The sequence below is a fragment of the Capra hircus genome, chromosome 11 (genome assembly GCF_001704415.2).
Source record: "Capra hircus breed San Clemente chromosome 11, ASM170441v1, whole genome shotgun sequence".
NCBI classification, from domain to species: domain Eukaryota; kingdom Metazoa; phylum Chordata; class Mammalia; order Artiodactyla; family Bovidae; genus Capra; species Capra hircus.
The window spans coordinates 103462781-103530842 of NC_030818.1; the positions used below are offsets into that span (position 1 = coordinate 103462781).

At 60.5% G+C, this 68062-nt stretch overlaps 2 protein-coding genes, 2 long non-coding RNA genes and 1 other non-coding gene across 13 annotated transcripts; 4 read left to right on the top strand and 1 right to left on the bottom strand.

The window, feature by feature from the left end:
• On the top strand, nucleotides 20445-24060 carry LOC108637124. Its single transcript, XR_001918760.1, has 2 exons — nucleotides 20445-20630; nucleotides 23401-24060. It is a non-coding gene; the product is annotated as an uncharacterized LOC108637124 (long non-coding RNA).
• On the top strand, nucleotides 31141-42881 carry EGFL7 (EGF like domain multiple 7). 9 transcript variants are annotated; one of them, XR_001918878.1, is made up of 11 exons: nucleotides 33846-34029; nucleotides 34638-34819; nucleotides 35426-35516; nucleotides 39110-39345; nucleotides 39440-39556; nucleotides 40362-40477; nucleotides 40629-40724; nucleotides 40858-41022; nucleotides 41597-41661; nucleotides 42216-42378; nucleotides 42553-42881. XR_001918878.1 is itself a non-coding variant. In XM_018056126.1 (10 exons), the coding sequence occupies exons 3-10, from the start codon at nucleotides 39152-39154 to the stop codon at nucleotides 42573-42575; spliced, it is 825 nt and encodes a 274-aa protein (XP_017911615.1). In that variant the 5' UTR covers nucleotides 33852-34029; nucleotides 35426-35516; nucleotides 39110-39151; the 3' UTR covers nucleotides 42576-42877. The 9 variants fall into 9 exon arrangements, 5 of the variants coding, with proteins under 5 accessions (XP_017911615.1, XP_017911614.1, XP_017911618.1 ...); XR_001918879.1 differs by having other exon boundaries at nucleotides 33850-34029; nucleotides 39110-39231; XR_001918880.1 differs by lacking the exons at nucleotides 33846-34029; nucleotides 34638-34819 and adding an exon at nucleotides 31141-31221.
• On the top strand, nucleotides 41218-41299 carry MIR126 (microRNA 126). Its single transcript, NR_129568.1, has one exon. It is a non-coding gene; the product is annotated as a microRNA 126 (primary transcript).
• Nucleotides 43181-55683, bottom strand: AGPAT2 (1-acylglycerol-3-phosphate O-acyltransferase 2). The gene is made up of 6 exons (XM_018056130.1): nucleotides 55402-55683; nucleotides 47508-47641; nucleotides 46971-47146; nucleotides 46615-46710; nucleotides 44934-45006; nucleotides 43181-44160 (listed from the first exon to the last, which is right to left on the bottom strand). Exons 1-6 carry the CDS (start codon nucleotides 55581-55583, stop codon nucleotides 43985-43987), a joined length of 837 nt encoding a protein of 278 aa, XP_017911619.1. The 5' UTR covers nucleotides 55584-55683; the 3' UTR covers nucleotides 43181-43984.
• On the top strand, nucleotides 62376-65879 carry LOC108637175. Its single transcript, XR_001918882.1, has 3 exons — nucleotides 62376-62425; nucleotides 64846-64922; nucleotides 65790-65879. It is a non-coding gene; the product is annotated as an uncharacterized LOC108637175 (long non-coding RNA).

The following is a 68062-nucleotide window of genomic DNA, read 5'->3' on the forward strand; positions in this document are numbered from 1 at the left end:
CCCGCCTGCATGCCAGCACCTCCCCCTCTCTGTCCACCCCTCCACTGATGCCCGAACTGCCGTCAGTCAGGCCGAAAGGTCTACTACTCTCCCTCCCCTCTGTACTGGCCAGACAGCGCCTGCCACCCTCCTGGGGGCTCGGGGGACCCAGCACCCAGCGGCCCCTCTAGGACCCTGAGACAGGACAGCCCGCACCTGGGGGCTGCAGCACCCTGTTCTGTGAGCCCCCAGGGGAGCCCCTGACCAGCATAGCTGCCAGGGGAACGAGGCCCTGCACCACCCTCTCACCATCCGCAGGCAGCCTCCCCCTGGCTCGGCACCTGAGAGGGGAGAGGGGCACAGGTCAGGGGGAGCGGGAACCCGCCGCCCGGTCTCTCAGCGGGTGCATGTTTAGGACCCTCCCCCGTGCTCCACGCCATGGGTAGAGACAGACGGACCCAGGATGTGCCTAAGAGAACTGGGAGGCGTGGGGGCTGTGCCTGGTTCAAGGCTGTCTGTTTTGGGATTGCCTGTGTCCTGCTGGGGGAGCCTGGAGACTGGGCTGGGCCAGGACAGGCCCTGGGATGGGACCTCCACAGCCTCCCAGCCCTCTCTTGGCAAACAGAGGCCCTGCTGACCATATGCTGCTGCTTTGATTTGTGCAGGTGGGGGGAAACCAGCCTAACCCTGGCACACCCCACCCCACCCACCTTGGCACAACAGAAAGGCCATAGTCAGGGAGAGGACGGTCTGGTGGTGGGGGCGGGGGGGTTGTTGAGTTGCTGGGACAGACCAGAGGCCTGAGGGGATTCCACCCTGAGAGTCCAGCCCAGGAGAGGAGAAGGATCAGCTGCCTCAGGCACAGTCCCCGCCCCAGGCCCTCCCCCAGGGCCAAAGCTCCAGCCCATCCTGCGGCCCAAAGGGGCCGGCTGGCCGAGTGGGGATCGCTGCCTCTCCTGAGTGGGAGCCCCCAGACCCCTCCCAGCTCCCCGCCCCACTACCCCTTGCTGGGCGGGATCCCACTGCTGCCTTCTGCCCACCTGGACCCCGGGGAAGGCCGGGTCCTCTGCCCAAACCTGCAGAACCACCACAGCTCACGGGCTCACCTCGTCACTCCCGGCCCCAAGCCCTGCCCGCGGCCAACCTCCCCTAGGACCCCCACCGCAGGGAGGCCTAGAAGGGCCCCCCCGCACTGCGGGTGAGCCCGGGGCCCGCTTAGGCAGTCTCTCCAGCCCTGCTGGCCAGCCTCCAGCCTCCCCCAGCAGAGGCACCTCCTCCCGCCCCCTCCCACCTCACTCCTGCCCCAGAGGCTGGTCCCCAAGCTCCTGGCGCCACCTGCAGGGCCAAGGGGACGCTGGCGGGGCTCTGTGCTTGGTCGCTGACACGGAGGGGACTCGGGAGGGGAGGGAGCTTAGATTCGGGGCTCGGAGAACTCCTAGGAGACCTCTGGTGGCTCAAGGAGGGTTCATGCTGGCGCGCCGACCCCCGCCCCAACACACATACACACTGGAACACACTCACTTACGCACACTGGCCGTTCCTGAGGACACACTGACCCCCTGTGGCAGCGGGAGGCGCCGCGTAAAGCCCAGTCCCGGCAGGGCGCTCAGCCGCTGAAGGGGACGGGGACCACGAGGCCTGGGTGAGGGCAGGACCTGGTGACCCACAGACCCCTTGCTCTGCCCCCAAAATCTTCAGGGATAGTCTGGGTCTGTACTTGGAGCCCTGGGCTTCCAGACCTGACACAGCCCTCCGGCCCCCTCCCAAGCGCAGCCGGAAGGGCCTCCAAGAGCCCTCTCCTGAGAAGTGAGTGAAGCGAAAGTCGCTCAGTCATGAGTCTTTGTGACCGCGTGGACTATACAGTGCATGGAACTCTCCAGGCCAGAATACTGGAGTGGGTAGCCTTTCCCTTCTCCAGGGGATCTCCCCAACCCAGGGATCAAACCCAGGTCTCCTGTATTGTGGGCAGATTCTTTACCAGCTGAGCCACAAGGGAAGCCCTTTTTCTCCTGAGAAAGCCAGGTGCAAAGTAAGGTCACGTGTCCCAGCACAGACCTGCCCTTCCTGGCACCCGGGCCGAGTTACCAGGCCCTGCCAAGGACTGTGGAAGAGGAAACTAAACTCGAAAGAAATGGGAGAAATAATAAAGATAAGAGCAGATATGGATTAAGTAGAAAACATACAAGCAAAGGAGAAAATCAGTGAAATCCAAAGCTGGTTATTTGAAAAGACCAATAAAATGGATAAATTTCCAGTTGATCCGATCAAGGGGGACTTCCCTGGTGTCCGGGGGTTAAGACTCCATGCTTCCACTGCAGGGAGCACAGGGAACTAGGATCCTGAATGCCTCATGGGGCAACCAAAAAAAAAAAAAAAAGGGGAAGGAAAGGAAGAGACAAATGACCAGTGTTGGAACGGAGCAGGACCATGTGGTCCTTGCCCCCCAGCATGGCCCCTGCTTGCCTTTTGCCTGTGGAACACTTTAGTCAAAGAATAAGTTTAGTCAGAGAAGTGAGAAATGCTGAAACCAAGGAAAATAGTCGAAAAAGAGTCAATAATAAGCAGTGTGGTCATTCGTTCTCTCTCAAGGCCTGTAGAGAATATTCTGAGCCACATCCTGAGACTGTCTTATAGATGCCAAAATCCCAGGTGCAGAAGTTAACTACAGAATGACCAGAGCCTACCCATGGTAAGAGCTGCCGCAATTCTGAGAACTGACCACAAAGAAACGGGAACAAGTGCACCCCAGAACTGAAGATTAACTGGCCTAAAATGCCCAAGATGATGCTAGCCAGACCGCTGATGACCATTTAAAGACCACTGTTAGAGATGTTTGTACTGTTTCTGCATGTAACCTCCCCTCCAAAAAAAAAAAAAAATTCTGTCTGTAAAAACTCTCACCCCCTGCTTGTCAGGGGCAGGAGTCAGCCTTGGACAGATCTCTGGTACCCTACCCCCGCAGTTGCCGGCATCTGAAATAAAGCAAACGTTCCTTTCCACCAACCTGGACTGCTTATTGGCTTCTAAGTGGTGAGCAGTCGGACCCCCCATGCACACCTTTCGGCAACAATATCAGGAGCGAAAGAGGAGGTACCATGTCATACCTTTAAGACACTGCAAGAATAATATTTCAGTATTATCAACTGGTGACAAAAACTGAACAATTCAGATGAAATGGTAAAATTCCTTGAAAGACACAAGTGATCAGAACAGGCACAAGAAATATATAATCAGAATAGCCCTGGGGGAAGCGCAAGTTGGAGTCAAGATTGTCAGGAGAAATGAGAACCTCAGATACGCAGATGAGGGCACTCTAATGGCAGAAAGTGAGGCAGAACTAAAGAGCCTCTTGATGAAGGTGAAAGAGGAGAGAGAAAAAGTTGGCTGAAAACTCAACATTCAGGAAACTAAGATCATGGCATCTGGTCCCATCAGTTCAGTTCAGTTCAGGCGCTCAGTCGTGTCCGACTCTTTGCGACCCCATGAATCGCAGCACGCCAGGCCTCCCTGTCCATCACCAACTCCCGGAGTTCACTCAGACTCACGTCCATCGAGTCAGTGATGCCATCCAGCCATCTCATCCTCAGTCATCCCCTTCTCCTCCTGCCCCCAATCCCTCCCAGCATCAGAGTCTTTTCCAATGAGTCAACTCTTCGCATGAGGTGGCCAAAATACTGGAGCTTCAGCTTTAGCATCATTCCTTCCAAAGAAACCCCAGGGTTGATCTCCTTCAGAATGGACTGGTTGGTCCAAGGGACTCTCAAGAGTCTTCTCCAACACCACAGTTCAAAAGCATCAATTCTTCGGCGCTCAGCCTTCTTCACAGTCCAACTCTCACATCCATACATGACCACAGGAAAAACCATAGCCTTGACTAGACGGGCCTTAGTTGGCAAAGTAATGTCTCTGCTTTTGAATATGCTATCTAGGTTGGTCATAACTTTTCTTCCAAGGAGTAAGCGTCTTTTAATTTTATGGTTGCAGTCACCATCTGCAGTGATTTTGGAGCCCCCAAAAATAAAGTCTGACACTGTTTCCACTGTTTCCCCATCTATTTCCCATGAAGTGATGGGACCGGATGCCATGATCTTCGTTTTCTGAATGTTGAGCTTTAAGCCAACTTTTTCACTCTCCTCTTTCACTTTCATCAAGAGGCTTTTTAGTTCCTCTTCACTTTCTGCCATAAGGGTGGTGTCATCTCATTTCATGGCAAATAGATGGGGAAAAGTGGAAGAAGTGAGAGATTTTATTTTCTTGGGCTCTAAAATCACTGGTGACTGCAGTCATGAAATTAAAAGACGCTTGCTCCTTGGAAGGAAAGCTATGACAAACCTAGACAGCATATTAAAAAGCAGAGACATCACTTTGCAAAGGTCTGTGTAGTCAAAGCTATGGTTTTTCCAGTAGTCATGTACGGATGTGAGAGCTAGACCGTAAAGAAGGCTGAGCACTGAAGAACTGACGCTTTTGAATTGTGATGCTGGAGAAGATGCTTAAGAGTTTCTTGGACTGCAGATCAAAGCAGTCAATCCTAAAGGAAATCAACCCTGAATATTCACTGAAATGACTGATGCTGAAGCTGAAGCTCTAAGACTTGGGCCACTTGGTGCAAAGAGTCAACTCACTGGAAAAGACCCTGATAATAGGAAAGACTGGAGGTCAAAGGAGAAGGGAGTGGCAGAGGATGAGATGGTTAGACAGCATCACCAGCTCAGTGGACATGAATCTAAACCGATTCCGGAAGACAGTGGAGGACAGAAGAGCCTGGAGTGCTGCAGTCCATGGGGTCCCAGAGTTGGACGTGATTCAGTGACTGCGTAACAGCAGCCCTGTGTCTACTCAAGAAATTCCATTTGTCATTTACATCTTGCCACAAAGAAAGTTCCTGCCCACATGGTTTCCTTGGCAAATGCAACCAAACATTTGGGGAAGACATTTTTCTACACAGACTCTTCCAGAAAATAAGATTTTATGAGGCCACTTCACAAACTGTCTTTATGAGATCAAAATCAGACAAGATATCACAAGAAAAAAATCACAGACAAATATTCCTCATAAGTAAGAACATGAAAATCTTTTAACAAAATATTGGTAAATCCAATCAAGCAAAATGTAAAGAGAACACACCATGGGGAGTTTATCCCGGGAATGCAAGGCTGGCTCGACACCCTAAAATCAGTCAGCATAATGCAATGTTTTAGCAGAGTAACCAAGGAAATCCACGTAATCACCTCAGTAGATGTAGCCAAAGCACTTGACAAAATTCAGCGCCATTCATGGTAAGAATTCTCAGCAACCCTGGAAGAGGAAATGGCAACCCACTTCAATGTTCTTGCCTGGAAACTTCTATGGACAGAGGAGCCTGGCAGGCTACGATCCATGAGGCCACAACAAGAGTCAGACAGGACTGAGCGACTGAGCTCGCACGCACGCAATGTGTAGTATATAATTTTTACTGTTGTGTAAAGCAAATAAAGATCTTTCTCAAAATGTTAATATTATAGCTTACAATGATAATAAAAAGGAATGCTCAGCAAAGCGGGAATGAAATGGAACTTAAGCAACTTGGTGTGGATGTCTATCTAAAACCTAGAGCTACAGTCATGAATGATGGCAAAAACCTGGACGCCACCCCCAAGGGCAGGAGCAAAGTCAGAATGCCCGCTCTTAGTGTCTCCATTTGACCTTGTCCTGGAGGTCCTAGACACGGCAGGAAGGCAAGAAAAAGAAATAAAAGGCATGCGGGGTAAAAGGACACCATGAGCCTATAGGTAGAAAATCCTTTTAAAATGTCAAAAGTAGCTTCTAGAACTACTCAGTAAATTTAGCAGAGTTGAGGGATAAAGGGTCCATTCAGAAAAATCAACCATGTTTCTATATGCTAGTACTGAAGCATTGAGGAAAGTTGTTTTTTTTTTTTTTTTTTCGGCTGCTCTGCACGGCTGGAGGGATCTTAGTTCCCCAGTTAGGGACTGACCCCAGGCCATGCCAGAGTTCTAACCTCTGGACTGCCAGAGAATTTCTGGAAAATAAATTTTTTCAAAAATAGCATTAAAAACATCAAATAACCAACTAATGAATCAAGTGGTAAGGAATCAAAATAATTTAAAAATACAGAAGATTTTCCAGAAAAAAGACTAAGATGCCAAGTCAAGTCAACAGGGAGAGAAAATATTTTTAAAAGATGGCGCTGGAACAACTGGATATGATATAGGGAAAAAAATGAACCTCAACTCTTAGGTCTGCACAAAAATAAAACCTGGATGGGTCAGGGACATAAACATAAACCCCAGAAACTTCTGGAAGGAAATATGGGAGAAAACCTTCAAGATCTAGGGGTAGGCGAGGATTTCTTTCAAGTCACGAAAACACCAAAATACAAGGGAAAAAAATGATAAATTGGTTTTCATCAAAATCAAAATTTCCCTTTCACCAAAGTTCAGTTCAGTTCAGTCGCTCAGTCGTGTCCGACTCTTTGTGACCCCATGAATCGCAGCACGCCAGGCCTCCCTGTCCATCACCATCTCCTGGAGTTCACTGAGACTCACGTCCATCGAGTCCGTGATGCCATCCAGCCATCTCATCCTCGGTCGTCCCCTTCTCCTCCTGCCCCCAATCTCTCCCAGCATCAGAGTCTTTTCCAATGAGTCAACTCTTTGCATGAGATAGGCAAAGTACTGGAGCTTCAGGTTTAGCATCATTCCTTCCAAAGAAATCCCAGGGCCGATCTCCTTCAGAATGGACTGGTTGGATCTCCCTGCAGTCCAAGGGACTCTCAAGAGTGTCCAACACCACAGTTCAAAAGCATCAATTCTTTGGCACTCAGTCTTCTTCACAGTCCAACTCTCACATCCATACATGACCACTGGAAAAACCATAGCCTTAACTAGACGGACCTTAGTCGGCAAAGTAATGTCTCTGCTTTTGAATATGCTATCTAGGTTGGTCATAACTTTTCTTCCAAGGAGTAAGCGTCTTTTAATTTCATGGTTGCAGTCACCATCTGCAGTGATTTTGGAGCCCCCCAAAAATAGTCTGACACTGTTTCCACTGTTTCCCCATCTATTTCCCATGAAGTGATGGGACCAGATGCCATGATCTTCATTTTCTGAATGTTGAGCTTTAAGCCAACTTTCTCACTCTCCTCTTTCACTTTCATCAAGAGGCTTTTTAGCGCCTCTTCACTTTCTGCCATAAGGGTGGTGTCATCTGCATATCTGAGGTTATTGATATTTCTCCCGGCAATCTGGATTCCAGCTTGTGTTTCTTCCAGTCCAGCGTTTCTCATGATGTACTCTGCATAGAAGTGAAATAAGCAGGGTGACAATATACAGCCTTGACGTACTCCTTTTCCTATTTGGAACCAGTCTGTTTTTCCATGTCCAGTTCTAACTGTTGCTTCTTGACCTGCATACAGATTTCTCAAGAGGCAGGTCAGGTGGTCTGGTATTCCCATCTCTTTCAGAATTTTCCACAGTTTATTGTGATCCACACAGTCAAAGGCTTTCGCATAGTCAATAAAGCAGAAATAGATGTTTTTCTGGAACTCTCTTGCTTTTTCCATGATCCAGCGGATGTTGGCAATTTGGTCTCTGGTTCCTCTGCCTTTTCTAAAACCAGCTTGAACGTCAGGGAGTTCACAGTTCACGTATTGCTAAAGTCTGGCTTGGAGAATTTTGAGCATTACTTTACTAGCATGTGAGATGAGTGCAATTGTGCAGTAGTTTGAGCATTCTTTGGCATTGCCTTTCTTTGGGATTGGAATGAAAACTGACCTTTTCCAGTCCTGTGACCAGTGCTGAGTTTTCCAAACTTGCTGGCATATTGAGTGCAGCACTTTCACAGCATCAGCTTTCAGGATTTGAAACAGCTCAACTGGAATTCCATCACCTCCACTGGCTTTGTTCGTAGTGATGCTTTCTATGGCCCACTTGACTTCACATTCCAAGATGTCTGGCTCTAGATTAGCGATCACATCATCATGACTATCTGGGTCGTGAAGATCTTTTGTGTATAGTTCTTCTGTGTATTCTTGCCACCTCTTCTTAATATCTTCTGCTTCTGTTAGGTCCAGACCATTTCTGTCCTTTATCGAGCCCATCTTTGCATGAAATGTTCCCTTGGTATCTCTAATTTTCTTGAGGAGATCTCTAGTCTCTCCCATTCTGTTGTTTTCCTCTATTTCTTTGCATTGATCGCTGAAGAAGGCTTTCTTATCTCTTCTTGCTATTCTTTGGAACTCTGCATTCAGATGCTTATATCTTTCCTTTTCTCCATTGCTTTTCACCTCTCTTCTTTTCACAGCTATTTGTAAGGCCTCCCCAGACAGCCATTTTGCTTTTTTGCATTTCTTTTCCTTGGGGATGGTCTTGATCACTGTCTCCTGTACAATGTCACGAACCTCAGTCCATAGTTCATCAGGCACTCTATCTATCAGATCTAGACCCTTAAATCTATTTCTCACTTCCACTATATAATCATAAGGGATTTGATTTAGGTCATACCTGAATGGTCTAGTGGTTTTTCCTACTTTCTTCAATTTAAGTCTGAATTTGGCAATAAGGAGTTCATGATCTGAGCCACAGTCAGCTCCTGGTCTTGTTTTTGTTGACTGTATAGAGCTTCTCTATCTTTGGCTGCAAAGATATAATCAATCTGATTTCAGTGTTGACCATCTGGTGATGTTCATGTGTAGAGTCTTCTCTTGTGTTGTTGGAAGAGGGTGTTTGCTATGACCAGTGCATTTTCTTGGCAAAACTCTCATCAAAAGACACCATTAACATAGCTGAATCACTCTGCTGTAGGCCTGAAACTAACATGATAATTTAAATCGGCTCTACTTCCATTTTTTTAAGTCACCAGTAAGAAAATGCATCGACAATTCACACGATGGAGGGAAAAAAATTCACAATACAATTTCTGATGAAGGGTTTGTGTTTGAAATATGTAAAGAGCACCAGCAAACAAACAATAAAAATACAACCAAGTTTTTAAAACAGGCAAAATATTTGGGTAGGCATTTCACTAAAGGAGATGGACAAATGACCAGTAACCCTGGAGAGGTGCCCAGTGTCTGCAGACATCAGGGAAATGCAGGTGAAAATCACAAGGAGATATCTATACACACCCATTAGAATCTATAGGGCCTCCCCAGTGACTCAGCAGTAAAGAATCTGCCTGCAATGCAGAGTCACCAAGGCCGATGACACCAGGCGTCATTAAGGACATCAAAGAACTGAAACTCTCTTATTTTGCCAGCAGGGACATAAAGCTATACAATCATTCAGGGAACTCTTGGGAAGTTTCTTATTAAGCCAAATATCCATCTGCTCTAAACTACAGGGTCTTCTCCTTCCTGGCGGCTCAGACGGTAAAGCGTCTGCCTACCATGCAGGAGACCCGGGTTCAGACCCTGGGTAGGGAAGATCTCCTGGAGAAGGAAACAGCAACCCGCTCCAGTACTCTTGCCTGGCAAATCCCGTGGATGGAGGAACCTGGTAGGCTACAGTCCATGGGGTCACAAAGAGTCGGACACGACTCGGCGGCTTCACTTTCTTTTCTTTCTGTCTAAACTCCAGCAATTTGACTCTCAGGAATTTGTCCCTGAGAGAAACGGAAACACCTCACTGTATCAGTCACCTGTGGCTGCATAACAAATCCTCACAAACTGGGTGTCTTAAGAGAAGACCCACTGATTGGCCACGGGGATATAGATCAGAGATCTCTTGTGGCACAGGTCTCATGATGCTGAGATCGCAGGTCAGCCAGACTGGGCCTGTCTGGAGGCTCAGGGCCGAATCCAGCTCTTGGCGCTGTGGGATCCAGCCCCCATTTCCCCCTGGGTCTCCTTCCACCCCTGCAGCCCACCCTCATGCCTTGGCACAGGCTCCCTCCCTCTGCAAAACAACAGCGCAGAAGTCTCCTCCAACCTGCTCCCCACCTCCACGGGGGGAAACTCTGTTTCTCATGGGACCATGCGACTGAGCCCCGCTCACCACATGGTCTCCCGTCGCCATATAACAGGATTTGATCTCAGGAGGAACAGCGGGCCATGTCGCAGGTCCCACCTGCTCCAGATGAAGCGGTGAGTTCGTCAGGGGCCAGCCTTAGAATCTGCCTCAGTCACCAAGGCTGAGTGTTCCAGCCTTGGTACGGGAATGTTCCAGCAAGCCTCATTCGTAAGAGCCGAAGGGCCGAAGTCAATTAGATATCCATGAGCCGCTGAGAGGCTCAGCCTCTAAGGCTGCGGCTGTGGACACACTCAGCCCTGCCAAGGAACCACAGGCACACACCTGTGAACGGTCTCAGGACGTCACGCTGGTGAGGCGGTTTCCCCCGGGAACCCAGGGCAGCGGTTCTGAACCACCACATGTGCAGGTTGGGATGACATGGTCAAGCAGAAGGAGCCAGGTGGTCCCTGATGGAGTGGGCCTCGCAGGCAGGCGCTAGAACGGTCCTTGTGATGGGTTAGAGGGGGTCCCTGTTGGAGTGGGCCTCGCAGGCAGGCGCTAGAACGGTCCTTGTGATGGGTTAGAGTGGGAGCCATCAGTAGGAACCTGTGATTAGCTTCATGTGGATACCGACGTTACACAGAGAAATATTTACAGACAGTGTACAGTCTTCGGTTCCGAGACGCACTCATGCTTCCTTGCTCTGTGGATGCGCCTAGAGGCTACAACACGCCGATGGCCACGAGCACCACAGCACCCAGACCTTGATTTCTAACAGCTTCCACTGGAGGAATCAGAGCGTCTTAGAGAAACGGCTGCTTCTGGGGCTGCGGCAGGAAATACAGGGGTGAGTCTGAGCAGCTTGTGGTGCCAGGAAGTAAGGACGTACCCAGCCACCCTCACACCACAGAAAAAACAGACCCACAGCGGGGACTCACACACACATCGGTATGCACAGAAGAGCCCCTCATGGGGAAATCCGAGCAACAGAATCATTCCATTTTTTTTTTTCATTTTTAAAAATAATTGCGTTCATTTCTTTTACTTTCGGCTGCTCCGGGCCTTCACGGAGCTGCGCGGGTTCGTCTCAGCAGCGGGGGCTGCATTCCAGCTGCGTCTGGGCGTCTCCTTGCGGGGGCTTCTCTTGTTGCGGAGCTCGGGCTTCGGCGGTTGCAGCACGTGGGCTCAGCGGTTGTGGCTCTTGGGCTCTACACACAGGCTCAATAGTTGTGGCACACGGGCTTGGTGGCGTTTGGGATCTTCCCGGACCAGGGATCACACCTGCGTCCCTTGCATCGGCAGGCAGATTCTTCACCGCTGAGTCACCAGAGAAGCCTCGGAGTGTAGGTACTCCCCGGGGCTGGGGAAACATTGTCCCATCTCCCTCGGCGAGCACGCGGACTTCCTTCCAGGGGACAGCACGGAAGGTGGGCAGAGTAGCTTTACTGGGGACGCCTGGAGCCACACGGCAGGCCGGTGGTCAAGGCCTACCTCCGCAGCCTGAAGCCATGCTGCCAGCAAACACCTCTGATGCAGCGTGGGAAGGGCGCCCTGCCCCTGTCCTCTTGCCCCCGAACTTGCCACTCCAGTCCTGAGGAAGATGTCAGACAAATCCCCATAGAGGGACATTCTGTGAAATCTCTGGCCAGTCCTCCTCAAAACCATCAAAGGTGATCAAAACCCAGGGATGTCTGAGAAACTCACAGCCCAGAGGAGCCGAGGAGAGGAGGCAACCAACGGTCTTGCACATCCTGGGTGGGGTCCTGGGGCAGGAAAGGAACTTAGGGAAAAAACTAAGGAAATGCGAATTAAGTTCGGACTTTTAGTTGATGATAAACATCGTCTCGATGTTGTGACTCCACTGATGGACGATGTTCGCAGAGGGGAAATGGGCGCAGCGTGTATGACAACCCTCTGAACTAGCTTTGGTGTTTTGTGTAAGTCTGAATCTGTCCTAACATCAAAAGTTTACTTTAAAAACCTTAAAACATGGGCTGCAGACACGTGGCAGGCTGGCAAAATGCAAACTCCACGCCTGTAACTCAAAGCATATGCTACAGACGGAAGCATCAGCAGGAAACACTGCGGATGCCGAGGCCTCGTCTCACTTTCTAAGCACGCCCAGGACAGGACTCCTATCCATTTTGAAAAACCGTCCTCGTCCGTTTGACCCCTGCTGGGGCCTGAGGAGCTGTGGACGTGGCCATCTACCTCCTCCCTCGAACCCGCCCTGCCGTCTGTGCTAGGACGCTCTGTCCTGGGGCTTTCCTTCCCTCCACTAACTCATCTGTCTCTTAGCTTATTCCTTACTGAGTTTGTGTGCAGGCGTGCGTACGCTCAGTTGGGTCTGACTCTTTGTGACCTCGTGGACGGAATACCCTGTCCATGGCTTTCTCCAGGCAAAAATGCTGGAGTGGGTTGCCATTTCCTGCTCCAGGGGATCTTCCCGACCCAGGGATGGAAGCTGCCTCCCCTACTCCTGCATTGACAGGCGCGTTCTTTACCAGCTGAGCCACCAGGGGAAACTTTATCAAGTGTAACCACCTCTTAATTGCACAACACTCCTTCTTCAGAATGTGGGATGACACTGGGGCCTATTATACAGAGTGAAATGAATCAGAAAGAAAAACACCGATACAGGATATTAACGCATAAACGTGGGATTCAGAAAGATGGTAACGATGACCCTGTATGCGAGACGGCAAAAGAGTCACAGATGTATAGAACAGTCTTTTGGACTCTGTGGGAGAGGGCGAGGGTGGGATGATTTAAGAGAATAGCATTGAAACATGTATATTATCATGCGTGAAACAGATCGCCAGTCCAGGTTCGATGCATGAGACAGGGTGCTGGGACGACCCTGAGGGATGGAAAGGGGAGGGAGGCGGTGGAGGGGGTTCAGGATGGGGAACACGTGTACCCCCGTGGCTGATTCACGTCAATGTATGGTGAAAGCCACTACAATATTGTAAAGTAATTAGCCTCCAATTAAAATAAATAAATAAAATTTTTTTTAAAAGAATTTTAAAAGATAACAACACCCTTCTTCAGAATTTGTAATGAACTTCTGAGAGTATTCCAGACTTCCAGGTATTTTAAACAAGCCGTGATAGTGAAATTCAATGTGTGATCCACAATTTTAAAAGATGATGCTGAGCTCAAGAAGCCGCCGATACGGACGAGAACGGGCTGTCTGATTCTGTCTACAGGACGTCCAAGCGCTGTCGAAGCCGCTCTGTGGGGACAGGAATCCATGGTCGTGGGGCCGGGGTGGGGAGAGGGAGGACCTGAGGGAGCTTTCTGAGGTAATGCCTTTCTTGCCGCTACTTTAAAAAAAAAGTTGTGTTTTTTTTTTTTTTAACTGTGGTAAAATCCACATAAAACGTTTACAGCCCTAACCATTTCTAAGTGCACCGCTCTGTGGCATAAGTACATTCGCAACGTTGTACAACCGTCACCATGGTTCTTTCCAGAACTTTCTCCTCTCCTCAAACTCAAACTCTCTCCCCTTAAACATGAGCTCCCGGTCCAGCCCTAGCCCCTGGCCTCCACCATCCTACTTTCTGTCTATATGGATTTTTTTTTCTTTCTCTTTTCCTCACCCTCTTTTTTAAATTGAGGCCAAAAAACAAAAAAACACGACATCAAATTCACAACCTGAACCGTTTTTAAGTGTACATTTCAGGGGTGTGACGTACCTTCCCGCAGCCAGCACCATCATCCACGCCCAGAACTTTCCATCTGGCAAGCTGAAAACTCGGCACCATGAGACACTGACCGCCCGCTCCTGTCTCTGTGGGTTTGACCACTCCAGGCCCCAGTGTAAATGGAATCACTCAACGTTTCTCCTTTTGTGGCTGGCTTATTTCACTCGGCACAATGCCCTCAGCGACCCCCATGAGGGCAGGTGTCAGGACTTCCTTCCTCTTTGAGGATGTACAATATTCCATTGTATAAACATTCTCTTTATCCATTCATCCTTCAGTGGATATCCGAGGTGTTTCTACCTCTTGGCAGGTGTGAAAGACATTGCAATAAACGCAGAGAGGCAAATATCTCCTCTAGACCCTGACTTCAGTCCTCTTGGGTACATACCTACGAGTGAGACTGCTGGGTCATACGCTAATTCCATTTTTGTTTGAGGAAGCTTCATACTGTTTTCCGGAGAAGGCAATGGCATCTCACTCCAGTGCTCTTGCCTGGAAAATCCCATGGACCGAGGAGCCTGGTTGGCTGCAGTCCATGGGGTCGGGAAGAGTCAGACACGACTGAGCCGCTTCACTTTCACGCATTGGAGAAGGCAATGGCAACCCACTCCAGTGTTCTTGCCTGGAGAATCCCAGGGACGGGGGAGCCTGGTGGGCTGCCATCTATGGGGTCGCACAGAGTCGGACATGACTGAAGTGACTTAGCAGCAGCAGCAGCTGGTGACTCAGTCAGTCAGTTCAGTCCCTCAGTCATGTCTGACTCTTTGCTACCCCATGGACTGTAACCCGCCAGACTCCTGTGTCCATTGGATTTTCCCAGCAAGAATAGTTGCCATTTCCTTCTCCAAGGGATCGTCCCAAAACAGGGATCGAGCCTGTGTCCCCTGCATTTAGCAGGCAGGTTCCTTCCCACTGACCCACCTGGAAGCCCTTCTCCACAGCGGCTTTACCATTCTGCATTCCCACGGACAACGCACAGGGTTCCACCTCCTACACATCTTCACCAACGCTTATTTTCTGCTCTTCTGATGCTGGCATCTCATTGAGGTTCTACTTAACTTTTGCACATACAGAACACAGTTATAGTAGCCCTTAATGTCCTTCTCTGCTGGTTCATGATGACGTCTCTATGAACCCTGGGGAGGCTTGGAGGATTGGCTACTGTCCTCATGGATCGAGCTCCCTGCTTCGCGGCGCGCCTGGTAACTTCTGCTTGCATGCCTGTCACTGTGAGCTTCACCTCATCGCGTGCTGGGTATTTAGTGTTCCTGCAGGTCTTCCAGGGCTTTGTTCTAGGACATAGTGGCACTGCTTGGGAACAGTGTGATCCTTTTGAACTTCGCTTTTGCGACTTGTTAAGTGGCTCCAGAGCAGGGCGCAGGCTTTGTTCGGTTGCTCAGTTCGTGTGCAACCCCATGGACTGCAGCACGCCAGGCTTCCTTGTCCTTCACCATCTCCTGGAGTTTGCTCAGACTTGAGTCCATTGAGTCGGTGATGCCATCCAGCTCAGTGTGGGGCTCACTGTTCTCTATCACAGAGGCGAGCTTGTCCAGAGGTCGGTGCAATGGTGAACCACAGCATCTCACCTTTCCAGATGGCTCTTCACACGCCCCTTCTGAGGTCTTCCGCCGGACACTCCAGGGGGCCCTCTCAGCTGGCCAGTGTGCTCCGGGCCGCCCTCCCCTCTCTGACACTCTGTCACAGCGGCACGCCACCTGACCTCCCCAGATTCTCACCCAGAGGATCCACCAGGACCACCTCGTCCCTCTTCTCATGCCACAACCTGGAAACTCCCTTAAGACAGTGAGTTGCAGCCAGCGTAGGGCCCACCTCACCTGCCCCTTATCTCAGGGGCCTTTGTCCCATGTTACCCGGTGTCCAGCGCTTTCAGAGCCATCCCGTCATTCATTTTGTCTGGTTGCTCATCGTTTTTTTGGTTGTTTCAAGTGGGACGGTAAATTCCCCATCACAGCTGGAAGGGAAAATTTTTCCTAATGGAAATGCCCTAAGTCTGGTTTTTCGTGATGGCCGCACGGATGTATCCAGTCAACAAAACTCACTGAACTCACTCGATCCAGCAGGTCCTCATCTGAGTGTTGCTGTTCAGCCACTCAGGCGTGTCTGACTCTGCAACCCCACGGACTGCAGCACTCCAGGCCTCCCTGTCCTTCACCGTCTCTTGGAGCTTGCTCAAACTCATGCCCACTGAGTCAGGGATACCATCCAACCATCTCATCCTCTGCTGTCCCCTTCTCCCCCTGCCTTCAATCTTTCCCAGCATCAAGGTCTTTTCTAATGAGTCACCTCTTTGCATCAGGTGGCCAAAGTATTGGCGCTTCGGTTTCAGCATCAGTCCTTCCAATGAATATTCAGGACTGATTTCCTGACTGGTTGGGCCTCCTTGCAGTCCAAGGGATTCTCAAGAGCCTTCTCCAACACCACAGTCCGAAAGCCTCAATTCTTCGGCGCTCAGCCTTCTTTATGATCCAACTCTCACATCTATACACGACTACTGGAAAAACCACAGCTTTGACTATATAGACTTTTGTTGGCAAAGTAATGTCTCTGCTTTTTAATATGCTGTCTAGGTTGGTCATAGCTTTTCTTCCTAGGAGCAAGCGTCCTTTAATTTCATGGCTGCAGTCACCATCTGCAGTGATCTTGGAGCCAAAGAAGCTAAAGTCTGTCACTGTTTCCACTGTTTCCCCATCTATTTCCCATGAAGTGATGGTATTGGATGCCATGATCTTTGCTTTTTGAATGTTGAGCTTTAAGCCAGCTTTTTCACTCTCCTCTTTCACTTTCATCAAGAGGAACTTTAGTTCCTTTTCGGCTTCTGCCATAACGGTAGTGTCATCTACATATCTGAGGTTATTGATATTTCTCCCGGCAATCTTGAGTCCAGCTTGTGCTTCTTCCAGCCCAGCGTTTCTCATGATATACTCTGCATAGAAGTTAAATAAGCAGGGTGACAATATACAGCCTTCACGTACTCCTTTCCCAACTTGGAACCAGTCTGTTGTTCCATGTCCAGTTCTAACTGTTGCTTCTTGACCTGCATACAGGTTTCTCAGGAGACAAGTAAGGTGATCTGATATTCCCATCTTTTTAAGTATTTTCCACAGTTTGTTGTGATCCACACAGTCAAAGGCTTTAACGTACTCAATAAAGCAGAAGTAGGTGTTTTTCTGGAACTCTCTTGCTTTTTCTATGGTCCAATAGATGTTGGCAATTTGATCTTTGGTTCCTCTGCCTTTTCTAAACCGAGCTTGAACACCTGGAAGCTCATGGTTCACATACTGTTGAAGCCTAACTTGGAGAATTTAGAACATTACTTTGCTAGCATGTGAAATGAGTGCAATTGTGCAGTAGTTTGAAGGGGCTTCCCTGGTAGCTCAGCTGGTAAAGAATTCACCAGCAATGCAGGAGATCCTGGTTCAATTCCTGGGTGGGGAAGATCCACTGAAGAAGGAACAGGCTACCCACTCCAGTATTCTCGAGCATCTTTGGTGACTCAGCTGGTAAAGAATCTGCCTGCAATGCAGGAGACCTGGGTTTGCTCCCTGGGTTGGGAAGATCCCCTGGAGAAGGGAAAGGCTAGCTACTCCAGTATTCTGGCCTGGAAAATTCCATGGACTGTCTAGTCCATGGGGTCACAAAGAGTCACACACGACTGAGCGACTTTCACTTTCACTTGAGCATTCTTTGGCATTGCCTTTCTTTGGAACTGGAATGAAAACTGAGCTATCCAGACCTGTGGTCACCGCTGAGTTTTCCCAATTCGCTGGCATATCGAGTGCAGCACTTTCATCCGAGGGCACGCTCAGGAAAACTGGACACAGAGACACAAAGAGAGGTGTGCACACTCGTGTTCACAGTTGTATTATTCAGAGTAGCCAAAGGCGGGAGCGACCCAAGTGCCCACTGATGGAGGGAGGGCAAACAAGATGTGCTGTGTCCGAACCACGAGTGCCGTGCAACCTCAAAACGGAAGGAAAACACGACACAGGCTAACGGCTGAGCCCTAGGACGCCGCGCTGAGTGGGTCATGCCAGGTGCAAAAGGACGAAACCTGCAGCCCTAGGACGCTGCGCTGAGTGAGACTTGCCAGGCGCAAAAGGACGAAACCTGCAGGGCCCCACTGATCTGAGTGCGGTGGCTAATCTTACGCGTCTGCCTGACCGGCACGAATGCCCTTTATTTGGTCACAGGTTATTCTGGGTTTTTCCGTGAAGACTTCCTTTTCCTTTGTCTGCGATTCGCCTTTTAATCGGTAGACTGAGTAAGGCAGGTTGCCCGCCCTAATGTAGGCAGGCCTCTTCCAATGAGGTGATGGTCTGAATAGAACAAAAGTCTGACCCTCTGGACAAGAGTTTGAGCAAACCCCGGGGGCTGGTGAAGGACCGGGAAGCCTGATGTGCTGCCTTTCGTGTGTCGCAAAGAGTTAAACACACCTGAGTGACTGAACAACCCAGAATAAGAGGGCATTCTTCCTGCCTGAAGGCCTTCAAACCGGGATATTGATCTTTTCTTACCTTCAGAGTTCAGATGAAACCTTGGTTCCCCGAGGCTCACTCATCCTGCCGACCTTGGGACTTACAGCTTCCATAAACACATGAGTCAATTCCTCATAATAAGTCTCTTTGAAAATACACAGACACACCCCATTGATTCTATTTGTCTGGAAAACCCTGACTAATACAACGAGGGCCCTAGAGAAGTCAAATCCACAGAGACAGACAGTAGGTGGAGGGCTGAGAGTGGGGAGAAGGCGTGAGTAGCCGTTCTAATGGACTGTTGTTGGGTCACTCAGCTGTATCCAGCTCTTTATGACCACGTGGACTGTAGCCTGTTAGACTCCTCTGTCCATGGGATTCTCCAGGAGAAAGTACTGGAGAGGGTTGCCATTCCCTTCTCCAGGGAATCTCCCCGACCCAGCGATCAGACCTGGGTCTCCTGCATTGCAGGCGGATTCTTTACCAACTGAGCCTCCAGGGAGGTGGTGGTGACTTTGGCACAACAACGTAATATGCTTAATGGCATGGAGCTGTGCGCTTAAACCAGGTTAGGATGGCAAATCTCATGTCCTGTATATTTCACGACAAACACTGAACCGAGCAGCTCAGCTCTGTGTAGAGAGGAACCTCACCCAGAGCCGTAGCTGCACACCGGGGACCCGGAAGTCTCTGCCACCAGAGTCACGGCGCTGGTTGACCCGTCTAAAGCTGGCAGCCAAGATAAGAGTGCCTCCATGATCTTGCCCGCCAGCAGACGCCGAGAGATGGCGCGGCCTCCAGAAGCCTGAACGAGATTCGTGACCCGCATCCAACAGACGCTGTCAATGTGGTCGTAAACACAGGGTTTGCCCAAGCCCACCTCTCTGTTGAATCCTTGCCTGCTGGAGCCCTCTGTGACCCGGCCCCCTGCACCAGCCTCTCCTTAAGCCTGCTGCTCAGCTGTGACCCTGGTGTCTCTCTCTCCCATCATCACAGGAATGCCCCGTGGGTCCCAGGCTTTCGGGAGCCAGTCCTTGTCACCCACAAGGCTGTATGCCTCTGTTGCTGGTGAGGAATCGTCTTTCCAGGGGCAGAGATGGGAAGCCAGGGAACCAGCTGCCTCACCAAGGCGTTCAACATGCACGGGCACCGGGCACCTCGGGGGAGCCCAGAAAACACACGCATCCAGGTGCCCCGAGGGGTGCCTGCACCTCCTGTTCCTCCGGTTCCTCCTGTGCCAGGAGGCCAGGCCAGGCCGTAGGTCCCGCAGGACCCATCGCCCTGAGCGCTGTCTCGTCACCAGAGGGACAGCTGCCAGAACTCCGAGGGGCCACGGCAAGGGGCCCCGGGCGGGCGCCAGGTGGCAGTCCTGGGAACCCACACACACTCCCTGCTGGGGACCGGCCACGCAATCCTGGCTCCGCTGGCCCCTCGCAGGTGCTGAGACCCCAGGTAGAGATCCTGAGAGCCTGCACGCGTCTGGCAGCAGACCTGGGTGAAGCCTCTGGGGTGACCTGGGGGCTCGAGGGTTCTGGCGGACAGAAGGAACGGCTTTATCACATCTTGGTCTACTGACTCCAGTGCACCTGAAGTATCTTCGGGAGAAAACAAGGAGCTGGGCCACCCTAGACAGCGGCCAGGTGGTCAGGGGAGGGTGCCTGCCCACGTGAGTCGGCTCAGGTCTGCCCAAAGCCCCGCCCAGGGTTTCCAGGACGACCGGCAGGGTCCACGCAGCCAACAGCGCCGCCTGGTGGCCAGTGGGTGAGCAGCACGGGGCCTGCTCCTGCTCAGCTCCAAGCCAGACGGATGCAGGGACAGAGGGCGGTGGGGCTGAGGACCCTAGGCCTCTGGGCCCAGCCATCTTGACAGGCTCCTCCAGCCCCCAGCTCCCTTCCTCCAGGCCTGGAAGGGACAGGGATGGGCAACAGCTGTGCTGACCTCCCACCACATAGGCCTCGGTGCCCCCAGGGCTGGGCCCTGTGTCTACAGAGTGGGGTAAAGAGACGACTCCTGCCCCAGGGAGCCCCCAGGAGCATGGAGGTGGGAGCCACGTGTGTCCTAGGGATCAAGGCCTCAGGCCTCGGGGGGGACAGGTGGCTGGGGTGTGGGGTCCCCAGTGCGCCCCGTGTCCCCGGAGCAGCCCAAGGGGGGTGGGTCAGTGAGGAAGGCAAGGCACCAGGCCACCGAGGACCCCTCCGTCCTGTCTGGTCAGCAGAGGCAGGGCCTCCGGCCAGGGTGGGCCAGGGCCAAGTGTGGACGTGCTCTGGACACGAGCTCTGGCCCTCCTGCAGCCCGGAGCACTTCCCGTCCTGCAGCTCAGCGGGGCTGACCACGGGGCCGGGGCAGACAGGCACGGCCCGGCCCAGCGCGACCACGGAGTCCAGTTCTGGGGCCTTGGCCTCTCCTCCCCTGGGCCACAGGCCCCAGCTGGGACCCACAGGAGGGACTCTCACAGCCAGACCCCCCGAGGGGCCTGCCTGGCCATCACCTGATCTCGGGTGAGGACATCCCACGGGTTGGGGGGGGACATCCCGCAGCAGACTCGGGACCTCGGCCCCAGACCTGGGCTCCACGTGTGGCCCGAGACACAGCCAGGAACACCCAGTGGCCCATCCTTGTCCACCTGCCCAGGCACCCGCCGGGGACGCAGAGCATGTGCGGCTGAAGCACGGGGGGCTCCCCCAAGCCCTCCCCCTCTCTACAGGAAGGGCGCCCTGCTGAGGGCCCTCGGTGCTCTCCTACACCCGGCATCCTCGGGAAAGCCTGGCCACTGATTCTGGGGTGGGGTGGGGGGGACGATGGTGGCCCCCATGACCCTGCCGCGCCCGGCTGTTCCCGGCAGTTTGTCTCTCAGGGTGCCCCATCCCCAGGGCCTGTTCCACCCAAGACAGGGGCCCCCACCCCGGCCTCACCCTGGCCCCCCGGGGGAGTTCTCAAAGTCCCCGCTGCACAGGCCCTGACCCAGGGGTCAGCAGGCGCCCCACCCAGGGGACTTGCGAGGGTTCCCTGGGTACCAAGACTGAGAACCACTCCCTTCTCTGTGCCTCGTTCTCTTCGACTGGGACCCGGGAACGCTCAAGCCAACCACGGTTCATGGAGGGGGAGGCCCTGAGCATGACAGGCCTCAGCCTGGGGAAGCAGGGGGCATGCGGGGGAGACCCCTGCCCGTTTTACAGAGAGGAAGCTTGTGGCTCCAGAGGGACCCGACCGAAGTCTGCAGGGCAGAGCCTCGGGCCTGGGGTCACCGTGGCCCCGGCTGGCATGCTGGGCGGAGGGGCAGAGCGGTCCTCACCCCCAGCCCTGGGCTCAGTGGTGGGGTAAAGAGTCACCCTAACTTGGGGGTTAATTTGGGGGGACAGTTTGCCCCCAGGGCTGACTGCCCCAGAGAGCTGGCTGTGTTCCCAGTGTCCCCACTGCCCCATGCCTTCCCTCGGCTGGGAGGGCCAGTCCCATGGGCTTGCCGGCGATGGAACAAACGTCGGAGCCCTGCTGGGCAAGCTACCCAGCCCGGTCACCAGCGCAGGGCCCACCCTGAGCCCTGGCCACCCACCTCCTCAGAGCAGGGCAGCCCCCAGGCAGATCTCAGGTCACATGGATGGGCAGGGAGTGGGCATGAAGGGCCTCCCAGAGGGCTGGTATGGGTCCCCCACTCCTGCCCGCCCAGGGTCCTTCGAGTCTGTGTTTGGAGCGGGGAGGCTGTCGGGGGGGACTCCCTGCAGCCCAGGCTTGCCCAGCAGAGGGCAGCTGGGGCCCGGGCTCTGGGGGCAGGGGGTGCAGGGGTGGCCGGAGGGCACTCAGGCACTGGAACCACTTCTATAACACGGAGCACCCGTGCCTGCCCCCCCAGGGTTGAGGAGGGGAGAGCATGCCCTCCTCCACACCTGCTTCCTGGTGGGAAGCCCACAGGGCCCCACACTCCCGCCCGCAGCCCCTGCCGCGTGTTTGTTCATCAGGACGCACGTCTTATACGTGAGCTAAAACAGGCGGCTCCTAATGCTCCATGTGGGTTGCGACGGGCGTGCTCCACTGGATCCGTCCCGCCCTGCCCGTGTGGTGCCCCCCTCGCCACGGGTGGCCGTGCAGAGCTCTGGGGGGACTGGCCCCCCACCCCATCACTGCTGCTCTGGGCCTCAGTTCCCTCGTCTGACAGAGGGGGAGAGCTTTCACTCTGACATTAAGTGAGTGATGCCACTGTGTTACTCGAGTGATAGTCCAGAGCCCTGGCCAGGCAGCCCCCCACACCGCCGCCCCCACCCCCTCCCTGAGCCTGCACAGGGCCCAGCCAGGGCAGGAAGGCGGGCTCAGAGGAGCGTTTCCGCCCAGGCCGGGCCAGCGGGTGCAGACCCTGATAAGGGCACACATGGCTGGCCGCACGTCCGCCTTTTGTCCCCAGCTCCGGTCAGCCCTTCCTGCCAGGGTGAGAAGCCTGAGCGCCTGGCGATGGCCTCCCTCCCCTCCACCTCCTCTCCGTCCTGGCCCCGTGGTCCAGGGTCTGGGGGAGTTTGAGGCCCCCAGGGCCAGGGGCCCCAGGACCAGCCAGGAATCTGAACTGAGCTGACCAGGCTTCCTTCCTGCCAGGTCCCCTCCAGGCCCCGTGCTCCGCTGGCTCAGCTCCGGGCGGTGGGGAAGTGGAGAGAGGTGCGCCAGGGCAGCTGCGGGGGCCTGGTCGGGCTCAGGCCCCCTCGGGGGCAGACACCGCCCCCTCCTGTGCCTGAGGCCCCAGGGAAGCGTCGGCCTGGCTCAGCCTGGCTCTGAACCGGCCCTGTCCTGAAGCGACCCGAAGTGAGACAGAGAGGGGGCTGTCACGCCACCCCCAGGGGCCCGCACGCTCAGGGGTCTCTGTCCCATAGAGAGCTGGCGAGCTGAGCTGAGGAGGGCTGCACCAGCCACCGCAGGGGCCTCTCCCAGCACCTGGACCCCAGAGACTGCCCTTGGCTGAGAACCGCGAGCCCCTGTCTAAGGGGGGCAGTGGGTGGCCGGGAAGGCTAGGCCTCGTGTCTGTTTCCGGAACAGAGGGTCGGACCCCTCGGGGCTGCCTCCCCAGCGGCCCCTGGCAGCCCCCTAAGACGCAGCCCCCTGCCTCGTGGTGTTGGTAGCAGGGCCTGGTGGGCAGATGCTCGGCCACCTGCTCAGGAAGCACTCGGGGCTGGGGCATCTCTGCTTCTCCTATAGGGGCTTTCTTGAGGCATGCTTGACAGACTGCTCAGTGCACCCAGGCCAAGCGTACAATTCAGTGAGTTTGGATATATTTTATTAATTCTTTTGCAGCTTCCCGAGTGGCTCAGTGGTAAAGAATCCGCCTGCCAATACAGGAGACTCGGGTTCAATCCCCCGGGTCGGAAAGATTCCCTGGAGGAGGGCATGGCAACCCACTCCAGTATTCTTGCCTGGAGGATCCCATCGACAGGGGGGCCTGGCAGGCTGCAGTCCAGGGGATTGCCAAGAGTCGGACACGACGGAGCCCCCGAGCACAGTGGCGACAGGCATAGGCCAGAGCCTCTGTCACCTTCGCCGTTTCCAAGTGTACAGTCGGTGGGATGAGTCACCTTCAGTTTGTGCAGCCACCACCCCTGTCTGCTCCCGGAAACTTGTCACCCTCCCGATCTGAAATTCTGCGTCTGTAAAACAATCGCCCCCAACTCTGTCCCCACTGCTGGGTTTCAGTCTGAACAGATGTGCCCGTGTGGAGCATTCCCCACAGATGGAATCACACCGCTCTTGTCCTTCTGTGACTTCACACAGCGTCTTGTTCCCAAGGCTCGTCCGTGTGGTCACGGCGTCTGCTTCATCCCTCGCTGGCTGAACACTGTTCCACTGAGCGGCCGGACCGCCGGTGTCATTCACCCGACATTCGTCAGTGGCTGGACACCCGGGTTGTTCCCCGTTTTCGGTTATTGTGAAGAATAATAATGATGGCCTGTTCTCAGCTTCTTTGTGTACCGTCTTGGAGGGGGATGGCTGGAGGGAATTCTATGCTTACTTTCTGAGCCGTAACAGGCTCCTTCTTCAAAAATGTATTTGCTCTGGACTGTGGTCCACTCAGCCCCAGGCAGGGACGGCATGTACCCACTCATCACTCATGCCATCTCTGAAGCCACGAGCTGAGCTCTGGGCACCGCTGTGTGCTTCCAGGTGGCAAGGGCCAGCCGAGGGCATGGTGACCACGGGGGAGGGGGGGGGCCGGGTGCGGGTGCATCAAGGGATGAGTGGCCGCTTGGCCCATTGTAATGGGGATTACAGCCACCAAAATCGTGAATTTGTCCCAAATATGTGCATCTCAGAGGGAGTTTAGGGCTGTGAGGTTGCCCACGCGAGTCCACATGATGGACACACCTTGACACCCCTGTCCAAACCCAGGGAGCACGCCACACTGAGATGTGCGTTCTTGGTGGGCCGCACAGTGGACCCCGGGCAGTGAGTGGTGTCAGCTTGCCCCTGTAACGAGCGCGTTGTGTAGGGGGTGTGGATGGGGGGATGGCTGCACTCGAGAGGCGGGCCTGTGGGAATTTTCCGGACCTTCCTCCCAGTATTGCCGGGAACCCAAAGCTGTGCTAAAAACAATCCACTGTTACCAGTGCACCTCTTCCTGGGGGTCGTGAAGTCACTGAGACTGCGCAGAGCTGACCTCAAGGGTGCACGGACCCGGGGCGCCCTCCACCTTGAGTGGCAGGGGCTGTGGCAGGCACCCGCTCCACCGCCCCCCGCCCAGACCCCACGTGGTGAGACGAGCCGGAGGTGCAGCGGTTTCTCTTTCATCCTTTTGGGAATCTAATCCAACCAGCTCGTTCCAAATGAGCGCTTGCTACTTCATGTGCTGGACACACACACAGGTTGATTTTCATTTTAGAATCATAAAATGCAGTATAAATGGGCAGTCCTGGCCCAGAGAGCCCTTCCTGTCCTGCCCCAGCCGCAGGCCTCGGGAGAAGTCACATCCTCCCTGGCTACAGGGCGCGGGGGTGGGGCAGGAGAGTCGGGGGGGTGTCTCCTCGCCCCCCTTCCCAACCGTGTCCCTTTGTCCCTCCACAGCTCAGCCCGCAGGTGCCAGGGATCAAGCCTGAGAGGGGAGGTGGCTCTTTTGCTTCTGGGTGTTGTTCCTTTAAACAGTGGGGCGGCCGAGTGGGAAGAGGGGTTGGGGCACCTATGCGTCCTGAGTCAGACCCAATAAACCATCAGAGGCAGCATTCCGGAATGTCTGGGGGCATTCCAGAGCCCTCTGCGCTTTGCCCCATGAACCCAATGGGGCCTGGAGCTGGGATTCGTGCGTGCAGGGTGGAGGCGGGCATAACTCCCCGAAGCCTGGGTGGGGGTGGGCCCTGGCTGCAACGGCCACCTGCTCCCACCTCCTGAGTCCTCCACCAGCCCAGCCCCATGGGCAGCTGTCCACGGCCACCCCCTGAGACAGCAGGTCCTTGGGGAGCCCTTCCACCCCAGGGAGGGGGGCCTGGGGCTCAGGCAGAGCTGCCTCCAGCCTCTCCCAGGGATCCAGTGACTGGCCTGGCCCGGGGCCTGAGTTCGGCGTTTCCGACCATTGTCCACAGCCGGTTGGCTCCGGAAGCCGCGATCCCCAGGCAGGCCCCGTGGTGCTCGGGAGGGGGCCGGGGGGAGGTGGTCGGGGACATGCATCCTGTCTGAGACTCCGCTGGCGTCATCTGGGCCAGGACGGCGGCTGGGGCCGAGGAGCCAGGACTCTAGCGGGGTGCCTCTCGCACCTGGGTGCCTGCCCGGCCTGGGGAGGGGTCTGCCCCATGCCCCCTCCCTCCCCAGGAAAGGGCGCAGGGCCCCCTTCATGGCCGGTGGAGAGGCATTGCTGTCCCCAGCACAGGGCGTTGGTCAGGATGCCCAGAGCATGGCTCACCTGGGGCCCTGGGACCCTGGACCCTGTATCCCAGCCCCAGCTCTGCCACGCCAGGTGGCCTCCGGGGGCCTCAGCGCACTCCTGGGACAGTGGGGCCAAGCAGGAAACCTGCTTTAGCTGAGGAGTCCTGAGTGGTCATTGCCATGGAGAGCACTGGGGCTTGGAGAAGACCCCGGACCCCCGGGGGTGGGTCCTGAACATGCGGCCCAGATCAGACCCCAGCACTGCTTTGCTCCCCAAGCTGGTGGGAGCCCTGCCTTCCTGATTCTGGTCCTGTGTCCCCAAACTGGGGGCCAGGGCAACGAGAATGGGGCCAGGCTGGGCCTGCAGGAGCTTCCCAGGCACCGAGGTGACTGCTGGGGACCCCCTGTGACTCCCAGGGGCTCCAGTGGCTGAGTCCAGCCTACCCGCAGTGCATAGGCCCCTGTGGAGCCCGACATGACTCCCAGCTAGCAGCCGGCCAGGAGGGAATGGGCCACAGGCCCAGCAGTTGAGGAACAGATAACATGTCCATCCACACAACGGAACGTCATGCAGCCATAGAAAGGCACGAAGAGCCAACTCCGGGGGCAACATGGGTGAACCTCAAACACTGCTGAGGGCAAGAAGCCACGCACACAAGCCCCCACGTCGTAGGAAACACCCAGAACAGGCAAACCCAGATGGACAGGAAGCAGATGGGCAGTTGTGTGGGGCTTGGAGGCAAGGGGCTAGATGGTCGGGGAATAGATGACAGAAGAAGGCAGGCTTCTTTAGGGTGCTAAAAATATTCTAAAATCGAAGTTGGTGATGGTCACTCTGCTCGGCGTCTGTGCTAGAAGCCATGGAATTGCGCACTAGGAGAGGCTGGCTTACGGGGCATGTGAATTACATCTCACTACAGCTATTCTCTTTCACAGTTTTTTCTGAAAGAGATGAGAATACCAGACCACCTGACCTGCCCCTTGAGAAACCTGTATGCAGGTCAGGAAGCAACAGTTAGAACTGGACATGGAACAACAGACTGGTTCCAAATAGGAAAAGGAGTATGTCAAGGCTGTATATTGTCACCCTGCTTATTTAATTTATATGCAGAGTACATCATGAGAAACGCTGGGCTGGAGGAAGCACAAGCTGGAATCAAGATTGCTGGGAGAAATATCAGTAACCTCAGGTATGCAGATGACACCACCCTTATGGCAGAAAGTGAAGAGGAACTAAAAAGCCTCTTGATGAAAGTGAAAGAGGAGAGTGAAAAAGTTGGCTTAAAGCTCAACATTCAGAAAACGAAGATCATGGCATCCGGTCCCATCACTTCATGGGAAATAGATGGGGAAACAGTGGAAACAATGTCAGACTTTATTTTTGGGGGCTCCAAAATCACTGCAGATGGTGATTGCAGCCATGAAATTAAAAGACGCTTACTCCTTGGAAGGAAAGTTATGACCAGCCTAGATAGCATATTTAAAAGCAGAGACATTACTTTGCCCCCAAAGTCCATCTAGTTAAGGCTATGGTTTTTCCAGTGGTCATGTATGGATGTGAGAGTTGGACTGTGAAGAAAGCTGAGTGCTGAAGAATTGATGCTTTTGAACTGTGGTGTTGGAGAAGATTCTTGAGAGTCCCTTGGACTGGAAGGAGATCCAACCAGTCCGTCCTAAAGGAGATCAGTCCTGGGTGTTCTTTGGAAGGAGTGATGCTGAAGCTGAAACTCCAATATTTTGGCCACCTCATGTGAAGAATTGACTCATTGGAAAAGACCCTGACGCTTGGAGGGATTGGAGGCAGGAGGAGAAGGGGACGACAGAGGATGAGATGGTTGGATGGCATCACCGACTCGATGGACATGGGTTTGGGTGGACTCCAGGAGTTGGGGATGGACAGGGAGGCCTGGCGTGCTGCGATTCATGGGGTCGCAAAGAGTCAGACACGACTGAGCGACTGAACTGAACTGAACTGAATAGCTATTCTATTATAAAAAGAAACCACTGGCTGGCCCTCAGTTCTTGCTGAGCCCTGGCCCGGCCTGGAGCTCTGGCTAAGGCCACATGGCTCTCAGCACAGAGCCTGCTTGCTTGGAGCAGAGTTACCTGCCATGGGCAGGGACCAGGGGAGCTGCTCTCGTCCCCTGGGCCTGGTGAGGCGCTCTGTCCATGCACGCGTGGGCCTCTCCAGCCACCTGCAGCCTCACTGGGATGGCTGAGCTGCCTCACTCCCACATCCCACGGTCCCCGGGCCAGACCCTGCTCCTCTCCTCAGGTTACCCAGATGGTCCCTAAGACCCCAGGAGCCCTGCACCCAGAGACCGAGACGGGCTATGCGTCCCCTCCCCCAGCACGGGGCATCTTCTCACCAGGAAAAGAACCGAGACTAAATTTACGCCTGGACCGTGCACTGCAGGGGAGAGGTCAGGCGGCCCCCACCCGGCCCCTGACGCAGTTCCCCTTCCCCTCTGGAGGGGGTTTCTATTGTTCTCGGAGACTGGCCCCCAATCTCCCCTGCACACTCACTTCCTGTTTCCTGGCCAAGAGGAAACAGAGATTTCTGGCCTGCCCGGGTAGCAGAGCTGCACCCCCCCCCCCGCCAGCCCGCACCCTTCTCTGTGAAGCTGGGGGTAAAGAATCTGCCTGCTAATTGCAGGAGATGCATTTTTAATGATATCAAAATCAAATGCTCACAGGCAGCTTGGGACCAAACAGCATGGACCGTGGAGGCTGGAGGGACCTCAGGGCTGCCCACGGGGGTCTGCACGTCGGGGGCACAGGCCCCTCTGAGAACCTGGTGGACGCTGTGGGCCGCTCCGCCCCTCCGCCGGAAAGGGCTCAGACACAACTGTCCACCGTGACAGCGTTTTGAGATCCCCAGATTCCTCCCACAGGGCTCCCCAGGCCCTGCTCTGACAAGCGGGGAAACTGAGGCAAGGCAGCTTCCGGCCTCTAATATCCCGGACCTTCCCGGAGTCTGTGGCTGCCCCGTGGAGACGGCAGACTCTTCCGGCGACACGGTCTCCCTGGGGAGGGGAGCCCCACCGCCCCTAGCCCCTCTCCCCCGGACGGCTGGGATGACATTGTGCCCGCGGCCTGCCTCGTGTGGAGGCCTGGGGAGGGTTGCAGCTCCCGGTTCAAGGTCAATCTTGCCAGTTGACGGTCTTCGCCATCCTGAGGAGCCTTTCCTCCCGCACAGATGGGGTCGGGCAGCGGCGGCGGCCCTGCAGGGTGGGCGAGACAGCCCACCAGAGCCACGTGCCGTCGGCGCGATCCTATAGGCCCCGAGGTCCCGCTCACCGCTCTGCTCCCTGAAGGCCTCTGAGAGCCTCATGCCCAGCACTCCCGGAGCGGGCCAGGCAGGGAGGGGATGGCATGGCCCAGACCCAGGTGCTGAACCGTAACCCACCTCCACTGACCTGCTCCCGCACCCCCAGCACACACATCGGTTCTCTGGAACTTCCTTTTCTGTTGTCCTGGGAGATAGTGTTTTACCCCCAGGTTAACAGCCGCTCTGTCCATCAGGCTTGGCAAACTGCAGCCTGATCATGAGTGGGGCTTCTGTCCAGGGCTCCAGGCAGGGTGCTCAAGCCCCCTTTCCTCAACCTTTCATGGCGGGGGCAGGGAGCCCTGTGGGGCTGGGGCAGCCTGGGCTCCAGGCAAAGCTGGGCCCCGGAACACATCTGGGCTGTGGGCTGAGGGCTGAGGACCTGCGAGTTAGGGCCCAGCCGCAGCGCCAGGTGGAGGTCAGGCTCTATCCCGGGGTCCCCCTGCTCAGCGAGCCTCCTGCAGGGGTCAGCCGCGACCACCACTGCCCACCTGCCAGCTTCCAGGCAGGACCCCGAGCCCACCTCCTGGCCACAGTCAGCACCGTAACCCCCACCTGGCCAACAGCTCTAGAGACAAGCATTTCCTGGAGGCCCCTGGGAGCTTGGAATGTGGCGCACACCCGCCCTAGGGGACCCCCACGCTCACTGCCCGGGGGGTCTCTCCTCTCTCCGCTGCCCAGACCACTGGCGCCTGCGCTTCACAGACTGCTCAGCAAAGCAGAGGCCCGGACCCCAGCTCTCTTGGAGCTACCCTGCCTGCTCCCCAGGTGCCCCCTGCCCAGCTCTCACCCCACTCTGGGGGATCTCCCCTATGATATGAGTCCTTCCCCAGGGAGGAAATCTGTTGTTCAAAAAACGAGACTGCCTCCATCTCCCCATATTAAAGAAATAAGAGCACAGCGATACTCCTGCACCTTCATCAGAATGGCTAAGACAGAGCAGCGGACAGCAGCAAGGCTGGCAAGGCTGTGGGAGGCTGGAGCGCTCCCGCACGGCGGGTGGGGGTGGCCTGGAGACACGCCGGGCAGGGGGTGCTTTCATGCCTGTCCTGCAACCAGGGACTGCCCAAGGAAGCGTGGCGACCAGGACGGGGCACAGCCCCGGGGGACCCACCAGGAACCGAGGTCATGTTTGCGGGGGAGGACACGAGCAGCAGAAAGGCCATGAGGGCTGTGTGAGGGGTCCCCTGCGAGGAAGACCACGGAGCAGCAAGGAGAAGGGGCCAAGCGTGCCCCGAGGGTCTCCCGCTGCCCAGGCAGCCCCGGGCTCGGCGTTCAGAGCTTCCGTTTCGCGCCAGCCGAGCCTAGGGGATCATCTCCCCTTGGCGAGCCTCAGCTGCAGCAGCTCCAGGGTTAGACGTGAGCACTGCACGCAGGGCCAGGCAGTGGGCACGTCTAAGAGGTGTGAAGCAGGAGCCACTGGGGACCTGGGTACAGCTGAAGACCCCTGGCTGCCGGACAGACCCCCGTTCTCCCAGTGGGACCTCCTGTTCCCTGTGGGACCCGATCCAACTCTGTACACAGCTCCCTGGGCCTAGGGGAATGCGAGCTCCCTTCCAGTCCTGCCAGGGACGGGTCACTGGGCCAGGCGCACGTGTCCCTGGATGAAGGGTCAGCTGCATCTGGCGGGAGTCTGGCTGACAGGGCCATCCTGTCCCTGAGGGCAGGGGCCACCGCGGGGGGTGAACAGGAAGCCCTGCTCTCCCCTGCCCCGTGCTCCTGTCCTCTCCTCCCGCGGCCTGGCTCACACGCTGCGCCCAGCGCCCCTCGAGCCGCCCCAGATGCCCGTGCAGGCCTCTGCCGGGGGCTTGGTCCGTCTGCTCCTGAGCCTGCCGAGGCCAGAAGCCTGGCATTGAGGGCTCCCGGGAGGGTCCCAGGAGGCCCGGGAGGCCCTGGCTGCCCCCGCCACGCCCCCGGCCTGACCGGTGCACTCTGGGAAGGTAAGAAGGTGGGACTCAGTCCATCACCCCCAGAATGCCTGCTGGCGGGCTGGGAGGCCACTGGACCATTGCGCCTACGGGCCGGGGAGTGGATGGGGAAACTGAGGCCAGCATGGGCCGAGGCTGCAGCCACAGGAGCCAAAGCTGGGACCGGAACGCCAGCTTTCCGACCACACGGGGGCTCTGCCCTGGGGCCCGGGTCTCCAGGCCACCTGGTAGTGAGGGACTGACCCCAGCCGATGATCACCTCAGTGCCCCCTCGGGGTGGCACCAACTCCTTCCCCAGCTGATCCCGCTGTGGTGGTGTGCTCGCCGACCCTGGAGAGACGCCATGGGGGGCAGGCAGGGGGCCTCCTTGAGGATGGGGTGGTCCTGGCCCGCCCCAGGTAGAGTCGCCTAGACTGGAAGACAGAGTGAACCCCCCGCGTCCCAGCATCCGGGAGCAGGCACCCGTGGGGCAGGAGGCACCCGACCCCCTGCAGGCCCCCAGGACCCTCCTGGAGTCTGGCGGGGTATCGGCCAGCGCCGTCCTCTCCGTCTGCCGGCACTCAGCCCGCCCTCCATGCAGGCAGGCCCTGCCCGTCCCCAACCTGCCCGGGGCAGGCCGGGACCTCAGCTCATCTCTGGCATCTGCCTGTGAGGCTCCAGGATCTGCGGCTGGGGGATGCGGAGGGGTTGAGGCCACAGGCCGGGCCGGGCTGGCTGCCGTGCGGGGCCCTGTAGGAGCTGCAGCAGCGCAGAGCTGGCGGAAGGGCCCAGAGCAGTGGGGGTCCCAGAACCAGCGGGCCAGGAAGACTGGGGCACAGAAGACCCCCCCGCCCCCGTACCGCCTGTAATTCCATCTTTCAACCCACCATTCAGTCTGCGTGCTCTGGGTGCCCTTCCAGAAAATTCCCTAACCTTCCCCGTGTTTTAGACGGAGGGGGGCCCATTAACTACTTCACAAGTTGGCTAATTAGCTGCTCATGACCTCAGCCCCCTGGGGCTGCCCCCTGGGGTGGGGCACAGGAGGAACTGCGGGGCCCTGCTCACCTGGGCTGAGCCTCTTTCCCCCTTGGGCCTCAGTCTTCCCATCCTTACACAGATGGGGCCGAGCCCAGCCGGCCCTGACACCCACTGTTTCTCCCACCCAGGGGCACGAGCTGACCCCTGGGCCTAGGGCTGGGTCAGCATTAGGGTCTGGGCCACCTTCTGGGTGTGGGCAAAGCCCAACTTGGCCCCTAGTACACTCAGCAGGACACATAGCCCTCCTGGGAAGCTGGGCCCTTGGGTGAGAGAGCCAGGGAGCAAGGGCAGGCCACAGGGGGCTGGCAGGGAAGAGGCGGGGGGTGAGCCCCCAGACACCATCCGGCAATGCTTAAGGGCCAGCCACCTCCTTGGCAGTCACAGCCACCCCACTGGGGCACCTCACCTGACCCCCTGGAATAGATGGGGAAACTGAGGCCAGGAGAAGCAAAGGTCCTGTGCTGACCACAGCCTCGCCTACAGGACACCTTCCCAAGGGGGCGGGGAGAGAGCAGGCTGGGCTGACCGCCAAGACCTCCCACCCCCAGCAAGGGTGGGCAGGCTCCCTCTGGCTCTCAGCACTCCGGGGGGAATTTCCCGATCTGCCCCAGCTCCCTTCTTGGCCAGGACGTCGAGCTAGGTGGGGTGGAGGGAGGGAAGGCTGAGCAGAGGTGCTCAAGGCCAGAGAAATGAGGGTGTCCAGACTGTGGGTGGGTGAGGGCTGAGCCCCGAGGATGGCGGGCTGGGGGCCTGCTCACCCAGGGCCCTCAGCCAGCTGTGTCCAGCTGTGTCCTCTGTCACTGCCCAGCTCCCCTGCGGCACCCACCCAGCCAGAGCACAGCCACTGGGGCACTGCCAGAAGGAGGGAACTGGGGGTCTGGCCTGGGGCTGGAGCACCTGGAGCGCCCGAGGGAGCACCCTCTGTGGCCACCCAGGCTCCCCCCCACAATGCCCTCCCCAGCCTCAGGAGCCCGAGAGGCCAGGGAACACCTCTTGTCCTCCCGTAGCGAGGGCCCCCGAAGTGGGACCGGGGGCTCTCACCCTTGGAGCAAGGAGCTCACCGCCCCATTCATTCCTAGAGAAGGCCCTGGGCTGATGTCTGCGCTCCCTGCCTCTCCCCGGACCACAGCCACTCAGGGCGCCAGGAACCCAGGAAACAGGCTATTCTCAGACCCCCAGCTCCCTCACCCACCCGCTGCCTGCCCTGGCTGCTCCCAGCCCCGGGCCCCAGCACACACGTCCGAGGGCCCAGGAGTCACAGGACAAATGGGCCCGTCTGCGGAGCCCTGCCAGCCTGGTAGACCCCCCAGCCTTGGGATGGCGCTGGGTGCCAGCCACGCCCAACACACGTGGGCCCCATCGGGCCCCAGGGTCACTAGGTGGGCCCCAGCAAAGTCTGCGGCTGCTTCAGGATTAGACCCTGAAGTCCCCGGGGGCAGCTCCCCCAGCCCTGCCCCAGCCACTCAGCCGGCCCCCGCCCCCCCGCAGCCCCCTGCCCGCCCTCGGCCTCCTGTTTGTTCACTGACAGACCCTGTTATCAGCAGGCAGCACACACAGGAAGTCCGGCCGGGAAGGGCCCATCCCAATCCCGATTTACACGGGACGGAGCATAAAAAGCCGCCCTTCCTCGTCCCGGGAGGAGCCTCCCTGCCCCGAGGTAGCCATCCCCATGGCCCAGGAGCAGGCTCCCGTGGACCGGACAGGCGGGCGGCCTCCGGAGGCGCCTCGAGGTGGCGGGCGAGGGGCGGCAGGGCCCACCCCCGGCCCGGGGAGGCAGCCGAGCTGGGGCGCAGGCAGCAGCAGGTACGGCAGGGGCGGCTCTGCAGGGACGGGAAGCAGGCAGGACGGGGAGAGCGCCCTCGGCAGGCTCCGCTGACCACGGGCACCTGTGGGCTGAGCGCCGAGGGCTCTCCACTCCGGGGCCACCTCATCGGCACTCCTACTGGTGCCATCCTCACCTTGGCCAAGGGCACCCACTGGGGCGGCCCGGTCTGGGTGCCAGCCTGGCCTGCTCCACCCCCGTTCTTGGCGCTGGGCAGCCCAGCAGCTCCGTGACCCCTGGAAGGGGAGCCAGCGCAGTGGTGACCCTACTGTCGCGCCCCCTCCTGGGCCGCCCTGCTCTCCCGGGGAAGCCCCTGGGGTCGGAAGCAGGACCCCCACCCCGGCCCCACCGACCCCTCTTCTCTGGGACCTGTGTGTCCCAAGGGCATCCCCCAGGGGTGGGCAAACACCCCAAGGGTGTTGGGGAAGGGCGCCAGAGGGGAGACAGGAACCCCAAAGCCAAGTCTGCAGCCAGGATGGGCCGTGGGGGGAGCCCCCTGCCTTCTGTGGGGCTGGCTGGGGGTCGGGGAGAGGGACAGCTTGGTGGGGCACAGTGTGGGCATTCCATTGGCCCCCCTGGCACCCTACAGGAGCCTCCTACCCGGAGCAGCACAGGTCCCCAAGGGGGCACAGGGACCTTCCTGGGCCCTGCCCCTCCGCCCCCGCATGTATGACGAGCACCCACGTTCCAGCGGAAAAAGCAGAGGCTAACCCACCATCCAGCTCAGCAGCCAAGCGAGGACCAGCCCGACCAGCGCTCCAAGCCCCAGAGGTCAAAGGGTCATGTGACCAGCTTCAGGGGCTGGATGGGGGCAGGGGATGGAGCAGGGCAGCTTTCCCCTTTGTCCCCCCTAGGCCTGGCCTGGAACTCTTTACTGCCTGGGACTGCCTGCTGGGGTTGGAGGGAAGAGCTCCAGCGGCAGGGCACCCCCGCCCCTTTAACCAGCCTAGCATCCCAGCAGCGGCTTCCCCAGCCGCACCCAGAGCATCTTCCAGGGGCTTCCAGGCCCCCTGGTCCAGGAGGGGGCTCCCGTCCAGCCACCTCGGGCCTCTTCCTTCTCCTCCTGGGCACCAAGGGAGGCCTGAACCGGATGCCCTGGAACTGCTGGCTCTGCCCGAAGGCCCCCTCCCGATGTACCCACAGGACACCCACCCAGCACCCCAAGCTGCCTAGAGAAGCTTTCCATCTGGGGGTCTCAGGATCCCCTAGCAATGAACACAGCCAGGCTGAGGGTGTGTGCAGAGTTGAATGACCATCCGAGGGTAGAGGTCTGCAGGCCAAGTGAAGGCTGAGGGCCCTCAGCGGCATGGACACTGGCCCCCCACCCCACCTGCCCTGGCATGTCAGGGGGATCAAGGCTGTGTGTCTGACCCACAGACCCTGGCACCAGGGAGGCACGGGCGGCCCCCACCACCCAGAAGAGCTGCTGCCACCAGCGTCCAGGGCATGAGGGAGCCCCCTTCCCCAGGTGAGTGCCCAGGGCAGCAGCAGGAACCTTTTACCTGCACACACATGCACTTAGGTAAACAGGGCCGGGGCTCGGGTTCGAGGAAGACACTGTTGAGACAGGCAGGCCCAGGGAGGGCTGGGATAATCCCGGTGCTCAAATGACAGGGTTCTCAGGAGGGCCGGCAGCCCCACACCTGGTCCCTACCGCACTGGCCACACAGTGGGCCCTGCTGCCCACTCCACCACCTGGGGCTGCTTCAGCCCACGCTGCAAACGTGCAGAGGGGCCTGGATAGGAGAGGGGATGGCCCGGGAGCCCCCTGCGGGGGACTCCTCAGGGGCCTGAGGCACGCTCAAAGGTGGTCCCAACTGTGCTGAACAAAGGCAGAGCCCGGTGGAAGCCCCACAGGCCCCCTAACCTGGCACACTGGCCGGGAGCAAGGCTCAGCACACACCTAGGAGCCAGCAGGGTGCTGCTGAGGCCGCCAGCCCCATCTCACCACCCCCCAACTCTAGAAGTCTATGCGCCTGGGGGTCACTGCCGTTCACCCCACGTGTGGCTGCAGAGCAGCCGTCGCCTTTAGCCAACCCCTGGTGCCCAGTGAGCTGGCTGCCCGGTTGCGATGGCCATCCCCAGGAGTCATTGCTCAGCCTGAGGGGGTCGAGAGCTAGCTACCCCCGGCTCGCGTGGGCTCTGCCTCCGGGCACCTGGCCGCAGTCTCAGCCCTGCGTCCCGGGGAGCGGGCTGGGAGGGGCGGCAGCGATCGGGGGCGGGCTGTGCGTCAGGAGCCCCGGTTCTAGCTGACTCACTGCCCGGCCCCGGGGGCGCCGTTTGCCGAGGAACCTCAGTTTCCCAACCTGCGCAATGGGGGCGGGCGGGGGTTTCGGCGCCCACCCGGGGCCCGGGGCGGGCTGGGGCGGGCTGGGGGCGGGCCGGGCGGGGCGGGGCCGGGGCTTGGCGGGCGGGCGGGGCCCGGGCCCCTCGGCGCGGTGGCGGCAGCGGCGCGTGCGCGCCCCGGATTGGGCGGTGAGTGCGGAGGGAGCGGGGCTCCTGGCTGGGGGCGCGGGGACCGCCGCGGGCTGGGGGTGTGCTCACAGTTCCGGCTGGGGTCCGGGGGGCTGGGGCCGGGAAGGCGGGGGCCCTGGCCTCTCGCGGAGCTGGGGCCGCGGGGAGAGGGAGGGCGGGGGTGGGGTGCGACGCGGAGCGACCGCAGGGAGCCCGGAGGTGAGCCGGCCCGGAGCGCCGGGCTCTGCCCCGCGGGCACCGACCCCCAGCCCGGTCCCCGGGTCCGGAGAATGGGCCCAGCGGCCTTGGCAAAGGGCGCCCCCTGCTGGTGACGGGTGACCCGGGCCCTGCCACAAGGGGTGGGGGGTCCCTGCGCGGGGTGGGGGGCGCTGCGGCCCCTTACCCCCCATCCGGGCCCTGCGGCTCCCCTAGGGCTTGGCCCGCAGCCCGGCGGGCCCGGGACCCCGCAGCCCAGGCTAGCTGTACCCTGAGGTGGCCGGAGGGGGTCACTTCCCCCTCGCTCCTGCTTCCCACGATGCAGGGGGAAAGGGGAGGCGTGGGGTGGGCAGCGGAGAGGGCGCACCCCCAGGGAGGCATCTCACCCCGCGTCCCCATATCCACCACCCCGGGTCCTGACGTCCAGAGCACCCCTCACGGTGGAAGGGGGGACCCAAAGTCAGGCCCCTTGCTCTGCGGACTCAGTCTCTGCGAGTGGCGGCTGCGCGGTGCACCATCCCCCCAACCCCGGGCAGGTGGGGGCAGGCTCCTGCAGACCCTCAGAGGGGATGGGGCAGTACTGCTTGTCATCCTGGAGGCAGCATGGGTCCCCCTTCCCTGCCTGCCTGCCTGCCCTGTCTCCCGCCCCCGTGGAGCTGTAACTGCAAAGGGAAATGAGACTGCTCGCCCCCAGCGCAGGAGGCCAGAGCCAGCCGCTTCCTCTGGGCTAGGAGAAAAGCATGACTTTCAAAAATCCAGTCTCTCCTCTGAAAAAACACGACTTCCTTCCTAGCCAGCTTTCCATAGGTGGCTGAGGTGCTGGGTGGGTGTTTGTGGAGGACAGTTACGTGTGCACGAGGGGGACACCCAACTGCCCAGTGTGGGTGCCCTCAGGGTCTGCCAAAGCCGGGAGGCCCCTGCCCAGCGCTGCCAGCCCACTGGCCTACCTCTGCCTTCCTGGGGCCCATTCCCAGGACCACCTGTCCCCCCTCATTTCAATTCTTGCCGGGAGTGCCAGGCCCCCAAATGTGTCCCTAACAAGGTGCTCCCCTGCAGAGTTCATCCCCTGAACCGCCTGACGGCAGGATGTACCCCAGCCCAGAAACTGCCAAGAAGCAGCCACCCCCTGGTGTCCCCAAACTAAATCCAGCACCTCAGTTGCCCGCTGCAGCCTCTGCCTGCTCGGCCACCCAGCCCTCCCCTCTCAGGCCACCAACAGAGCATGGGGGGGAGGCTCGCAGGAAGGACCCTCGTGGGCCAGGCGGTGCGGCGGGTGAGGGCCTGGACCGAGCGCCCAGCTGAACCCCAGTGTGGATACAGGGCTCAGCGATGCTCAATGCTCGTGGTGGTCCCTGTCTATGGGACAGAGCCAGAGGAAGCTGAGTGCCAGGGAGGGAGGCGACTGTACCCAGACTCTGCTCCCTGCCCCCAGCACACGCACAAACTCAGCTCCTTCCTGTGCCCTGTCCTTCGGGGGACCCTGGGGGGCCTCAGATGGTGCTCCCAGAGCAGGGGAGCAGCGCGCTCCCCAGACTCTTGGCACTCGGCGACGGCAGCCCCACTCCAGTCCCCTTGGCTTGTCACTCGCTTGGCTTGTTAACTCTGGGCTAGGCTTTCTCTCAGTCCCAGAAATTGCTCTCTAGCCTCCCTGGCTCCCACCCGCCACCAGGACAGGGATGTGATCGGCTCCACTGGCAGGTGGGGTGCTGCTCCAACCCCCCCCACTGTCCGGGGCCTGATGGAGCCAGTCTTGGGAGGCCTGGAGGCGGTTTGCACGGTGGTTCAGGCCCCAGCATAGGAGTGACCCCTCCCAAGGGCAGGCCCCGGGCCCAACCCAGGAGGACCTCCTGCCTGCCGGGCACCTACAGCCCCAGGCTCCCAGGCCTGGCACATGAGGTCCCTGAAGGCTGCCAGGGCCAAGCCAGCTGGGGTGGGTTTCAGGCCTGCCCCGGATGCCCCATGTGCAGACCGAGGTTTGGGGTACAAGCCCTGCCCTGCTGTGGGAGGGCCCCAAGCCCAGCCAGGGGAGGGAGGGGTAGTCCCCCCTCGGCCCCCACCTTCCCAGGTGAACCTGACCGAGCCCAGCAGGGCCCAGGTGCATCTCTCCCCAGGCAAGGGCGTCAGCTTCCATTTCCAGACCCCGATGTCCTGGCCCTTCTGTGGTCCAAGGGTGGGCTGTATGTGGCTAGTGAGGGCCAGCCTCCTTGTCCAGGTGGGCTGGGGGTGAGGAGAGCGGGCACTGGCCGTGGGGGCTCCCCCGCCATGGTGAGAGGCCCCAGCAAAGCGGCTGAGCCGAGCAGGCATCACGAGCCGAGGGAACCGTCTCTCCCGTGGTGCCGGCTTGAGGGGGGACCAGCAGAGGGTCTTACAGGGCTGCGCTCTGTGCTCCAGGCCACCCCGAGGAGAAGGCCGTTCCACCCGGAAACTCGGGCCATGTGGGGTTCCCAGGAGCTGCTTCCGCTCTGGTTCCTGGTGCTGGCAGTGGGCAGCGCGGAGCACGTCTACCGGCCCGGGTGAGCCGGGGCTCGGGGCCCTCAGCCCTCCCCGGGGGCAGCCCCCAGTGTCCGGGGAGCTGGCGTTTCCCTGCAGCCCCTGCTGAGCGTGCCATCGGGGAATCCCCTGCGCAGGTGCCCGGCTCCCCTGGGCTCCAGGGTGGAGGGTCCCAGCCCTGGGAGCCCCCTGCTGACTTCTTGGCCCCGTCTCGCCCCCCGCCCCCCGCAGACGCAGGGTGTGTGTCGTCGGGGCTCCCCAGGGCCCCGTGTCCGAGTCCTTTGTGCAACGTGTATACCAGCCCTTCCTCACCACCTGCGACGGGTACCGAGCCTGCAGCACCTACCGGTGAGTGCCGCCCCCACTGCTGCCCGCCACACACGGGCCCCAGGGCTGGGAGGGCCCCTGGAGGGAGACCGAGGCCCCGAGCTTTAGTGAAAGGCCTTGCGGAGGCTGGGTCCGAGTGTGCTCTGGAGACGGAGCCTCGTGTCACCTGGTCCTGGTCAGCCTCTTCCCGGTCCTGCCCTCTGGGCTCCAGGGAGCACCCCCTCCCCTTGGCAGCCCCCCGACAGTTATAGCTGGAGATCCTTGCCCTCCCCCAAGACCCAGCACGTCCCGGTCTGAGCCAGCATGGGCTGGGGGCGTGTGGGGGGGGGGCAGAATCTCTCGTTCTTTGCTATGGGGATGTGATGTGGTTGGGAAAGATTCTATTTTCCGTGAAGTTTTTAAGGACCTCTGATGGGGGACGGGGACAGGGTGGGAAGTCCCTTTCCCTCAGGGCCTAGAACCTCCCCAGAACAGGAGACTCCCTCCGAGGCACCATCTCTACTCCACTCCAGGCTCTGCTGGGCTTCTGCCCACAGGGCAGCCTGGGCCAGGAAGGCGGCTTGGGCGGGGACCCCGAGGTGCCCTCCCCGGGGGTAGAGGCGCTCTGGGGGCACAGCTGCTGGCCTCATCCATGCTGGGGAGATGGCTCGTGCAGCTTCTGAATGGCATGGGGCCAGAGCCAGCCCAGAAGGCAGGCGGATGTGGTGACGGGGTGGGGAAACCAGGCCCCAGTGGGGGGGCCCTGGTGGCAGCACAGAGCCCCCATCCCCCCAGCCGCCTCACCGTGAGGGCCATAGGCCCTTCTGAGCTGCCACCGCCCCCTTAGGACCCTCTACAGGACCGCCTACCGCCGCCACCCCGGGCCAGCCCCTGCCCGGCCTCGCTATGCCTGCTGCCCCGGCTGGAAGAGGACCGGTGGGGTGCCGGGGGCTTGTGGGGCAGGTGAGTACCCGGAGCGCCCAGTGTCAGGGAAGCAGAGCCCAGCAGGGCAAGAGGGGGCCCTGCGTGGCACCCATCCCCTGGCTGCACACCACCCCCAAGCGGGGCCCCAGGCACCCTCCTGCATTGCTGACAGGCCTGCCCACCCCCACAGCAATATGCCAGCCACCGTGCCAGAATGGAGGGAGCTGTGTCCAGCCTGGCCGCTGTCACTGCCCTGCAGGGTGGCAGGGGGATGCCTGCCAGACAGGTGAGGCTGGTACTCGGCCACCCAGAGGGGGAGGGAGCCCCCGGGCACCTCCCACAGGCCCTAGCAGCCCCGAGGGGTGGGTCTTGAGGGGGCTCAGGGAAGGTGCTTGGGCCTGACACCCCCTTTCCTGCAGATGTGGACGAGTGCAGCGCCGGAGGGGGCGGCTGTCCCCAGCGCTGTGTCAACACGGCGGGCAGTTACTGGTGCCAGTGTTGGGAGGGGCACCGGCCATCTGTGGACGGGGCAGTCTGCCTGCCTGAGAGAGGAGCCCCCAGGGTGACCCCTGACCCTGCGACAGGTAAGGTGCCTTCTAGACGCCACTCCTGCCGCTGTGCCTGGGGGTGGGCAGGGCGGGCCGGGGGAGCGGTGGTGATGATGGGGATCCTGGAGGCAGGCCGCACCGTGGCTGCCCGCGGGGACGGTGGGGAGGGCCTCAGCTCAGCCGCCGCCACCCGGGGTCCCTTCGCCGAGCAGCCGGAGACACAGCACCTCTGCTGGTGACGGGACATTATTACTTTTGGTACGCGCTGTGACACTTCAAACTCGTACCGTGAGTAATAATGCGCCGTCAGCAGCCCAGCACGGAGCGCGCACGCGGACGTCGGCCCCGACCACCCTGAGCACGGCGGCGACCCTGGCCCCGACCACCCTGAGCACGGCAGCGACCCTGGCCCCCGGGGGGCGGGCGTGGGTGAGGCCCTGGAGGAAGGCGGGGCCGGGGCAGGACTCACGACAGGAGCTGGGGCTGAACTTGGTCCCCAGGGCCGGGCCCCACACCGGGAGCCCCCCTGCATGGGGCCGTGAGGCTGGCCCAGGGTGGGGGGCGCAGGGTGGGGAGCGGGCCTCCCTGACTCCGCAGCTGCCCTCTCCAGGAGCGGACAGTGAGGTCAAGGAGGAAGTACAGAGGCTCCAGTCGAGGGTGGACGTGCTGGAGGAGGTGAGGCCCGGGCAGGGATCCCCAGGGTCGGTGGGGCTCAGCCTGGGAGTGGGGCTTCATGGGGGTGTCCTGGCGAAGCGGCTTCTAGGGTGCCCTTGGTCTGGGCACCGTGCCCAGCAGGCGATGTCTGGGACCGCAGGACGTGATGGGGCAGAGACCCCACCAAGAGCCAGAACCTCGGTCCAGTCCATGCCTTGCCTTTGTCCCTACAGGGACAGTGCCCTGAGGCCTTCCCACAGGGTCCTTGACCTGAGACCCCCTCAGAAGCCCATCTCCCCTCCCCCAGCCCTTCTGACTAGGGGTCCAGGCCTTGGCCAAGCTGGCCCGTGTGACGTCACCTGCGTCCACCAGCCTCCAGGGGCTCCCAGCGCAGCAGCCCCCTCTGGTGGACACTGCGGGGCCCTGCAGCTGGACCTGGGTCTGCGGGTTGGCAGTGCCTTGCTTGCTGGCCACCCTACTGTCCTTAAATCCTTATGGAACGGACAGGGTGAGGGGCTGGCCCAGGGTCACACAGGTCTCCCTGCCGGCTCCCCGGGGCCTTGCCCACCCCACAGAAGCTGCAGCTGGTGCTGGCCCCACTGCACAGCCTGGCCTCCCGCGCCCTGGAGCACGGACTCCCTGACCCTGGCAGCCTCCTGGCCCACTCCCTCCAGCAGCTGGACCGCATCGACTCTCTGAGTGAGCAGATCTCTTTCCTGGAGGAGCAGCTGGGCTCCTGTGAGTGCTGCAGGGCCCGTGACCTCCCCCGGCCCCCAACACACACAGCCCAGGACCCCTGCTCCCACCCAGAGGTCCGAGGGTGGAGGGCGGGACCGCCATGCGCTGAGTGGGCGGGTCTGGCTGGCCAGAAGGTGCTGAGAAACGGTGACCTCTGACCCCATCCACCCACAGGTTCCTGCAAGAAGGAGGTGTGACAGGCCCACCTGACCAGTCCTGGCAACCAAGAGCCTGGAGAGGCTCTCCTCACCCCGCCCCGCCCCGCCCCGCCCCGCCTCTGCTGACCAGGGAAGCCCCAGGGCCCCCACCTGGGGCGGGGTGGAGTGAGGCTCGTCCTGTGTGAATCCAGCCCCAGCCAGCCAGCCCCCTGCACCCCGGCCGACTCTCAGGGCCTGTGGGTCCACGGCCGAGGACGGTACGAGGCACCCTGCCCAGGGCCTGGGGCCGGCACCTCTCACTGGGCAACCCTGTCCTTTGTCAGAATAAAGCGAGACTTGAACTGCTGTGTCCACGAAGGCGTCTGGGGAGCGTCCTGAAGCTGACGGGCCTCCCCCAGGCCGACAGCCAGGTGCTGGGAGAGAGGCAGACAGCCTTACCCCCCACCGGGCCCCCCTAGACAGGGTCTCGGTGCCCTCTCCCGTTTGTGGCTCAGCTGGTAAAGAATCCGCCTGCGATGCGGGAGACCTGGGCTCGACCCTGGGCTGGGAAGACGGCCTGGAGAAGGGCAAGGCCATGCGCGCCCGTGTCCCGGCCTGGGGAGCTCCACGGTCTGTGCAGTCCCTGGGGTCGCAGAGAGTCGGACTCGACCGAGCGGCTTTTATTTTCACTCCAGTGGGGCTGGAGGGCGTGGTTTCAGCGAAGGTGACCAGCCGGCCCCACCCCCAGCCGGCAGCCAAAGAGCAGACCTTTAGCCTCCTTTCGACGACGTGCCTGCCCAACCCCGGGCATGCCTGCCACCCCCAACGGAAGAAAGCACTGCAGGGTGACTGTGGCCCCAACCCTGGCAGGAACACTGCCCAGGGCGACGGCTGGGCGTGGGAAGCGTGGGCAGCTTGAGGATGGGAAGCCGAGGCAGCCGTGCCCACCCTCTGAGTGAGCACGAGTCAGCAGGCACTTCCAAGAGTTCGTTTATAAAAACAGTGAGGAGCAAGTACCCATTCAGCAGACTCGCTCCCCAGGGCGGGCGGGAGCCGCAGACCCTGCTTTTTGGCTCCCTGAGGCCCAGCTGGCATGAGCCACCGGGGGGCGTGAGCCCAGGCATCCCGGCCCCTGAGCCCACCTCTCCCTGAGGGCCTGATGCAGGCCTGGGCAGGAGGGTGGGGCCGGGCAGCTTGGCCCTGCCCTGTCAGCCCATGGGGGTCCACACCTGCTCCCATGCCAGACCCCAGAGGCACAGGGCTGGGCAAGGCCCTGCCCTCAGAGCTTGGGGGGCTGACTCTCCCTTGCAGGGACATCGGGGGGCCTGGACCCAAGGCAGTGCAGGAAGAGAGGCCCCGCTTCCGGGGGGGAAAGGCTAGAGGGGACACAGTGGTGTCTGGTGGGCGGGGTGGGGGGGCAGCCCCTCTGTCCATTGTCCAGCCAGGTCCTTCCCTGCCCCGGGCCTCGCTTACTGGGCCTCCTGGGCGTCGGGCCCCAAGGGGGCCCCGTTCTCCTGGGGGATCTTGGATATGTGGAAGAAGCGCGTCCTCATAGCCTGATGGCAGGTGTCCAGAAGCTTGGGGACGTCGGCGACAGTGAGGCCACGGGTGGGGACGGCGTCCAGCACCTCCACCTGGATGGTCCCTGTGGGGGTGGGGTGGGGGCGTCAGGTGCCTGCGGGGCTCCTGTGGGGGGCCTCTCTCCCCCCATCTCAGCCGTCTGCCAGCCTCCCGAGGGCCTGGGCTGGACCGGGCTCTTCCCGACACCCTGGTCTCCGGCAGTTGGCTCTTAATTGGGAATCACTGACGCAGGCGCACACATGCTGTCAGGCATGTTCACAGCGGGCGTGGACGAGTGCGCGCCGCCTCGTGAGGACCACTCAGGCTCCAGGATATCCCCTCCCTCAGGAGGCCCCGGGGCAGCCCCCGCCTGCGATCCACAGGGGTGCAGGCGGCCTCGGGGTCCCGGGTGTGGGGCAGGCGGCTTCTCCCTTGGACCCCACTTCCCACCTGGGCACCAGGCACCCTCGCGTGGGGGTCTGGAGGGAAGGATGGAGGGAGGTCCTGAGCTCCGTGGCAGGGAGCGTGAGGGGCGTCCCCGGGTGGCTGCTGCCTGAGAGTCGGGCCTGGATGCACTGGTTCGGAGCCCACCCCGGGCACAGGAAGTGCACCCCTTAAGGCCCTTGGAACTGTGGGCACGGCCCAGCCCATGTGTGTGAAGCTGGGCCTCTGCCCACCCCTGGGAGCCCTGATCTCGAGGCTCAAGGCGGGGCCTCCTTCCTTCTTCCCCCAGTCACTAAGGGGCACGGCCTGGAGTGGCCCCCAGAAGCGGGGTCTGGGTGTCACAGGGACTGAGATCGGGTGGGCGGGCCCCCATGTGGCAGGTGTGTGTGTGTGTGTAGGGGGGCAGAGGGCTACCTGAAGTGAAGAGCTTCGTCTTACAGCTGTAGAAAGAGGAGAAGCTGGAGTAAACCACGGGGATGATGGGTACCTAGGGACAGCAGACGTGGCAGCCTGAGGACGGAGCCCAGCCCGACCGCGGAGCCTGATCCCCAGGGACGAGCTCGGGGGCAGAGCCCCGCCTGCCCCCATGGCCCCTGTGGCCACGGGGGCAGGCATACCACTCTGCCTCAGAGTGCTTCCATACACTGCCCCGGGACACCCTTCGTGCCCTGGGTAGCCCCCAATCCGTAAACTCATCCTGCACATCTTCACCCAAGTATCCCCTCCTCCAGGAAGACTTCCTGGGTTGGCACACATCCACCGGACTTGCATTCCACATCCCCCAAGGGTCCCGAGATGACACAGGGCCCTGTCCAGTTTAGCCAGAGGAGATAACTGAGGTCTCTGACCATCTCTTCCTTCCCAGCCTCTCCCCCCACCCCAGGGAGGAGCTGGGGGCACCTCCAGCCAGGGAAGGGGGCAGGGCCTTCCGGTTTTCCCGGAAGACACCAGGGCCAAGTCCACGGTGGTGGTGCCAGTGTTGGGAATGGCACCTGGGAGTAATCATTAGCCCTGGGGCGGGGGACTGACAGGAAATACGCTGCCTGGCGTCCAGGCTGAGACTGCCCTGGCCCCACCATCCCCCAAGGCTCCGCTCTTCTCTTCTCTCCCATGACCCCCGTGACCCCTTCTCCACCGCAAAGGGATAGAGACACCAGCCCCGGGCCTGCAGCGGGGGTGTCCTCCTCCTTGTGCTCAGGCAGGGTGGGGATCAGAGCCCAGGCTCCCGTCCCCAGCCCCATCTGCCCCTCTCTCTAGCTCCCCCACCCCCCGACCCCGGCGCAGGCTGGGAGCTTCTCGAAGGAAGGCTCTCCCAGCCTCGCTTGGGGCCACCAGGGGGTGCTCGAGGCCACCTGTCACAGGTGAAGCCCAGGAGACGGCAGAGCCCTGCCCAGCTGGCAGTCTGACCCTGACCAGGCAAGAAGAAGGCCCCCCCTACCCCGATGGCTTTCCCCTGCGCACAGCCCCCAGCACAGGACCGGGGGATGAGACAGGGCACCCGAACCCACCCGGAGCCCCGCCCCACGGAGGGACATGCCCCAAGCCTCTCCCGCCATCCCCCCGAGATCCCCGGGGAAAACTGTACCCCTAGAAGTCAAGGACCAGAGCAACACGAAGGCCAGTGCCGGGCTCTCCACTCACTCTGTCCTGGCCCCTGTGAGCCCTGGTGCACACTCCACCCCCCAACTCTCCAGTCCCAAACCTGCCCCGGCAAGGGGTGCAGGGGGACTGAACACGGCCTTGGCAGAGCCCTCCCGACAGCCCAGTCAGTGGGCCTTCTTTACGCCAACCCCAGCCCCCCTCGCCCGGCCAGCGGGAAAGCGAGGTGCTGGAGCTCCGTGGGCAGGTGTGGAGGTGATGAGCGTCATTCCAGCTGGTCCTGGGCTGACCAGGCGCCAGCCTTCACGCTCAGAGCGGCTAAGGGGCCCCAGGGACTGCCCTCCACAGCAGCTCACAGACAGGTGCTGCCTGTCCAGAGGCAGGTGGTCCCCGAGCGCCAGTGGCCCCGGCCGGCCGGGAGGTCACCGTCAGCCGTAGGCCAGCCCGGATGCCCTTCCCACCCCAGCCACACCAGGAGGCCGCAGCCCCGACGCACCTGGGCCTGGATTGCCAGGTAGAAGGCGCCTTTCTTGAAAGGCAGGAGATCCCCATTGTCGTTCCGCGTGCCCTCCGGGTAGATCCACACTTTGAGCTGTGGAAGAGACAGGAGGCTGCACCCAAAAGCCGGAGGCCGCCAGGGAGGCACCCACCCCTGGGGAGCCCCCCCTTCTCAGCAGAGACCACCACCACTGACAAGCGAGGCCCCACGCCTGGCTCTTCCGTGTGCGATTCGCAGACATGCAGCGATCAGGCGTGTTCTTCTGCCGCAGGGACTGACCCTCGGGGCCAACCTGACACCACAATCGGGCATGAGTGTCTACAGTACTGGGCGCCCCAGCCCCGGGCACCCACCTTCTCCCTGACCATGCGCTCGCCCACGTCAGTCATCACGCTCATGGCCGTCTGGGAGCGCTGCCGGTTGATGAAGAGGACGCCCCCCAGGTACATGATCAGGCCCACGGGCCCCAGGAAGAGCAGCTCCCGCTTGGCGATCTGCACGCAGCGGTCGGGGAGGATCTCCATGAGGCCTGTGGGCGCCAGACGCCAGGCAGGGACAAGAGGAGACGGCACAGCTCAGGGGCCACTCCCCACGGAGAAGCGGGCCAGCCCTGGGCCTCGGGCACCTCTGGCCCCTGGGCACCGTCTGGCCTCAGCCTCAGCTTCCCAGCAGGGGGGGCATTGCAGCAGGGCCCGGGGCCCCCCACAGGCTGCCCAGTCCATTACCCACCAGGTCCAGGCACTGCGCAGGTCCCTCCCTTCAGTGTCAAACCCCCGCCTGCCAGCTCAGCTGGGTCCAGCCTCCACCGAGTAGGACAGCAGCCTCCCCCTACCCCCGGGCAACTGGGGAGGGTCAGCCCTCCCGCAGAGCCCCCTGCAGCCCGGCCTCACCCATCATGTCCAGGATACTCTGGTGGTTGGAGATGATGACGCAGGGCCTGTCCTCGTCCAGCGTCTCACGGCCTTTGACCTCAAAGCGGAGGCCATATGCGTACTTGAAGGACCGGACGAACCAACTGATGATGCTGTGGGGGAGACGGGCCCTGTGAGCAGAGGGCCACTGCTCCGGCGTGACGTGGGCTCTGCGCACACAGCCCGGAGACCCCCCAGCCCACCCTGGCAGGCTGGCCACTGACCCTGAGCCCACCTTCCCCTCCGAGCGCCTTCAGGTCCTGCCCCTCAGCAGGATGGCGAGTGCCCCCCTGCCCCCCGCCTCCCCAGCCGGTGACATGAAGGTCACATGGAAGCAAGGCCTCGGGGACCCTGACACCCAGCCGTGGGAAGGATGCCCCCTTCCACGTCCGTGTACCCGGATCTGCACCTGTCATCCAGCCTCCACCCCCCGAGTCCCGCTTGTCACCCCATGCCGGGGGCCCAGCTGAACGGCGGGGATGGAGGCTGAGAACCCCTCAGGGCTGGGCGAACTCTGTTCTCAGCTGCATCAGAGACCGAAGGGGCCAATGTGGAGAGGCTGTCCGCAGAGGAGGCTGGGGCAGGGGGGCCCCCGGGAAGTGCCCATCCCTCAAGGCAGAGCCGCACCCAAGCAAGGGAAGCGTGGGCACCAAGCGGAGACCTGGGCGAGGAGCTGAGGGCTGCTTCCTGGCTTGGAAGAGCTGCTGCTGGGGAGACCGGCCTGGCGGGCACCATCGAGGTGACATGGCCTTCATGCCTCCTTGTCCTACAAAGCAGCAGCTTGCCCATTCCACACACACACACACACACACACACTCAAGGTCACACAAGGATGCCAGCGGAGCCAGGATGTGCACGGTCCCTGCTCCCGGCAGGAGGCTGCCCTGGGCCCTCATGACCTGGAGGGGCCTATCCCTGCAGGAGGTGATGGGTGAGGGAGACCAAGCATGTCCCTGTCTTTGGGTAGCTGGCTGGCAGGGAGAAGGTTGACACTGCACACACTTGGCATGGGACAGGTGCCAGTCAGGGGTCAGTGCACACGGGGTGATGGAGCCCGAGGCTTGAGGTCACTCCTCTGCCACTCCTGCAGGCCCCCTGGGTCCTTCCCACCCGTGGGTGGGTGGGGGCTGAGGGTAAGCTCCCAGTGACCCAAGAGCTTTCCACTTTCTGCACGAGATTTGCACACACACACACACACACACCCCGCCGCCAGGGAGCTCTTCACAGTCTTGACCGGGAGGGAGGCCATTTCCACTCCAGCCAGAAGGGCCTGGGCCCAGAGCTGGTTCTCAATAGAGCAGAGGCTCAGAGCGGGGCCACTCAAGTCTTTAAAAGTGTTGGTAAAATACACACAGCACAAGATTTACCCTCTGAGCTGGTTTGAACATGCAGCTCAAGTGCGGCCACGTTGTACAGCTGCCCCGTCCGTCCCCAGGACTCTCCCATCTTCTCAAGTCGACAGACACGCTATTCCCGTTACACACACACACCCTGCCCCGGGCCCAGCACCCACCTTCTGTCTCTGTGGATAAGACTCCTCTGAGCCTCACATGAGTGGATCTTATCGGCTCTGCCTCTCTGTCTGAAAGGCAGGCTCGCATCTGGCCCACACAGCCTCTCTCCCCTCCTCCTCCCACGGCACAGGCGGGAGAGAGGCGCTCCGCGAGGGAGGCAGCTGAGCCCTGGCTGCTCGCAGTCGGGCCAGCCAGCCTTGCTGGACCTGGAAGCTGGGCCGTCCTCCTCAGCGCTAAGCCTCTGCCAGCTCGAGCCAGGCCTGTCCCTTTGTCCCCATCCGGCTCAGAGGTGCCCCTGGCTGGACACTCTTAGGAGACCTCGCCTGGCCATCTCAGCTGGGGAGCCTCGGGCTTCTCGACTGCCAAGAGACAGCTTCTCGGGTCATTGTGAAGATTGACTGACCCAAGGAGGGGGCGCAAGCAGGCCATTCACGAACAGGAAAAAACGTGCGTCGTCCAACAACACAGAAGCACGCAATCTCACTAGCCATCAGAGGAAACACAGACTGAAATGAGAAGCCCTGTCCTCTTCCTTCAGATCGGCAGAGGACAGCCGGATAACGGGAGGTGCCGGCAGGTGTCGGGAAACAGCAGCGGTGGGAGACCGCAGAGGTTTCCAGAGGAGGCCAGGTTGGCAGCACCTCGCAGAGCCCTTAGGAAGCCTGAGGTGTGCAATCCTCTCCCGACAATTGATCCTAAAGCTGCCGACGCACAGGCGCAGTTGGGATCGGGGAAAGAACACCTCGGCGTCCCCGTGGGGTCAGCCGAGATAGGGCTGCGGCAGAGGAAAGAGCAAAGATCCCTATGTATTTGCTGCCAGGACAGTTCCCGGGACTTCTAATGCAAACCTGTCATTTGCATTTCCCTGCCAAGCTCACAGGCAAAGTCCCAGGCTACATCTGGAAAGGACAGTGGGTCACTCTCTGGTGGTATCTGCTGGCTCCATTTTTCTTCTTCTTAAACAGTTGTGATGAAGGACTTCCCTGGTGGTCCAGTGATTAACAGTCTGCCCTTCCAATGCGGGGAGGCCTGGGTTCGATCCCTGCTTTATTCCCTGATTGGGGAACTAAGATCCCCTATGCTACCTGACTCAGCCAAAAGGAAACAAATTGTTGTGAAATATACATAACATAAAATCTATCATTTTAAACCATTTACACGTGTATAATGCAGCTGTCCCTAACTTCCGTCTCCAGAACTTCTCTATGTTTTGTTTTTGTATCTAATTGACAGGATCAGTATTTGGGGGTGGGGGGTGATGAAAGATACTGTATATACTGTGATCACAGTATCCTGTGATACTCAGCCTAGCAGGGGCCTCTCCCATGCCAGTTGAGGCAGACCTCCCAAGGACCAAAGGGTTCCAGGAGGGATCCACAGGCCCAGGGAGCAACTCGCAACATTTCACAAATAACTGCACTCAAACTAAAAGACACCACCACTGACGTAAGTACAGGAAGCTGCAAAAGAAAGGGGCATCCGGGGAGCAGACAGAAGCAAGCGATGCTCCTCACAGGGAGAGTCCACCAGTCACTCCCTGCAGGGAGGCGGGCACAGGGGTCTCGCTCTTCCTTCTCCTACTGTCCCATCTTGTCCCATCTTTCTGTAAAAGTGGTGGGGACGTCGTAACATTCTCACAGTGCTTCCTCCAAGAGGAGGGAGGCCGCCCAAGCTGTGCAGAGGCTCCAGGGCCCCGGGGAAGGGAGAGCCGGTCTGTCCTGGCCTGAAGTGCAGCACATGCGTAACCGCAGGGACTAACGCCCCACACCCACGCCCAAGAGCAGGCGCTCCACGCTACCTGCCAAGCCTGCTCGGGGACAGACGCCAACTGTCTAGTTTCGCTCAGACAGTAACCCCACAAGGTCATATACTCCTGCACCAGGGAAGTGGAGGCTCAGCAAAGCCGAGCGACTTGCCCAGAGTCACACAGCAGGGAAGCCGGGACCGGGCTGGAGCCCGCCCCTAAACCTGACTTTGGAAAAATGCATGGAAAATGCCAGGCACAGGCCCACCTGGAGGCGGGGCGATGGCTCCAGGGTTGCCAGGTGAAGGGTTCTAGCTCCTCGGCAGGCCTCCCCTCACCCGCTGAAGGGGTTCTCTGGCCCCCACCCAACCCCCAGCAGGAAGCTCCGAGCAGCTGCCCTCCCCAGGCAGCCAGGCCTGCCCAGCCCAGGCCTCTTCGGAGCCCAGCTGACCCCAGTGCCCCTCCCCACAGGAAGCAGGGCCCCAGCTTCAGGGTGGGAGTCACAGGTGTGGGCAGGGATGTTCACACCCCAGCTCCAGTCCTGCCTTCCCAGGGAGGCAGAGCCAAGGCTGCCTGAAGCCGGGTGGCCCAGCCTTCCAGAAGCACTGCAGGCAGCTGCCAGGTGGATGACTGGTGCCAGCTCTCCCCGCAAGGCAGGGGGCCTGCCCCCCTTTCCAAGACCCACAGGGGCAGTGATCTCCTTAAGCAGAGGCACCATCCTCGCCCCTCGTGGGTCTTTCTCAGGAGCCCTCCACTTAACCCTGATCGGGGCCGCTGGCCTCGAAGGAAGCACCATAAATGTGTGGATTCTCGGGGGCCTGGGGCCGAAGCCCTGGCAGCCAGCCTCCGTGGACCAGCCGTGCTCATCTGCAGACACCCGGACCCCGCCCCAGCTCTGGGTCAGACAGGGCCTGACGCTCCTCTCACAGCTGTGACCTTGGGCAACGGACTTGACCTCCCTACACTTCTTGTTTCCACTCGTGAGACTGGAAGGTCGTGGAGGGGTCGAGCTAGATGAGGGGGGCCCTCCACAGACAGCGGCTATGTTGGCGACAACGCAGGCAGAAAAGAATCCAAAGTAAATGAAAGAAGCCCCTCCCCCAGCCGGTATCTGCTCCAGGCCACTGGGAGGTGGTTCAAGGTCAGGTCTCGGCTACCTGCTGAACTTTGCCCTCAGCCCCCACTCAGGCTAGACAGCTCTGGGGAGACCCAGTAGCTATTTCGGCCAAGTGGTGCCAAGTCCTCAGCCAGACCCCGTGGGCTTTGCCTTACGACTTGGCGGGGGTGGATGGGGGTGGTTGGGGGAACTCAATCGGGAAGGCCCTGCCAGGAGGGCAGGCACACAGAGCCATCAGTCTGCTCAGGGGACAGGAGGCCCCAGCATCAGATGAGCCGGAACACTGGGTGGTCAGGAGCTGGGGGCACTAGCCTCTGCGGGTGCCCAGAGGTGCTAACGGGGGCTCAGGAATGGGGTGGAGGCCAGAGGCCTGGAAGGAGGTGGGGCTGCGAGCAGTGTCCAGATCTTGGGAGCTCTGCTTCCGGGCCTGCAGGAGTCCGCCCAGGGGGAGGGCTGCCCCCACCGTCCCACCCCAGGCCCTGGCTGCAGCAATGCCCGTCCTCAACGTTCTGAGCAGGTGGGGGCTCCACCGACCCAGCGCCTCACTCTCCTGCCCCCGACCCTGTAGCCTAGCTGTGGCCCCTGTCCTGGTTGCCTGGAACGTGTGACAAAGGAAACTCTCTGCGTTAAGGAACTGTTATCTGCTTTCCTGATCCGACATCCAAAGCCAGTTCTAACATGCAGGGCTATCCTGGGCCTCGCTCTCTTCTCTGCCCAGCGGGTGTAATGAGGGCACTTGCCCCCAGGACAAGGACCCAGCCCCCCCGGAGGGGTCCCTGGCCCCGGCCCCAGCATGCTCACAACAGTGCCTGCCTCTGGCCCTCCGCTCCCAGCGCTGCCCGGCACACTCAAAACTCACAACCCAGTGGCAAAAGCCTCCTTGGCTGCCCCATCACAGAGACGGGCTGCTGGTTACAGGGAAGATGGGAAAGCGAGGGGATGGGTGGAGCTGAGCTGTCCCTCCTAGAACTTAGGACTTCCCCGAGCCTGGTGTGCAGCCACAGTGCTGCCCCCAGCCCCGATGCTGGGTGAGACAGAAGAAAAGACCCACCTTGAAGTCATCCTTAAGCTCTGCAGCTCAGGTCTGCCGCATCCTAGCTCTGGGACCTACCAGTTGCCTCCCCGCTGCTCCAACCCCTGGAGACATGAGTTTCAAGCTGCTTCTCTGCAGACTCATCCATCAGATGGGACTAGGAACAACCCCTCTCCCTAAGGATGAAGCAGCCGCCAGTGCATGGGGGTGCAAGACAGAACTGATGGGCAGAGTCCTTTCTGGAAGTCAGGGTGAGACTGGAGAGGGGGGCAGCCAGGCACCCACAGTCCAGCCCAGGACGGGCCTGAAATGAGGGAGCCTGTCCACACGGCCCCCAACCTCACCTGTCCTTGTGCACCTGTCCCTGGAGGGGCACAGCGCCTTGAGGGACACAGCGCCTCCATGACCTCTGCATTTCTCAGCCCTCCGCAGCCGCGTCCCTTGGGGAACTCGTGTTCACAGGGACCCTCCTCTCTGCCATCACTGGGGAGCCGTGGGTATCATCACTATGACCCACCCTGTGGGACCTGGGGCTGCAGGGGAAGGGGGCTGTGGGTTCCTCGACCCCCAGGCCTGCCTCTCTCTGGGGAGGACTCAGCACCTCTCTTATGTCCTGGGTTGGCCTGTGCAGAGCCTGAGTCAGGGGCTGCCCCAGGGAAGGGAGCTCCCTCCTGAGCTGAGGAGGACGTCCCAGCAGGCCCGAATCTCATGCGGGGCTGGGGGCCAAGCTGGGCTCTGGGCTCGGGGAACAAGCCCGAGGCAGCAGAGGCCACAGGACCGGCTAGGCCTGGGGTGCCAAGTGCTGGTCAGGTCGGCCTGCCAGTCCACCACGATCAGAAAGGGTGGCTGTGACTTCCAGTCTGACCCCGGGGAAGCAGCTTTCAAGCCCAGGCCTGGAAGAGCGAGTTGGACCTTTTAAAGACAACACAGAGCCAGGGAGAGAGAAGGTGACCGCTAGGAACACCTGCTGCAAGCCTGCTCCAGGACTCGCTTCCCACCTGCACGCAGCGCAAGCCAGGCTCAGGGTCCCCTCCTGCCTCAGAAACAGACGCGCCACCCTCGGGCCTGGCCTCGGGAGGGCAGCTGCCCCTCCGAGGAGCCCACAAGCCCTTGCTGCCGGAAACCACCCCCTGCCCCACTCTGGCTGGCTCCCACCCAGCAGGTGCGGAACGGACACAGGCTGTGAGCCCACTGTCTGCAGGGGGTCCCAGGGCCTCAAATTCAGGCCAGCATCCCTGCCGGCAGGGCCCAGCCCTGAGGAACCCCCTATTTCTGGATACAAGCCTTCCCCATCCCAGAGAGCTGACTGCTTGGGAAGACAGCTGGAAAGGCAACAAGTGGGCCACCCCTGTGATCTCTGCTCCCTGGGCTGCTGCCCTGGGCCACGTGGGGTCGGGGGAGGGCAGGGGGGGCACTGGAGACCCATGGCCCACCCATCAGGCTTCCCCACTCTTAGTCCTCATGCCCACTCCTGGGGCGGCGGGAGCCACAAATTCCTGAAAACAGCCGGGAAGAACTGTACAGAGCAGGCCAGTTTGGCAGCGTCAGCCTGCTCGGATGGACAAGGCCAGGAAGGGCAGAAAGCCAGGACCCCTCACCCCTCACCCCTTGCCCTGTGAGCGCTGGGGTGGTGGGGGCCTCAGGGACCACAGTATTCCCAGCCCAGGCCACGGCCAAAAGACCATCATTGCCAAAGCCACAGGGTGGCATGTTAGCAACGGCCTCTCCCCATCGGAATCCGGGGGAAAGGGCCAAGGAGCCCCTCTGGGGCCACTGTGGCCTCCCCAGCCCCTACCCTTGCCCGGGAGAGATCTCCAACTCTTCCTGTCAGCCCAGCCTGACCCCCACCTCAGCAAGCTCCCCAACTCCGGGGATGGGAGGAGGGGGACATCCCAGCCACCTCTGCCTTTTCCCCTGGCTTAAGGCTGGACCCCAAGGGCCAGCAGTCCCCGCCCAACCTCCCCGGGCTGGAGCCACCACACCTTCCTAAGCGGAAGGAAGGGGCTGAGCACAGGTGCGCTTATCGCCCGACAGGTGGGCGGGCGGGATGGCGGGGAGGAGGCTGAGACACCCGGGCGCGACGGTGCACGGCGGCGAGCCCCCACCCCCGCCACGGGGAAGCGGAACCGAGCCTCTGCCAGCCCGGCCCCGCCGCATTCCTCTCGGAGCCGCCGGCACCCTGCGCGACGCCGAGGGCCAGACCTCTGTAAAGCCCTCCGTGCCGGCCCCTGGCCGGGGCCCGGGGGCAAGGGCGCGGGGACCCGGCGACGCGGGCTCCGCAGGCCGCAGCCCACCCACCCCCACCCCCCAGCGCGCTCCCCGACCCGCTCTCCCCTCGGGCGTAGGCGAGCTCCCCCTACTCCTGGAGCCCTGGAGAGGCGGCGCGGCAGGAAGAAGGGAAAGGACACGCGAAAGTTAGGGAAGCGGAAGCGGCCCCCCTCCCCGCGCCCGCCCGGCCCCCTTGCCTCATGTTCTCCACCGTCCGGCCCCCGTGGCGCAGCAGGCAGACGACCGCGGCCACCGCCGAGGCCGTGAAGCAGAAGGCGCAGTACAGGCCGATCTTAGCGTAGAAGCGGGCCGAGCGGCTCAGCTGCGCCAGCAGCAGCAGCAGCAGCAGCGCCGCGATCAGCCACGGCCACAGCTCCATAGCCGCGCCCGGAGCCCCGACGGCGCGGGCCGCGGGCTGCCTGCCTGGGCTCCCGCCGCGCGGGCTGGCGGCGGCGCGGGCCCTCCTCCTCGCCCCGCCCGGCCCGCGCCCCTTATTGCGAGGGCGGAGGGGCGGGGCGCCCGGGCCGGCGAGCGCGGCGCGCGAGGGAGCGGCGAGGTGCGCCCCGCCCGCCCGCGTCTTCCACACCCGCCGCGCGGTCGCCGCCCCTCCCCGCCCCTCCGTCCTGGGACGGTGCCTCTGCCCAGGCGCCAGGCCACCCTCCGCCGCTGGCGCTGCGCCCGCCCCCAGCCCCCGCACCTTCGCAGCGTGTGACCTGGGTCGTGGCACCCCGCAGACCCCCACATCAGGGCCGGACCCCACCCCCCTCCGCAACGGCCGGCACCGCCCCTGAGCCCAGACCGCGACGGCGCGTGCCAGCCCGGTCACCGCACAAAGGGGCCCTTGAGCGGCGCCCGGTGACCGAACCGATAGCCTGCCTCTTCGGGTCCCCTCTGGCGACTGCGGGGAGACCCAGGCTTGGGGGGAGGGGTGGTCTGAAGACGGGCTGGGTAGGCAGGAGGCCAGTGTCTGGGCGGGGCCTGGGTGCCGGACAGTGGGCGCCAGGCCAGCAGGTTATCTCCTGCCCCAGGTGTCAGGCTTGCCCAGGGATCGGGCGACTGAGTTCAACTCAAGCAGGTGGGCCAGCCTGGCAGGGCAGTGGTGCGGCCAGCCTCTGGCTTGCAGGGAGGAGCTCCAGGTCACCCCTAGGGGACGACCGTCAACAGATCTCAGAGCAGACCCAGGTCACGGCCGTTGACAGATCTCAGAGCAGACCCAGGTCACCCCTGGGGGGCCGTCAACAGATCTCGGAGCAGACCTGGGTCGTAACACCAAGTTTCCCTTGTACATGAGTGCCCTCCACTTGCGGCCCCTCCACTGCGGCCCCTCCACTTGTGGCCCTGGGCCTGGGTTTGCTACCATTGACCAGTGGCCTCACACGTGGTGCTTGGAGGCCTTCAAAAGGTTGTTGTCAGCCTCTGCGCTATTTCAGATGCTGGGGCGTCTGTTGCTGAAATGCTTCGCTAAAGCCCCCAAACCGCTGTTTTGGGTGACAAGTACAGAATCGCCCATCACGGGGTGACTGGGGGGCATCAGGGCCGGAGGGACGGGGGCTTCCCCGAGGAGAGTGGAGGAGCCTGGGCACAGGCGTTCTCGCTCTTCATGAGGGGCGCGTCCCTTCCCCTGGGCTACACCCGTGCGTGCTTCACAGCAAAGCCTGTGGCCCAAACCCCTCCGCACAGCGAAGCCTCGCAGGCTGAAGTCCATGGGGCTGCAAGAGTCGGACACAGCTGAGTGACCGGGCGACCAAGCAAACGCAAACGCCTCCGCCCGCCTGCATCGAGTCCAGGAGCATCTCCCTGACCTTGGAGGAGGCCCGAGAGTGCTTCCCCGCCCAGGGAGGAGGGGCGGGCGCTGGCACCACTGGGCCCGGGCTGCCATGGGGCTGACGGACTGCCTTGAGACTCGGAAGAGAAGATTTCGGCGAGTCAGATGGGCCCAGGACCACCAGCGGTGTCACGGGGTCCCCAGTTTCTCAGCTGGAGGCCCCAGGGGGCTCTTGTTGAGGTGTGAATCCTGTCCTCGGAACCCCTGCCGCAGACAGCGCTGCTTTGCCCGAGGTCCTGTGGCTGCCAGCGCCAGCAGTGCCAAGGCGGCACCGCCCACCCCTCAGATGCCTTCCCCGCCTCGCTCTTCCCAGCGTTTCCCATGACTCAGCCACGTGTTTATGGGTTCCTGTTCACTGCCCTTCTCCCCCACCTCCCTGGGTGCTCTACTGACACCTGGGAGGACGGGGCCTGGCCACAAGCAGTCTCCAAGACCAGCGCTCCCCCACTTGACAGAGGTGATGGGGAGAGGCCGGCCCGGGCCCCGTACCCCCGACCCGCTGCCCTGTCCTGCTCCCAGGCGTGGTGGTTCCGGACACCACTGTTCTGTCTTCAGACAGACGGAGGGGCTGTGGCTCAATTTTTTCCTTCTTCCCCAGTTCCTTCCTTCCCTGGGGAAATGTAGAAAGAAAGTGGCCACTTTTGCCTCTGATCGGGAACGGGGGGAAAGGGGAGGCCTCAGACTACTTGATCTGAGATACCTATTCAGTATTCTGTGAGGAACTCTTTTTGATTCTAGAAGGTGAGTTGCCAGAGGATCCTCTGGGTTGGTGGAGACCCTGAGACAAGGGGTTTTTCTCTAAAATTAGCATGCCCCCTCAGGGAGCACTAGCTTGAGGGGCAGGGATTATGCCAGCATCCTGTGTGACCCTCTCGGGGTGCCCCATGTCCCCGCAAGCACCCAGGGAAGGTGCCCGGTTCGTATTAAGTCACCTGCCCCGCCACCCCTTCCCGGGTGACAGCTGAGGCCTCCTGGGTGTCTGCTGGGGCCCAGCCGAGCAGCGCATAACACCAGGTGACCATCTGGCCTGAACTGGCCCTGCGCGGGGGTTGGCGGGGCCCAGGGGCGGTGCTGGGCCTGACGAACCACCTGCTCGTCCAGTCCCGGCCTCGGGGGTGGGGCCCTGAGGTCCCTGGGTTGGCCTTGGCTTGGGTGGGGCCTCCGGAGGGAAGGGCTGGGCCTCTGCGTTTCTGAAGGCCGATGTCACCCTTCCCGGCCGAGCGACATCTTTGAGCTCCGGACAGATGGTTAAGCTCCAAGCCCCCCGAGCCTCAGTTTCCTCCTCGGGGCCCTTCTCCAGGCCTCTCCCAACTCTGCCTCTGGCACCAGGAGGTGGATTCCTCTCCCTTCAAACCTGCCCAGGAAAAAAAAAGCCAGGATGCGGGAGCCAGGAGGGGACAACGCCTCAGAGTCACACGAGATCAGGGACAGCCTGGACCGGGGGCAGTGCACCCAGTCGGGGGCACCGGGAGGAGCCCCCACTTCCGCTGTCTGGGGAGCGTCTCCGGGGGGCTGGCCCTCCTAGGGAGAAGCTCTTTGGGAGGAAGGCAGGAGGGGAGGGCACAGCCCGGCCTGCGGAAGGAGGTGCCTGCTGGAGGGGAGGGTGCTCGGGCGAGCCTGCCAGGGCCTGTGTGTGTGGGGCCCTCTCGGTGGGTGTGCCACCCACCCCCCTACTGGTAAATAAAGCAGCCTGTGAATCTTTCATGGGCTCGCGCTTAAAAATAGATGAGACGAGGCCTCTGGGCCCGATTCCCGGGTCTCTGCCGTGCTGGGCGGTGCTGGGCCCACAGGCTCCCCAGGGAGGGGGTGAGGACAGTACCACAGGCTGGGGCTCCACCGGGGTGCTGGCCAGGGCCCAGGGGGCCAAGCACGTATGGCCCGTGCCCAGGGGCTCGCAGGGAGCCTCCACCCGGCTGTGGTGTCCAAGCTCCTGCGTCGCGAGCCTGAGGGGTGGGGGGCTGGGAGGGTGAGCAGCAGCCTCCTCCCAGAGGGACTCTGGGCTGGGGAACATGGTCCAAGGAGCTGTCCGGGGGCAGTGACCGGGGAGTCCAGGAGATGCCGCTGAGCAGAGGAGGGGAAGCCCCTCAGGGGGAGGCCCTTTCTGCAGCGGCCTCTCCCATCGCTGGAGAGCCGAGAGCTGCGACCCCCTCCCTGCCCCTGGCCAGCTCTCCACGAAGGTGGCAGCCCCCACGCTCAGCCTCTCATGGCCACGACACTCACGTCCGAGTTCCAGGCTCAGGTGGGAGTGGGGACCTTGGCACGAGAGGGACTGAAGGCAGAAAGCCTCAAGGAGGGGCTGCCCCAGGGCTCGAGGCAGCCTCCCTGCCCCTGGCATCAGCTGGCACCCAGGTCTCTGCCGGGTACACGCCAGAGATGCCCCACCCCGTCCTCCACGGGACAGATGGGGGCCCAGAAGGGCAGGAGGGCACCTGGGGGCCCCTGGCCAGCTAGACGGAGCAGGAGATGGGTCCTGGAGCCCGGGGTCAGCCCCCAGGGATAACTGCAGACCAGCCACACCTCTGGGCCTTGCTGTGCTCAGCCGGGTGTGGGGCCCAGTGCAGGTCTGGGGCGTTGGACATGAAGGGATGGCGTGAGGTGCCAGGCTCGTCCTTGGGTAGCCGCCCTCAGCCACCTCACTCCTGACCCAGCTGGCGTCCAGACTCCGTCAGCTGCCCTAGTGCTGCCCAGGCCAGCTCAGGGGACTGGACAGGGCTGGAGGCCCAGCGGGCTTCCCACTGCCTGACGCCGCTCCGTCCCAGCCTCAGCCACTGACCAGGGCGCTGCCTCTCGGCTGTGGGGCCTCAGTAGTGCCTGGCGCCTCTTGTCCCACCTTGCCGTAGGGGAAGGAGGCGGTCACAAGCCCCTAGAGAAGCCCTCCCCGCCCCGGGATGAGGGGCGTCCCCTCCACTGTGAAGGCTGGGGCTGGGGAGAGAGGGAGGGACTAGGCCTCCTCCTCCCTCCCCTGCGTGTGTTGGACTGAAATCCTAAATTGGCCTGCTCCCCTGACTCCTAGCCACCCTGCCCTGCCCTGAGCCAGGCCAACAGTCCCTTCTGCCTCACTTCCTCTCCGACCCAGAGCCGCACTGCATGACCCAGGGCCTGCAGGGGAGCCCCCGCCCTCCCCCAGCCAGGCCAGGCCCAGCCCGGGCCGTGGGTGCTGTGCTGACCATGTCCCGGCGTCCTGCCAGGCCCTGGGGCCCCAAGGGCAGGGCGGAGGCTGGCGCTTCCTGCTGCCACCCCCCACCTCCTCTCATCCAACCCCTGAGATCTCTCTCGGCAGCTCCCTGCTCTGTGGCTGGGGCCTGCACAATTCACTGGTGAATGAATGGATGAAGGACTCCTCCCTTGTAAGTCCAGAGAGGAACACGCCTGCTACCTGGGGCCCGCCAGCTCACGGACTGCCGGGGGGCAACAAGGGCCTAACCTGCTGAGCCTGGGCCACCGCCCGCAGCAAGGGGCTGACGACTAGGTTATCAGAGAAGAGTCACTGGCGGAAACCACTGGCTTGCTTCTGCACCAGGGATGGCCTCCAGAGAACCGGGCTCGAGAGGGCGCTCTCACTGAAAGGAGCTGCACGCGGGCCCCAGGTAGCAATCCCATTCTGTCTGTCCAGCCTGCTTTGCATTCCCCTGTGGAGACCCTGTCCCAGGGAGCGGGGTTTCTGAGCTCCTGCCTTCTCCCCGCTGCGAACTCACACGCAAGCAGTTGAGCCAGCCATGGAGGGGTGGCCACGTAGCACTGGGGCAGAGCAGACCAGGGGGGATGTGCGTCTCTCCCCTCATTCGTCGACGCTCTGTCTCTCAGTTGGGTCCGACTCTTTGCCACCCCCACAGACTGCAGCACATCAGGCCTCCCTGTCCTTCACTATCTCCCGGAGTTTGCTCAAATTCATGTCCATCGAGTCAGTGATGCCATCCAACCATCTCATCCTCTGTTGCCCTCTTCTCCTCCTGCCCTCAACCTGTCTCAGCATCAGGGTCTTTTCCAATGAGTCAGTTCTTCGCATCAGGTGGCCAAAGTATTGGAGCTTCAGTTTCAGCATCAGTCCTTCCAGTGAATATTCAGGGTTGCTTTCCTTTAGGATTGACCGAGTTGACCTCCTTGCTGTCCAAAGGACTCTCAAGACTCTTCTCCAGCACCACAGTTCAAAAGCATCAGTTCTTCAGCCCTCGGCCTTCTTCGTGGTCCAGCTCTCGCATCTGTCCGTGCGTGACAGTGAAACTCAAGGTGAATCCATGACCTAAACGTAACCAGGGACGCCCCTGTGCTGCCACAGGGGCCATGGTGGAAGCGGAAGCCCGGCAGGTGGGGATGAGGCAGAGGCCCTGGCTGAAGAGGGAAGCAGAGACACAGCCCAGGACCACCTGGCCCAGTTATGCAGGCTGTGCACTGCACAAGTCTAGAGCATCCCAACAACTCGAACTATAGCTGCCGACCCTCCCAGAGTGAGCAGACCCAGTTCTCTGGCCTCTGACCCCCGCCTCCCCCTTCACCATTCACTATGTATTCAGTCACTCAGTCGTGTCTGATTCTTTGAGACCCCATGGACTGTAGCCCGCCAGGCTCCTCTTGTCCGTGGGATTTCTAAGGCAAAAATATCGGAGTGGGTTGCCATTTCCTTCTCCAGGGGATCTTCCTGACCCAGGACCGAGCCTGCGTCTCATTGCAGATTCTTTACCACTAGTGCCACCTGGGATTTCACCATTCAGAGACCTCAGAGTTCTTGGGTCCTGCTCCCTCTGGGTAGGAGGTTAGAGGCAAGTTTCTGGAGCTCACTCTAACACACCCAGGGGCCCCACCCTGCCTGGATGGCAGCCAGCACCAGTGCCAACACCCCCCTGAGTCACTGTGCAGTGTGGGTGTGGTTTCCCGGTGACCCAGCCAAACATCCGTCCCTGAGCTGATGAAGCTGGAGCCGGGGCTGCAGCCCCGCCTTCCCCGCCCTTGCCTGTGCTGCCCTGGGACCAGGCAAGTAAAATGATACGGGGCCCTGGGGAGATCTGAAGCAGGTCAACAGGAGTAAGCACGTTTCCAGGACAAGCATGTCCCAGGAGAAGACTCTTGAGGGTCCCTTGGACTTCAAGGAGATCAAACCGGTCCATCCTAAAGGAAATCAATCCTGAATATTCATTAGAAGGACTGAAGCTGAAGCTCCAATCCTTTGGCCACCTGATGCAAAGAGTCAGCTCGTTTGAAGAGACTCTGATCCTGGGAAAGATTGAGGGGAGGAGGAGAAGGTGGCAACAGAGGATGAGATGGTTGGATGGCATCACCAACGCAACGGACATGAGTTTGAACAAGCTCCAGACTTGGTGATGGACAGGGCGGCCTGGCGTGCTGTGGTCCGTGGGGTCCCAAAGAGTGGGACACGATGGAGCGACTGAACAACGCCCCAGGTAATATTTAGAACAAACGTGTACTAAAAAATGTCATTTGTTGTTTATCTGGGATGGAAATCTCACCGGGCGTCCTGTATGTTATCCTCGGAGCAGGGGATAAAATACATCCGGTACCCTAGCCCCACCCTGGTTCTCAGCCACACTTGCCAACCGGCTCTGCCAGCGGCTGGGCAGCACTGCCCCCTAGTGGACGCAGCTCTGGCCGCAGAGTGGAGGACGACGGAGGGGCTCAGAGAGACCCGGCCTCTCTGCTCCCCAGGGGGGCACACCCAACGCCCTCCCCCCCGAGAGTTGACCCTCTCCGGGTTGTCTGCCCCAGTGAAGGGTACAGTGGTTGGCCTGGGACAGCCAGCAGGCTGGGGGTCTTGGTGCTCATCCTATGGCCAAAATGGTGTTGGGGGGTTGTACAGGGTTTGGGGGCTTCCCTTCCTCCCACCCCCTGCCCACTCTGAGTTCTGTCCCCTTCCTCTGAACTCCCCACCCACCCACCTCCACCCACAGGTTGGGAGCAGCAGCCCCAGGACACTCACCCCAACATCGGAGGCTGGGGCGACAGAGCGCCTGCCCGCCGCCAAAGCTGTGGACTCCACGCTCTCCCTCTCCCTTCCTCCCCCTCTGCTGTCTTTCTCTGCTTCCTCCTGTCTCTGCTCCCTCCCTTCCTCTATAAAAACAATGACAGTTCTATTCTGACTGTATTAGTATAAAAAAAGTAAAAGGGACCCTAAAAGTTCATTATTTTCCCTTCCAATTTCTTTCTGATTTGGAGAGGGAAAAACATTGAAAACACTCCTGTGGGCCCCTAGAAGCCTGTGGACCCAGGTCCTGGGCTCTGGGCCTGGCAGACGGTGAGCCCTGCTTGGGACCCGAGGCGGGGGGCGGGGGTATCCTGTGGGGTCTTAGCAGCCACGAGCGGTGTGTGTGACCCCAGCGGTCCGGCGGGCCATCCCAGCAGGCAGGGAGTCCTGACAGGGGTGCCACCCCCCGCGTCTGGTCCCTGGGTTCTGTAAGACCAGCTGTGCCTCCAGCTGGACCCAGCAGTGCAGCTGGACGTCCCTGGCACCAGGAGAGGGCAGGGCTGCAGCCCTGGGGCCGAGGACTCCCGGGCAGGTCTGGTCACCTCAGCCTGGCCCTGAGCCCCCAGGGAGGGGGCGCCCCCCCCCACCTGCCTCAGCCCCGGAAATCCCTCTAAGACCAGCGTCCTGGGGAGGCCACCCCCCGATCTGTTGGGCTGACGGCACTGCCGTCTGGCGTCCCCGCCGAGGATGGCCGCGGCCACTGTGGAGGGCCGGCTGGCTCGCTCCGGCGCTGCTGGTCTCTCAGCACGCAGGCCGCCCGGGGTCAGCAGGGCACGGTCGCCCCGGGCGGGAGGGGTGCATGCAGTGTCTCCGCTGGTCGGGGCCTCCTGAGGGCCCGCGTGGAGTCTCGCCCTCACTTTGCGCTGCCCAGCCAGTGCAGGCCGACCCTGGGCCCCAGGGGCCCTCAGGCGCCCCCTGCCTCTGCCCTGCAGCCCCCGCTGCCGCCGCCGGTGGACCTGTTTCCCCACCACCTCCTCGAGGCCCCAGGCAGAAGCGCAGGCCGGCCCAGGGAAAAACGGTCGGGCTGGCCAGGCAGAGCGGAAGGGGCCTGGCAGGCACCCAGCATCTGGCCAGGGGGACCGCAGCCCTGCCAGGACATAGTCTACGCGCCACATCCTCTGGGGAGAACCTGTCCTCAGAAGACAGAGCCCCCCAGGGCGGGTGTGTGGGTTCTGATCGGCCTGTGGCTGCCCCCCACGCCCCCCCCACCGCCAGAGCTGCCTCTAGGCGAACCCTCCCCTTCCTGTGCCCTCCGGGCCCAACCCTCGGAGACCGCGAAAGTTGGGGAAGCGCCCCTCCGAGTTTATCCTGGAAGAACAACGGCACAGTGAGGCCCAGACGCCCACACAGGGAGCCTGCCCCAGCCCTCTCTGCCCTTTGGGGACCGGAGCGAGCTGGCGGCCCTCGGCAGGGCTGCTGGCCACTTCCTGCAGCCCCTCCAGGTGCGTGGACAGCCCCTGTACATCTGCACGTGCCCCTGCCCAGCTCCCCTTTCCTAGGACCACGTCGCCTGTCCTTCGTGCCTGGCATGGCGCTGCTGGGAATGTTCAAGCGTCAAGGATCTGGAAGACCCCAGAGCGGAGCACGAGCCATTCTCATGTCCTGTGTTGACAGTCCTAACCTCACCTCCTCCAGGTCCTCACTGTCGAGCGGGCTGAAGCCCGGAAGCAGGGAGGATGAAGTGAACAAGGATGGGACAGGGAGGACTCGGGAGAGAAGGTGGGGCAAGGCCACCTCCGCCCGGCTCATCCTTCGCTCGGAGGGTCTTAGATGTTCTTTGTAAAAGATACAGGTGGGGCTTCCCTGGTGATCCAGTAGCTAAGACTCTGCCTTCCAATGCAGGGCGTGTGGACCTGGCCAGTCCCCGGTTGGGAAGCTAAGATCTCACACACTGTGACGTGGCCAAAAGAAAAGTGCAGGTAAATGTCCGCCGACTGGTAAATGGACATTTCTATTCGTGAATGGAGTAATAATACATGGACCATCCATACAAAGGGGCACTAGTCGGCCATGAAAAGGAATGAATTGCTGACCACGTTACCACACACATGGACACCAGGAACTAAGGGAAAGAAGCAAGACAAAGGGCAGGTCTAGTGCGCCTGCGTGCGAAGTCGACGCAGTCGTGTCTGGCTCTCTGTGGCCCCGTGGACTGGAGCCCGCCAGGCTCCTCTGTCCGTGGGGATTCCCCAGGCAAGAGTACTGGAGTGGGTTGCTGTGCCCTCCCCCGGGCATGTACACTGTGATTCCCCTCGTATGAAACGTCCAGGAGAGGAGGGTTTTGAGAGAAATCAGGTTGGTGGGTGACGGGGCCGGGGTGGGGGAAATCAGGAGAGACTCCAGTGGGGCACTTGGGTTTCCTTTCGGGCGGATGGAAACGTTCTGGAATCAGATAGAGACGCGTCGATTGCCCAACACTGTGAACGTACTGAACGCCGCTCAGCTGTACAATTTAAAGCAGTTAAATTTACAGCATATGAATCTCACCTCAGTAAGAGACGATACAGGTGGGTAAGAATGGGTAAAAGTCGCCTGTGACCTCAACATCCAGCTGATGCTATCGCTGTAGCGTGGGTTTCCAGATTTTAGGATTTTTTTCTCATTGCATGTGCACCCATCAGTGCAGATCTGCATGCTTGTGGGCAGTTCCCACAGCTGGGGCCACACTCTGCCTACGCTTTGTCACTGGTTCTCTCAGGAGATCTGGAGTCCTCAGCTGTGCTCTCGGGGATCCGCAAGCCCTAAGTGACGTTTCACTAGATGTTGTGTTTCCGTTTGGATCATAGGCAAATGGGCTTGTCTGAACATCTGTGGGCTTCCCAGGTGGTGCTAGTGGTAAAGAACCCGCCTGCCAGTTCAGGAGACACAAGAGATGCAAGTTCAGTCCCTGGGTTGGGAAGATCCCCTGGAGCAGGTCATGGCAACCCACGCCAGTATTCTTGCCTGGAGGATCCCACGGACAGAGGAGCCTGGAGGGCTATCGCATCGTAGAGTCAGACACACACATGGAAACATCAATAAAGATAAGCTTCCTTCTGGCATTGGAAATACTTGTTTCCCCCTAAATCTTGGCCATCTTGAGGGTGTGGATGCAGGCTACGGCCTCCCTGTAGGGGTCGGGCAGACCCCCGGGCCCTGGAGAATGTGTCTCTCTCGAGGAGCGTCCAGAGTTCGGGGACTGGGGCTGTAGCGCTGTCTTAAGTTTTGCACAGGACTGTTTCCTGAACAGACCTTTGTGACCAGTCACCTCTCAGCGGGCATGTGGGATGTTCTGAACTCTCTCTTAACAAGGCTGGGTGAGTGACCAGCTAAGTCTTCACCCCCTTCCTGAATGATTAACTCAGGACAGGTTCTAGCAGGTGACATTTCTGGGTCAAAGTTTTTAACCATCTGCTTTCCATGGTAACTCAGCACGGAGCCCCCACCCATAGCTGGGGAAGAGACCTGCCATCCCCACTCCAGGGGGCCTCTGATGGTGACGGGGCAGCCCTGGGCAGCACTAACTGTAAGAATGTGGGAGCCACAGTCCCAGGGGGGTTAGCCCCTGCCTGTTTCCCTCCCCACCTCCTGGGCAGCAGACTGTCCTCAGCTGACGCTCACCCCTCTCCATTCTTCTTCCAGTCCCCCCGAACACATCTGCTGGATTGCCATTTGTTGCAGGAAGGGGGACCCCTTCCAAGGCCCGAGAGTGAGCTCTTGTCTAACGCTGGGAAATGAATTGTCCGAGGAGACGCACGCTCACAGAGCAAGAGATGTTAGTGGGAAGGGGCGCCCAGGCAGAGAGCAGGAGGGCGAGGGGCCCGGGGGACTGCTCTGGCATGCGGCTCGAAGGCTCGGGTTTGTCATGATGGGATTAGTTTCCGGGTGGTCTCTGGCCAATCTTTCTGATTCAGAGTCCTTCCTAGCGGTGCAGGCATTGTTCAGCCCAGGTGGATTCCAGCGAGAAGGATTCTGGGAGGTGGTGGGACCCGCGGCCTCTCCTTTTGACCTTTCCTGACCTCTTCTGGCCGGTGGTGGCTAGTTAGTTTAGGGTTCCTAACCAGGACCTCCTGTCGTGAAATAACTCACGCAGATAGCTACTTATGCTGCCCGGCCTGGCCCCATCACGGCAGCATGTGGCTTTGAGAGGGTGCTCATCTTCACGACCCAGGCTGGCTGGCTGTCTATACAGCGTGGAGGAACTGTCCCTGTCTTAGGGCTCCTGTGAGCTGGGAAATACACCGCATTGGTTGGGGTCATACTAAGGAAACTTCTGCACTGGATCTAACCTCAGCGTCTCCTGCTGTGGTTTAATCCCTTCATAGCCTTCCTGTGAAGACCTGACTTGTCCACAGGAATGAGTGATGCAGGCTCCCAGGGTGCCCCCCGGACCTCATTCCCGGCGCAGGAGGGTGCTGCTGGGTGACTTCCAGGGACCGCTGCCCCGATCTGGCATGCGGGTCGCAGGCTGCCATGCTGTGAGCATGCTCAAGCAGCCCCAAGGAGAGGTCGGCCTGGCCGAGAACTGACCTCCAGCCAGCACCACCCCACCAGCACATGGGTCCTCCACCCCCGCTTAAGCCTTCAAAGGACCGAGAGCCTGGCTTTGCAGAGATCCTGGACCAGAAACGAGCACATGGCTGAGTGGCTCCGGATTCCTGACCCACCAAAGTGTTCACTGCTCTGAGCCGCTGGGCGTGGGGTGCTTTGTTACACGGCAGCAGATCACGGATACAAGATGCTTTTGCAACTAGATGCATGGAAAAGAATTATTAAAATGTTTTTTAAAAAAGAATTCATAGAGAGAATATCCTGGGAAGAAGAGCAAGAAGCCGTCCAAAAGGCATTCTGAAAAGAATCCCTCAGGGATGTCCCTGGTGGCCCAGGGGCTAAGCCTCTGAGGTCCCAATGCAGGGGGCCTGGGTTCAAGCCCTGGCTGGGAAATTAGATCCCACGTGCTGCAACCGAAGGTTCTGCATGCCGCATCCAAGAGCCAGTCCAGCCAAACATAAACAAAAATAAATAGATACTTTCAAAAGAGTGTGATATGCAATTAATAAGCCACAAAGGAGAAATGGCT

Bases quoted from the DNA above. Each gene is read 5' to 3' on its own strand.
- EGFL7 (XM_018056126.1), top strand. From the start codon at position 39,152: ATGTGGGGTTCCCAGGAGCTGCTTCCGCTCTGGTTCCTGGTGCTGGCA. The intron at 40,478-40,628 runs GTGAGTACCCGG...CCACCCCCACAG, and splicing joins GCCGGGGGCTTGTGGGGCAG to CAATATGCCAGCCACCGTGC. The intron at 40,725-40,857 runs GTGAGGCTGGTA...CCTTTCCTGCAG, and splicing joins GGGGGATGCCTGCCAGACAG to ATGTGGACGAGTGCAGCGCC.
- AGPAT2 (XM_018056130.1), bottom strand. From the start codon at position 55,583: ATGGAGCTGTGGCCGTGGCTGATCGCGGCGCTGCTGCTGCTGCTGCTG. The intron at 47,147-47,507 runs GTGAGGCCGGGC...TGGCGCCCACAG, and splicing joins GAGTATCCTGGACATGATGG to GCCTCATGGAGATCCTCCCC. The intron at 45,007-46,614 runs GTGCGTCGGGGC...TGCTGTCCCTAG, and splicing joins ACCTGGCAATCCAGGCCCAG to GTACCCATCATCCCCGTGGT.